This window comes from Fukomys damarensis, unplaced genomic scaffold (genome assembly GCF_012274545.1).
Source record: "Fukomys damarensis isolate Sample0158 unplaced genomic scaffold, DMR_v1.0_HiC HiC_scaffold_3, whole genome shotgun sequence".
Lineage (NCBI taxonomy): Eukaryota > Metazoa > Chordata > Mammalia > Rodentia > Bathyergidae > Fukomys > Fukomys damarensis.
Window position 1 is genome coordinate 45,182,380 of NW_022900915.1, and position 72,089 is coordinate 45,254,468.

Here is a 72,089-nt window from a genome sequence, read left to right on the forward strand (position 1 = left end):
TATATTGATGGCTGAATGTCATTATTATTTCATTTTCTTGGGAAAATAACGGAATTGTGAAATCATAGTACTGAGAATATTAGCATCAGCATTGTTTGTTAATAATTTAAATGTAATCAATTTCCATTGCAGAGACATTGACTTTTTCTACCTTTTATGTTCTTAATAGTAATGATTTGCTTACAGTGATCTTCTCACATGTCTTTCCATGGTTTTAGCAAAACATTTTTCATGAATTGCTTTCTCTGATCATTCTTTCAATTACCAGTGGTTTTGTCTCTTACCGTTATTTCTCTACATGAATAGAAATCCTTTGAAGAGGGCACATTAATATGGAAAACAGTACTAATTGACTACATTAATATTACTTACCTGATGTCTTTCTAGGGTGCAAACGACACTTCAATGTATTTTTAATTTTCTTTACCAAAATAACAATTAAGATATGGGTCATTAGCAGTTTCTTTTCCATCTCGATCTCTCTTTATCACTTGGCCTTTCTCGGTAGTCCAAACAAAGTCTCAAGTTCCCAGTGCTAAATTCTCCTTACATTTCCATTCATCACATTACCTGACAATCCTCCATAGAAGAGAAAATATCCCAGGATCCTTTCTCCTCTTGCTGGTTCATTTTCCCAGTGACTTTTGAAATCACTTGGGTCACAATTTTAAAACGTGGACCATGGGAGGATGATGATGGTTAATTTCCCATTTTAAAATGGGTGACAAAATATCCAAAACATCAGCATTATGATTTAATAATTTATAAAATCGAGCTGTCAATAAAGCTATACATAACAATGACAACACTAGAAATCTCAACATTTTTTGCCCATTCAAAGACTATTTTTGCTCATTTGACTTGATCTCCATGATGTGCCTCATAAATTTCATGAGCTTGTCCATATTTTCATTACCTTTTTAAATCCAGCTAATGAAAATATTTAATCCATGAGGCCAGCCGCTTTATTTCAGGATAACTTCCAACCACTACAATCCTGTGGCTTGGGCCACACTTGAAATTCGATCATTGAAGAGCATTGAGGTCTAACTGCCTAAGGTAAACATTAGAATCCAGAGAAAAGCATCCATACCATAAGCTCACATACATCATATGGAGGTAAAATAGTGAAGTTGGATTAAGAATTTAGAGTATTTCAAAAGTGTTTGTGTATGATTATTGATTACTAGTGTAAAAGCACATTAGTTAATATCTAAAATCTCACCTGATGATTGGAACAATGAGTCTCACCTCACTGACATGAATATTGTTTTGCACAGTGTTAAGAATCTCGGTGGGATCCTTGCTCCTGCTCCTTTCCTCATTTAGTAAAACACAAGCTCCTCTTCTCAGTGAGACTCCCAGTACAGCCCACACTCAGCCCCGCTTCTGAAGTAGTTGTGAGCCCAGTGAGTCTTCAACAGGGATGCGTGGGGGTCACACTTCTGATGGGCTCTGGGGACCTGGTGATCCCAGCCCCCAAGGAGCCCACGTTCCCTCCAGCCTCTAATTGGGAAGATTCTTTGGCCACACCCTTGAGACTATTCACATTTCTAACAGAGTTCTGAAGAGGTAGATTAAAGGTGTGACGTGTACTAACAAGGAATCATTCAAAGTAGTTCATACATCACTGGAGATTCAAAGAAGTTTCAAGTTATGTCTGAGTAGGAAAGCAACTTATTTATATTACAGCAAATCCACCTGGCATCACAGAGCCCCATGTGCTGTGTTTGGGGAGAGTGGCTTTGCTCTGAGCGCTGGTAGGTTCCAGGAAAGTAATGCATTTTCAGAAAGTCATGCACCATTGAAAAATTTAATTCAGAGTTTGACATAATCACCAATGGCCCCTAGCCCCTGATGTAGGATCATTCTTTAAAAAATTAAAAATTGTTTTGTGCTGGTATGGAATAAATGAAGAAAACCCCCACTTATATGAAAGCACAATCAAAATGGCCGGGGATGTAGCTCAGTGGAGCCAGCCCTCGCTTCGCCCCTTCATCTTTCTAAGTGTTTATTAATGCACAGCAGGCAGGGTGTGTGTGTGTGTGTGTGTGTGTGTGTATTCAACCAAATCCACACAGTGCACCTGGGTGAATGAAGGTTTTCTCATGGGAATTCATTTGCCATTGACAGAGTCAGAACTCAACACATTTTCAAAAGAATAGATGTTTCCCCCTTCTCACTAATTTAATGTTATTTTGGGAAACAATACATTTTAAAAAAACTATCTCTATGATTATGTGACAGGATTGTTTATATTTATTAAATGAAGTGTTATTTGAGAAGATTTGGTGTTACTTGGTTAAATGTGCAGTTGAGTTGGACCTTGAACCTACCTGTTCCTGAGCTTTTATTTGATGAGATCATTTGTATTGTTGATTCCCTCTTTTTACTCATTATTTGTCCACAGATCTTTTGTGTCTGCCTCCTCTGAACCTCTGTGGACTGTGCATTTGTAGGAGTTTGTCCATGTCTTCTAGCTAATCCAATGTGTTGGAGTGGAAGTGTCCACAGTAGTTTGTGGAGTTTTTTGGTATTTCTGTTCTATTAGTGCCAATGTCTTCTCTTTTACTTCTGATTTTATTAATTTCACTCTTTTTCTTATTTGAAAATCATTTTGGATGAAAGTTTGGTGGATTTTGAGGGGGATTTAGCTCAGTGGTTCTACCGTCTGCCTTTCAAGCACAAGGACCTAAGTTTGATCCCCGGTACCCCCCCCCAAAAAAAAAGAAAGAAAGAAAGTTTGGTGGATTTTCTATCTTTTCAAAAAATCAATTCTTACCTATTACTTTTCTATTTCCCACATTTTCACTATTTTTCTTATTTATGCTTTATCCTATTTTGCTATACCTTTAACTTTTGAACTTAATTCATTTCATATTTCTAGCTTACATGTATATTAACATATTTGAGGTTTTTGATATAGGTGATAAGAATTTCTAGTATAGATTGACTTTGCTGCATTCTCTATTTTATGTGCTATATTTCAATCTTCATTCATTTAATGATATTTTAAAATTTCCCTCTTAATTTCTTCATTGAAATTTTGAGTATTCTGGAACATACATTTTAACTTCCTATTATTTGTGGGTATCCAAAATTCCTCCAGTTAGATTTTTGGTTTCATTCTATTATATCAAGAAAGGATATCTTATATTTTTTTTTAGGTCTACAGCACAGTTACATTCATTACTGGGATCTTGTACCTTTACATGCCAGGTCTTGGTTCTCGCTTTTCCCCCGTCCCTGCCCTCCCTTCACCCCCTCCTCCCCTTCCCATTTATTTCCATGTTTTTCATTTTCTCACATTTTTTCTTTTCCCTTATTCCCCTTCCCCTACCCTTCCCACTATCCCTACACCTTATATATTTATTATTTATTTTATTGATAGATTTAAGGTATACAATATAATGACATTCATCATTGGGAATTTTCAATAATCTATCTTGCTTCTTATTTTTCTGATTTTAGTATTTCAAAAACTGAATGTTTTTGAGTACTAAAATATGATTCCTTTTCAGAATCTTATGGGAGGGAATAGAACCAATGTATGCATTGTTGGATGGAACCGAGAGCAGGAATTAGAGACGCAGTGGATGGGGAGGACACGACCTAAGGAAAGTGAGATGAGCCCTGAGAAAGATGGAACAAATGCTGCACAACCTCCCTGAATTCTTCCCTGGATGAGAGCGTGCTCAGAGTCTGTTCTCCGGGCCTGGCTGAAAATGGCAATCATAGCATTTCATTCCCATGTGCCCAGCAGCGCAGCCCACGGAGCTCTGCTTAGAAAGCCCTGAACTTGAACACTTCAGTGGCTCCCCGCCCTGGCGCTCCCCTCAGCTGGCAAGGGCTCTTCCTTGTTTTCTCTAAGAAGCCACCTTGGTGCATCCCCACTGCTGCTGTCCTATCCTCACTTCACATAGTTTTTTTCCCGTTGTACAGAACTCTTTGAGGCTGTCTCGTCAGGCCTGCCTTGGGTCGGTGAGCTCTCTCAGCTTTGATAGAGATGTAGTGTATTTATCTTTTCCTCACTTCTGAAGGACAGAATTGCACTGTAAAATATTTGTGATGGGGATTCTTTTCACCTTCAGCACTTTGAAGCCATTGCCCCTTAAAAGATTTCTAATCAAAAGTCTGCTCAGATTTTGCGATATTTTTCACTTATCCAGCTTTCTTTTCTCTTGGCCTCTTGGCTGATTTTCAGATCCTCGTCTTCCTTTTGACAATGTACAGTAGGTTTTCTAGTCTGCTTTTTTTTTTTCCTTTTTGGTCAAGGTTGGAGACTTGGTGCTTCCTGAAAATTTATGTCTTTATTCCTCCCAAGATATGGAAAGCTTTGTCTCTGGGAAAAATAAAAGACAAGTTTTGGGATCCACTATGACTCTGGGATTAGGCAAAGGCACATATGTAAGACCCAGCCCCGACGCCAAGAGAAATGAGAGACATGGCCAGGTGTGTTTATGGAGAAGTACCCAAATGTCCAGTCATTCTCTAGGAAAGGGTCTGCTGGAGGTGTCCTTTGCCAAACTCCTGTGGAGGTGACTTCTTCAAATAAGACAGCAGTTCAAGTCTCCAAGGAAGATGGGGAACAAAGAAAAGAAACACACACAGAAAAGAAAACTTAACTCCTATAAATGAACTGGAAAAAAGAGACCTCTGTGAATTCCCTGTGGAACAGTTTAAACAAAACAAAACAGAAGCAAAAAATGACAGAAGCTCACTGAGCTACAAAACACAACAAATTTTCAACCAAACAAAAGCAAGAAACACACTAATGAGCAAAATGGGGCTTTCTACTGAATCTGTAGAAGTACAAAAATAATGAATCTTAAAAAGAAAAATATTAAAAGAATCTGTTTGCAGTTACAGAGGCAAAGATGTTCCACTGTCTTCCACATTTCAGGTGGAGAACCAGTCATGTTGGTGAGTAATTTAGTCTACTCACAAATGCCTGCGAGGAGGAGACCCACAGACAAAAGTTCCAGTCTAAGTCCAAGACCATGAGCCTGCAGCTCCCTCGTCCTAGGACAGAAGCAGATGGTCATCAACACTCACAGCACAACAACTCCCCTCTCCCTGGTTTTTTTCCAGCCCTCACTGTGTTCAGACACTGACCTGCATTAGAGAGGACAATGTTCTTTATTTATTGTGCTGTATCAAGGGCTCATATTTTCCAGAAACTCCCTCAGGTACTTCTGTAATAAATGCTTTCCTTGGTGTCTGGAGTTTCATGAGCCCAATGTAATTGATGCATAAGTTTGATATGAAATTACTTCTTACAACAATATTGGCTTGATGTGTTAAAACAGCACATCTTCAGTATTGAGAGTGGTACATGTAAAAGAAATGTTTCACTTTCCCTACCTCATCTTTATAAGAAAATAATTGTGATATTTCAAAGTTGCAAAGTTGTCAGTAGAAAAGCTAATGTAGTGTGGAGCTGTCATTGTATCATCTGCATAAATAATCCATATCTCACTTAAAGTCAAGTCAGTTATGAGGAAGTAAGTGAAATACATTTGCACTTAAAATATGTCATCCGAATATGGGAAACTTTTGTCTTTTTTCTTATCAATGATACAAAAGGGAAGCTGAGGAAAATCTGCTCAGGGCATTAAATTCTGGGATTAGTGAGAAAACTTAAGAGGACAGAAATAAAATTATGCCCCTTCTGTCCTTTCCTGGGATGGTGAGATTACACATGTCGGGACTCTTAGGAGACATGTTCTGTCCCAATGCTGTGGAAGTGTGCCAGAAGAAAGCCAGGATTCTTGAAAAGATGACAGAGAACATTATCAAATTGCAGGGTGTGGGGTGATACGGTGTGTTTCTGCCTGCCTTCTAGTGATCACAGGAAAGTAACATCAATAGTGGTCAAGAGTAAGATGAGGATGTAAGATGATGACTGCTGTATGTATATAAAACTAAACCAAACAGCTCTGTATGCAAGTTTACAAGCAGGATAAGACACAGCTCTCTCAGGAAAAGCAACAGTGTCTGAAGTGTGAGAGTTAACTGCGGTGTGAGGCTGGATGAGCCATGCCCAGGGGAGGGGTTCAGCACATCTCTGGGTGTCTGGATGGAACTCAGTGAAGAGGGAAACCCCCGCCCAGGTGTGGGCCTGGATGGAATAAAGAGGTAACGAGGAGGGAATTCGCCCTTTGCTCCTTCACATGAGCTCCAGTCCTGGCCATCACCTTAGCATATCCCTCTCCAGCTTCCCCTGCAGACTCTTCTTCCTTCTGGTGGGTTCTGAGCTTGGACTCACCCAGGACTCTGCGGGGAGCTCAAGGCCTTTGCCTGACTGGATCCTTGGGTTCTCCAGGGTACTCTAGGCCCTACCTGTGACTGTGCAGGAGGCACTGTAAGCCTAGCTTGGGACTCCTTTATATATATTTCCTCCATAAACCATAACTGATACTCAAATTTTACTTTTTGAGAAAACTGAGTAATTTTTGTTCCAAATTAGAATAATTTTTTTTTCAAAATAAAAAAACGTTGAGTAAAGGAAGGTGGTGGAAGTTTTGTAGGAAATGAGTCTTGTTAAAATAATTTTAGATGTGATTGAACTTGCTAAAGAGAGAAGGAAATTTTTTTCATATTCTGGAAATTGAGCATTAATACCTTGATGTAAAATACGAATTATTTTGGAGCATTGGTGTGCTGCAGTGGAAAACTTTTAAAGTGGTCTCCTTACATTTTTAGATAATTGTCTTATGCAACAGTGACTCTAGGTTTTTTTTTTTTTTTTATTGAGTTTATTGGTACATTTAGGTATACAGTACAGTTACATTCATTGTTGGGATCATGTACCTTTACATGGCAAGTCACCATCTACAAACTTTATTTTCATCTTTTCATTCTCTCACATTTTTTTCTTTTCCCTTTTTACTCTTCCCCTACCCATCCCACCTTCCCTACACCTTTCTAGGTTTTATCAAGATAATTTCCTGTGTTTCGTAGCATCATTATGAAGTTGCTGGTCACATACAATATCAGAGACTTCTCAGTTAAAAGAATCAAGAATTTTTCTATGACTGTATAATTTTCTGTAATTTCCTTTGAAGCTTTTTTTTTTTTTTTTTTTTTTTTTAATCAGGGAATGAACTCTGGTCCTTGTGTTGGTGAGGCAGGTGGCAGAACCACTGAGCTAAATCCCCAGCCCTCCTTTGAAGTCTTTAAATTATCAGTGGTAAAGAAATGACTTCTGGTTACAGAAGTGTTTTGTTTCCTACTTTAATTTTTGTTAGTTCCCATTTGTAGTACAGAGGGGTCACATTCCACCTGAGGAGGTTGTACATGTATCCAACACATTTGAATTCTTTTGTCATACCCTTCACCTAGTTCCAGTCTCCCCCATCTACTGGGCTCCTTTACTTTTGCAAAATATTTCTCTATCTGTTTATTATTATTTATCTTTATCTTTTAGTTTTCTTTACATTTATTTCTGAGTTTCTTACATAAGAGATGGCATGCACTTTTAAAAATATATGTCTAATTTATTTCATTTAACAAGATGGTCTCATGTTGCACCCATTTTCCTACAAATGGCTGATGTTTATCCAGCATATGGCAGAGTAATTGAGGTACCTGAGGCATCAGAGGAGGGTGAGCCCCATCCAGTCCTTTACCAGGATGTTAGCTCTGGATGACGGGAGGTCCATGGGGCCAAACACCACTTGCTTCTATGAGGAGCAATAAGTACAGAGACGCAGGGAGCCTAAGAGTCCTGTTGTTCCATTGCTGGACTGGGGCTAAATGAGCACCAGCACCATGGTGCTGAGGTCTTCCCAGTCAGGGCTTCTAAGTGAAAAAGGAGGAAAATTTGGATTCAGTTCTAAGACACGATGTCAGCAATATATGTGTTACCCACAATGGTGCAGGTTCAGTACTTGGAAATCCAAAAAATAGAGCTCTTGATTTGATGTGAATCCATTTGTATGTTATAAATGATGAAAAAGTGCACTATACAGTGCAAATAATATATTCTGATCTCCAAGAATATTGCAGTAGAAATTTTTTATTTATTGTGGTTGCGTGTGACCCTGATTTGTTTTTATTCTTTATCCACAAATTTTGAATGGATCAAGTCTGGCCACATCTTTTCAGCCATATCACAGAAAGAAAACACAAACTTATAAACTACACTGTTTTTTTTTTTTTTTTTTTTTTTTTTTTTTTTTTTATTTTTTTTTTTTTTTTTTTTTTTTTTTTTTGTACCTGGGATTGAATTCGGGTCCTTGCGCTTTCAAGGCAGGCCACCGAACGGCTGAGCTAAATCCCCAGCCCCCAACTACACTGTTTTGAAGGTCAGTTGCCTTGTGCCTTGATTTTCATTGAATGAGGAAATGGTTTTAGCAGATGCAACAGAAGGGGCTGGAAAGGATCTCTGTAACCTGAGTACTGAGTTGTTGCCCTGTCCAATCCCCTTGTCACTCACCCCAGCCTGAGTGGAAGAGCGAGTGCAGAGACAGCAGGGTCTCTCACAGGACCGCTCAGTGCACTTCTCCAGGTTGGGCAGATCCAGCACCTGAGATTGTTGCAACAGCACTGGCATCTGTAAATGCGAAATGAATAACGCATGTCCTGCTCACAATGATGGCTGTCTTATTTCTAGCTCAGCATCCTTCCAAATATATTCAATACATTTTGTCAATGTATACCAGATATCTAGTGTTTTAAGAAACATTCATAAAATATACAAAAAACTGAGCAAGATATTTGACTGAAAAATTTATAATGCACCATACCAAGTACAGACAACAAAAAATATGAAACTACACAGAGATCAACATGTGTAGACACTAATTTAAAAACATATCTTAGATATGAATCAAACTACTTTCAGAAGATACTTGACATTTTTGCTCCAGTCAAGAAATCCCTTGATTAAGAAATCAGATTATCTACCTAATGTACTTCAAAGAGCAGCATTGATCTCCCTGTTGCGTAGACAGTAGATGATGGGGTTCACGAATGGGGTCACCACAGTGTAGAACATGGCGGTCAGCAGATTCCTAAGGGATGGCTTCTGTGCAGTGGGGCCTAAGGCAGCCATTGACCCAGCATTGAGAAGCACAAGGAAAATCACCAACGGTGGAATACAGATGGATATGGCTTTGTTTCAGGCTCCTGCTGATTTTAAGTACAGTTGAAAATATATTAATGTATGAAATAAATATAAATACATTACTTGATAATACAAGGAAAACTCGTACAATGATTACAAATTCAAAAAATTGGACATCTTAAAATGAAATCCTCAGAATTTGAGGAACATCACAGAAAAATTGCTGGATCACACTGGTCTTGGTGAAGGGAAGCCTGAACATACAGCCTGTGTGGACAGCAGAGTAGACCAGACCAGAGGACCAGGAGCCAGCTGTGGCCCGGGAGCACAGACTGGAGGTGATGATGAGCCCATAGTACAGAGGGTGGCAAATGGCCACGTAGTGGTCATAGCACATGACCACCAGAAGGGCAAATTTCACAGTTGCAAACAGTGTATAAAAGAAAATCTGTGCTGTACACTCTGTCAGGGAGATATGGTCTTACATCCTGTCATGAATTCACTACAACTTTGAGAAGAATAACTGAGATGCTGATGAGGTCTAGGAGGGCAACACTGCCTATAAAAAAGTACATGGTTGAGTGCAGATGTGCATCTGTCACTATGACAGTGACAGTCAGAAGATTCCCTGTCAGTGTTCCCAGATAAATCACTAAGAACAGCACACCTTGCACGACCTGGAGCTCCTGGGAGCCTGCAACATGGATGAGGAGGAATTCTCTGAAGATGGTGAGATTTTTCATGTCTGTCCCGCTGCTGTTATCACTTCAGAAGCAGAGGTTAATGTAAGGTGATGTGATGAGAAGAAAATAGAACACTCAGAACTACAGCATGGTTTCTAATCAGAAACTCAGGATAGAGTAAATGGATATAATTATTTTGACATCCAGCAAATGCACATTTTCCATTTCAATTTCCTCTCCCCAACTGCTGCAGAATGTAATTTTAGCTTCTACAATCATAAAATGATAGAATTATAAATATAATATTTAAAGTGCAATCATGATGGTCCAAGCAATCTTCTGGTTTTTCATATTATTGTTTTATGCTCCTAATGCATACCTTGAGAGTGCTCCCCATTTGCTTCACTTTTGTGAGGCTTTCCCTGACCTACTACTCTATGTGAGCTTCTGTACCAACACCAGGTATTTGAAATCCCACATCTGCTCCACATCCTCTGGGTCCTGGGCTGGAGGATGACTGTGATGTGGTCCTTCCGTGGCTGGTGCTCTCCTCAGTTTTCCCTCACAGATCTAATGTGTGAACCTGAGCTTCCTTTGACAAGGACTTTGCTTTAATGGGCACCAGGCTGGTCACCCTGCCACATTCTCTCACTCAGGAGCTCTTCCAGACCTGCAGTTGAGCCCGTTCTTTCCTCCTTTGCACCATTATCTATGTGAGATGTTTTTTCATACGCAATGTCAAAATTATCCTTTTCCTATTGGCAGAGTATAAGCTGTTCCAATGTTGTACTGCCTTGCCTGTGCACTTTATAAAACGAAGATAAAAAGAAGGAAGAAAAAAAAAAAGAAAGAAAAAACGCATTAAAGTTGTTTTCCTGAATGCAACCTTCTCCTAGGAATACATTCTAATTTTTAATTATTTTCCAACTTTTTACTCAGTCTTCCCTTTTCCTTACTTTCATATTTTTTTCTAAAATCTCATTATTTTTGAATGACTGTTTTAAATTTAATGTATTAAGCTGTGTTTGTTTTGAATTACTCATATCATAAATGATCTGTTTACAAATTATCTTTTCAGTATTAAAGTTAGTTATACAGGGATGTCTAATCTCAGTATTATTTTATTTTCATTGGCAATAAACAGAATTGTGGGATTGAAAATATTATCATCTCCACTTTAATAGTTTATAGATAATTACTTTGCCATTGCAACAACATTCACAAGTCTGCTTTTTCTTTTTTTAATTTTATTGAGTTTATTGCTACATTTTAGGGATACAGTACAGTTACATTCATTGTTGGGATCATGTACCTCTACATGGCAAGTCTCGATTCTCATTTTTTTCCCCTTACCTCTGTCCTCCCTCCACCCCCTCCACCCCTCCCCATCTACAAACACTTTATTTTCATCTTTTCATTCTCTCACATTTTTTTCTTTTCCCTTTTTGTTCTTCCCCTACCCATCACACCTTGCCTACACCTTTAGCTCCTTTCTTCCCATTTCTAAATGTCAGTAATCTACAATGTGGGAAAAAATTTTTACCAGCTGTTCCTCAGACAAAGGACTATTATCAAGGATATATAAAGAACTCAAAACAATCAGTGCCCCCAAATATAAAGACCAAATTCAAAAGTGGGCATCCGAAATGAACAGACATTTCTCAGACAAAGAAGTAAAAGCAGCAAGAAAATATTTGAAAAAATGTTCCACATCACTGGTCATTCGAGAGATGCAGATGAAAACAACACTGAGATTCCACCTCACCCCACAAAGAATGGCTGCTATCAAGAAATCACACAATAACAAATGTTGGCGGGGTTGTGGGGAGAAAGGAACCCTCCTCCATTGTTGGTGGGAGTGCAGACTAGTGCAACCACTATGGAAATCAATATGGAGATACCTCAAAGAGCTTGGACTGGAGGTTCCATTTGACCCAGCCATCCCTCTGCTGGGTATCCTTCCAAGAGAACTAAAAGAATCATATCACAGAGAAGTATGTGCTCCCATGTTTATAGCGGCACAGTTTGTAATAGCTAAATCTTGGAAACAGCCTATTTGCCCATCCGTTGGAAACTGGATAAAGAAGTTGTGGTTTTTCTATAAAATGGAATATTACTCAGCCATAAAGAACGAGAAAATAGATTCATTCACAAGAAAATGGATACACATTGAAAATATACGCCTAAGTGAAATAAATAAGTCACACATGTGTAAATACCAAATAGTTTCCCTGGTGTGAATAATCTGCAACAATGCATAAGATTCTAACAAGTCTGCTTTTTATGAGCTTAAAAATAATAATTTAGTTGCAGTGGTACATTTATATGGCTCTTCAATGTTTTGCAAGAGTATTATACGGGAAATTTTTTCTGGTAATGATTTGAATTACACGTTTTTTGTTTTGTTTTGTATTTTTTTCCTTAGCTTTATTTCTCTAGTGAAGAGAAAATCCCAGAATGTCAGTCTCCAAACCAACGCTACCGGATGTGGATAACATGGCATAGATCAGTGCTGCAAACCACACTATGGTGATTTTTAATTTCCGTCATCAGAATACCACTGGGATCATTAGAACCCTGGTCCCATTTCTCCATCTCTTCTTGTTCCATGACCTTCCTTCTCTGGGCAAACAAATTCACAAGTTTCCCTGAGCTGAATTCACCTTACATTTCCAGTCCACACAGCGCATCCTGATTCTGTGGAGAAGAGGAAATCCAAAGATTATCCCCTCTTGTCTCTGTTCTCAGTGATATCTTGGGATTATCTGGCTCACTATTTAGTTTTTTAAATTTTGTTTTCTCTCGTTGAGTTTATTGGTACATTTTAGGTACAAAGTACAGTTATATTCATCATTGGGATTTTGTACCTTTACATGACAGGTCTTGGTTCTCATTTTTCCCCTTGTCCCTGCCCTCCCTTCACCCGCTCCTCCCTTCCCTATTTACAAATATTTTATTTCCATTTTTTAATTTTCTCATATTTTCTTCTTTTCCCTTATTACCTTTCCCCTTCCCTTCCCACTTCCCCTACACCTTTAGCCCTTTTATTCCTATTTTGAACTGTCAATTACATCATTAGAATCTTATGTACCATTATAGTTTTTCACACGGGAGAAACTATTTGGTATTTACATGTGTGAAAATGGCCATACTACCAAAACTCCTATACAGATTCAATGCAATACGAAATGGCCCACTATTTTGAAGAGGAGATAATAGAATGAGTGTGATTGCCAATTCCTTGTACATTGTAAAACAGGTGAAAATGTAATATATCTAAAAAGCAGCATTATGATTTTTATTTAATATCAAGCACAGTTATTATAAATGTTGACCATAATAATGGTTATACTAACCTATCAACATCTTTGTTAATGTAAAGGCTATGTCTGCTTACATTATTTTATTCCATGACTTTCCCCTCATAAATTTCATTAGCTTATAGATTTTTTAGTTACCCTTTAAATCTAGCTCAATGAAATGTTAAATTCACATGTGCTGATGCTCTATCCCAGGGTAAATTTCCCTCACTGTCGTCTCTGCCTTTGGACCTGGGCCACGTGTGAAACACAGCTCCTACTAAAACATTGGAAGAGCAATTACTTAAAATAAACATTAGCATGTGATAAAGTCTATTTTTTCTACAAGTACACACACATCGTATAAAGCTGAAATAACTTAGCTTAAGACTTTAAGTCCATATTTCACAGTTAGTAGTATGGGATTTATGCATTACTAACGTTAGTGGAAATGCCAAAATTCACCTGTACAAAGTTACCTGAGCAGTGAAGCACTGCATCTAACCTCACCAGCGTAAATGCTGCTTTTGCTCCATGTTAAGAGATTTGATGAGATCCTTGTTCCTGCTTCTTTCTTGATTGAGGAAACACAACCTCACCTCTCAGTGAGACTCCCAGTGTGGATCATGCATTCAGCCCTGCTTCTGAAATACCTGTGAGCCCAGTGAGAGTTCACTAAAGCAGGTGTGTGGGTCACAGTTCTGGTGAGCTTCAGGGAGCAGGTGATCCTAGCTCCAAGGAGCCCATGTTTCTTCCAGTTTCTAATTGGCCAGGATGTTTTCACCACACCATTGTGACTAATTAAATATCCAATAGAGTTTGCCGATAAGTACTATGTGTGTGACTCAATAAAAAAGGAAATACATTTCATGCATCAATGGATTTCAGTGAATTTTCAAGTTCAGAACTGAATATAAAATTAATTTACTTACATTATAATAAATCTTTAAAATGTTGGCATTGCACATTCAGTGTGTGGTGATTGGAAGACAAGAGTCATGCCATTTGTTGGTGTTTTGCACATACTTAATATAAGATATTTCAGAATCACACACAACCCATACTGAGGCTAAACAATTGAACTCAGTATGAAAAAGTCATTCATAGGGCTTAACTTCCTGATTTTCAATGATTCTTTAAGAAATTAGATGGTATTTTGGGGAATGAATGAAGAATACCAGCAATGTATAAAAGTACAATTGCAGTACTGACCCTTTCTAATCCCATACCAATGCAAGGTAGTTTTTTTCTTCTGAAACCAAACCCACAAGCTGTCCTGGCCACAAGCTTCTCCCTGGAAGCACATGACTCCTGCACAGCTTTTCTAGGATCATGAAGCAAGACCCCTCTCCCCTATTGTACAAAGCTTCGTTGTCCTCAGTTTAGTTGTTATGAAGGTACATGGAGAGATGGTGTAGTAAGTAGGAACCTGTAATCCTTCAGGAAACCCAGCTTAATGCCATGTGCGTTCTGTGTCTTGGTCTGTTTTGTCCTCAGCCTAACAAAATGCCTGTGGTGATTATTTTACTTTATCAGTGTATTTGTTTGTCACACAGTTCTGGATTTCCAAGAGCATTGCATAGCCACTGGTCCTGCTGGCATCTTGCTCTAATGAAGCAAACTTTGCATAAACGGATCACTCCTGGAGGTGCTCTATGAATCTCTTCTGAGGACTCTAACCCAAACTTTATTTGACTCTCAGTAGGTCCCCCTCTAAAACTTCCATCATCTCTTGTTCCCCTCACACTGGAGTACCTATGTTAGGGGACTGACCACAGAGAAACCACAGCATTACGTTAAACAGGAGTGCTTTCAAGATCTTTAAGATTCTCCAGTTTACCTTGTATGAAATTTAGTTGATGTATCACATGTACTGTTTGACTCTTTGTGGTTAGGGGTTTTTCACATTTTCAGATTGTTAGCATAAATGTAGCACTGCATAAATCTACAGTGAGGGTTTTACACTTAAATTATGCCATAGATTGAATAAGAAACCCAAAGAAGGGATAATGCAACAGTTTTGTGACCGATTCATAACTCTGATTTTGTAATCTTTAGTCATATTTAACATACCTTAAGCTTCAGGAATGGAGCCTCAGACATGCACATTACTAACCCTCCTGCAGAATGAGGAAATATTTCAGAAGCTAAGCTTTGGATAGAGGACTAATATCTAGAAAATATGAAGAATTAAAAATATTACACCATCCTCATGTAAGACCCAATCCAAATATGGGAAAATGAATTTAACAGACACTTCTTTAAAGATTTAAAGAAGGCCAATAAATATATGAAAAAGGTACAACTTCACTAGCTATTAAAATGTAAATTAAAGTAGCACTGAGATTCCATGTTACCTCAGAAAGAGTGGATATTATCAAAATATCAAGTAATATTTGGGGGAGTAGGTCCAGTAGCATGACCACTATCAAAATCAGTATGGAGATTACTAAAAATAAAATAAAATTCCATTTTACCAAGTTATTTCCCTTCTAGATGTCTTCCTGAAAGACCTAACTACACCCTATTACAGTTGATATGTGCCACCTGTGTTCATGGCAGGAGCCCTCTTAATAGCTGACTCTGGGAGCAGCCTGCACGTCCATCAGCAGATGACCGGATCAAGAGTAGGTGACCTGTGCACGTGGAGAACCACCCTGCTGTAAAGAGGGACGAACCCAGGACGCTTACGGGAAATGAGTGCAGCTTGAGATCATGATGTTAAGTGACGTCATTGGGCTCACAGAGTAAATGTCACATGGTTTGTCTTCTGTGAGAAACCCAAAGGGTGCATGAAGAAAGATAAAAATAGATATTAGCAAACAGGGAGATGGATCTTTTCTAGAGAACAGGATGAAGAGATGAAGGGATGAGAAAGGAGTGCGGGGGAAACGAATTAGAAGAATAAAGGTGTGTTAGTTATGTGCATGCACCTACTTACAGGAAGGAAGCAATCAGTACATACTGCAAACATACATCACTGCAAATATAAAGTAAAACATGGTAACACTGGAGATGAAGAAGTTGACAGAAGAGAGAGAAGTGCAGATGCTTACAGAAGGGGCCACATACACAGGAATCTGTGAGGTCTGCGGTGAGATGCTCAGGACCTAAGTCTGTCCCAGGAATACTAATGGATCCCACTGGACTCCATGCAGGGCAGCGGGAAATGGTCCCTGTGTGGACAGCAGAATGACCCAGCTGCCAGTCCCTGAGGCCCCTGCTGCCTGTGAGCACAGCCCTGAGGTCATAGCCATTCCTAGTGCAGAGGAGGGCAAAGGACAGCAGAGCAGGTGTAGGACGTAAGCACAGGAAAATGAATAATGTAGGAACATTTGAGTGCCACATACTGGAAGAGATATGTGCTTCATGTCAGACATTTCATGCTTGATTTGAGAACAGGAACACAAATGTAACCAAAATCTTTGATAGAAGAACACCATATAAAGAAGTACATTGGAAAGCATGGTCTTGAGTTCGTCACAATGGTGCAAATGCTGAGCAGGTGCCCGGCAGTAGCTCCCATGTAGATCACTAAGTACATCAGAGCAGGGGAGGTGTGGAGCTTGTGGGAGCTTGGAAGGTCCAGGAGGAGGAATTCAGTGAAGATCATGAGGTTGTCTGTGCCTGCAGCTCTACTATGTGACCTGCAGTCATTGGGCAAAGTAATAAGATGTTACCAAGGATGAATAATAATAATAATTTTTGAGATATTTTCCAATTCACCTTTTTTGATTTCTTACTTGGTCCAGTGGAATACTGAGCTTGTGGTATATGAGAGTTTAAGTAGTAGACAGAGAAAGGATAGGAGTTTCTGTTGCTTACTTCTCATAATGTGGTTTCTCAGCATCACCCCAGATCCACCTCACTCTGCTGTGAACTAATGTGATCCAATCAGGGTAGATTTGGTGAACATTTCTACTCCATCAGTAGAGATCACAGATCACCTTGTTAGAAGCGGTTGCTATTGGGTCCATGAAAGAGACCTCTTTCTCGCTACTGTTTTGGTTAGTTCATGAAGACTTTGGCAGTGGTTAGGCAGATGGTTGTTTTGGGAACCCATAGAGGGTTCCACAAGCTGTCTCTCTGCGTTCATGAGGGGACTGTTCTCTAGTAATGCCCAGGCCACGGCCAAAGCCTCCACAGAGGTCTGAGACAGCTTTGGGGAGAAACTTTCCCCATCCCTGTTCTCCATATCTGCTAGTTGTGCCCCATATAATAGTCCCTGACTTTCTACACTAATATGCACAGGGCAAAGAGACTCTCATAGTCACACTTTGGTTCTGTGTGGCACTATTGTTCTTGAAGGAAAAAAAAATCAGTAATTTATTCACCGTATACAGCACTAACTAGCCTGATTGGTCACATGACTGTCAATTCCCTCCCTGGTGTCCTGAGTGTGCAATGAGAAAATTCTGATCATCTTAATGATCAAAATTCCAGAATCACAAGTGCTGAATAAAAGCAAAATACTTGCTGCAAATAGCATACTTGATAATCCGAGGCACTTAACAAGTAGAGATGCACATTTTATTTTTCATTTTATCTCTATTCTTCAACTTACAGAGAATTTTATTGGTTTTAAAGAGTCTGTCTCGCCTCCCTTAGTCATACTTTGATTGTGAGAAAAGATAGTGCAGAATGCTAATAAACCCATGTAATTTGTAATTTAAAAAATTAAAATTGTATAAGTATATGTTTGTAGTATGTATGATTGTATTTGCCATAGGGAGTCGTTACAGTTGAATAATACACTTTAATTCTGTTCACTGTTCCACCCCTCTCCCCTCTTCCTCCATTTTCTCTGCTTTAGCAAGAATTCCATCGCACTCCTGTGAAAAGACTGCACCACAAAACCTAAAAGCAGACTTCAAGTCAGATCTTGTGAATACATTCAATGAACAGCAGGACTCATATGAAATGCATGGACTTTTCTTTTCTTTTCCTTTTTTTTTTTTGTACCGGGCATCAAACTCGGGACCTTGCACTTGCAGAGCAGGCAGTGGAATGACTGAGCTGAATCCCAGGCCCATGAAATTCATGGATATTGAGTGATCATTTGAGAATATTTCTTTATTCTCAATTATTTATTGAATAAGCCACCGAACATATCTAGAAATTACTGAAACTCATATATTGAGGTGAACACAAGTTCCATACTTACAAGAGAGCCTGAGACATGGTTACATGAGTAAGTAACTCTGACAACCATAACATGATTAGAATATTTCCTTGGTAAGGGGCTGTGTAGTGGCCAATAAAATTATTGGTCAGGATTGCAGGATCACAAACATATTCTTCTAGAATGTATGTACCTTAATTTATTTTGTATAATGAGATCCCAAATGATATTTTATGAGTCCAGTTCTTTATAAAGTGCAGAAACCTACTTAAGTACTTACTTTCCCAAATAATAATAGACAAGTTCTGGTAAAAATATACATGAAATCTTTAAATTTGAAAAATTACAGTAAGAGTCACATTGCCATTCATTCTCCTCAACCCCCCACCTGGATTCAATGCCCTCCTCCCACCATAGCTGCCTCTTTCTGAAGCAGTTTCGGAAGTCTCCTCTCGGGAGTGTCTCTAGTTGTGCTGTGGCGTCTGCCTGATGCCTTGAATCCATTTGACATGCTTCCCTTTCATGGCCATTTTGATTTTGGTCTAGCGCTGGAAGTGACACAGGAGCAGCTGAGTGACGGGGGCGCAGACAAGGATGCACAGTTGTATTTCCAAGAGCCCGCCTCTGCCTCGGGTGACATCCATCAGGAGCATTCACTGAGCATTTGCTCACATCCACAGAGACACGAGAGAGGCCTTGCAGATCTGCTCCAAAAAGGGGCAAGAAAGAGGTGATTGTGTTCGGGGGGGGGGGGGGTATTTTGCTTTTAAAGTGAGGGGATTATTGGCAATGTGTTTTTCAATTCACAAATTTTTAATTTAATCATTCACCATATATTTGAATCATTTCTCATTTGTAAATAAATAGTGGGATTTTTAGCAGGAGTTTAATTAATATGCTAGTTGAGCAAAGGTAGTGGAAACCACACAAAAGAAATAACTTGTAATTGTTATGTTTAGAAGTGATCTGTAATTTTTTTACTCTTCCTATGATAAATAATATCTAGGGCTAGTACTTTAACTTACTGATGGCCTCAAGATTTTTCTTCCAAAAGAAAGGTTTGCACGTGCATTTTGTGAACTTTCCTCCAATGTATTTTCTCTTAAACCCAAAATGTTGAATCAAACACATGTTCACTCTTACAAGTGCCTGAAGTAACACTTGATTATAGAGAATTACTTGTCCACTGAAACATAGGCAGAAAAAAATGAAGGATTTCTTCAGAGATTAGCTACATTTTTTCCTTTTGGTGCTTTTTATTTCACTGATCAAAAAATATAATATTATATCATTAAATCATTAACTAAACCATTGAGTGAATCAATTCCAAAAACTTTGGCTTTGAGAGAGATAATTTTTGTAGAACATACACTTTAAGAATTTCCATATGATTTAAGATATTGATAGCTCATTGAGATTATTAATTTATAGTAAATGATGTAGATCATGGCATCATGCAGGGGATGGCAACTACTGTACTTCTGCCGTGTGTAATACAAATTTCTTGGCCATATTATTCCAAAATGTTGTGACAGTTTTACAGAGTTTCTTTTCATTTGAATAAGCTAGAATAGGAACTGTATAAGGTCTTTGAATTTTCATTTTTGCACTAACCTTCACTAACAAGATTTCCTGGGAGCCCCTTCATTGTCCTTAAATCCAATTTTTCAAAATATAAAATATGACTAATATGTGTTTTTCCAAATTTGAAATATCCTTGAATAAACATTGGTAAGATATTTAAAAAATCAATACTGTAAGGAATGAGCCTTACTTTTTAAAATAAAGAGCAACAGTAGCACAGAAAAGTGCTCTTGGGGCTGGGGATTTAGCTCAGCGGTTTGGTGGCCTGTCTTGCAAGTGCAAGGACCCGAGTTCAATCCCCAGTACCAAAAAAATAAATAAATAAAAAAGAAAAGTGCTCCTGATTTTACCCAAAATATATAAATTTCAACACTTTAGAAACCATTGCATGTATTTCACTGAGCATGAAAAGGTGTCCTGATGTTTGCTTAGGTAGAGCTCCTTCGAAAATTTTCTTACAATTTCCACATAACATTAAACAAAATTCCTAAATTAATGATGTACGATATCAGGCTTTCCATTATGTGTTGTTATTTGGATTCTGTAAAATTTAGTTGTTTGGGAATAGGAATTGGAAAAGTAAAATATATTTTTTAAATATAGCATTCTCTTTCCTATTTTTTTTATTTTTGATACATGGGATTGAACTTGGTTCCTTGTGCTTGCTAAGCAGGCAGAGGAACCACTGAGCTAAATCTCCAGCCCAGAAAAATAAAATACTAATTAGAATGAGCTGTACACTGTGATATTCATAGTTCTTAGGTCCTCTGCCTCACCAGAGGCCATCCATGTTCTTCCTGCCTCATAGGAGTGATCAGACCACAGATTTCTGTATACAGTGTTCGTGTGTGACTATTTTTTTCTAGTAGAAACCAGGTGAGGAGGGAGAAAAAATTCTGGAGAGGTGGAATTGGTCAACTTTTCCACTGCTAGAACAAAATACTCAACACCCACAGCACAGAGGAAGATAACTTTATTTTACTCTTAGATTTAGATGATTCAATCTATGGTTTGCTGGATCCAAGCAAAAATGGCAATGCAGAAGTCATCTCAGAAGAGAGGTGCTCACCTTGTGGCAGCCAGGAAACAGGTAGAGAGGAGTTGCTGGGAGGAGAATTTTTTCTGCAGTGATCACCTCCAACCCAGCCCCACCTCCCAGCGGGACAGTCAGCTGCTGAATTCCCAAGGATGAGTGCACTGATGAGGACTACATGCACGATCCAATCAAGACCTAAATATATGAGGCTCTTGAAGAGCATAAAAGATATAGATTATAAAAGAGATTTTTATGTGGTCATAAAACTGAGTAGGAGCCACTGGAAGTATGAAAAAGGTGGCATGTAATGCATCATGTGTGTGTGTGTGTGTGTGTGTGTGTGTGAGAGAGAGAGAGAGAGAGAGAGAGAGAGAGAGAGTCTCTGTCAAATAACAAGCACATATGTGCTTGTTAAGCATCTCATACCCACTCACAAATTTCATTGTTTTATACAAAAATTCATTTAGTATTTTTAAAGTACTTGATAATTAATTTAAATGCAGATTTCTTAGAAAACATTTTTTTTTATTCTGTAGAACAGAAAGGGAAATAATTTAACAGATTAACTCTTCAACAGATCACTGCGTTCAGCTCTGAAAGGCAGCATCCAGGGAGAGAAGACAGCTTCAGAGGGTACAAGGCCTTTCTGTGCATGAGGACAATAGCCCAGCACCATGACGCAGCCCCTCAGAGAGCCCTGTGTTACAGGCCTGGGTCCTCACTACAGAAGGCTCTGCTGCTGCCAGCACTAAATCCTGCACAACCTGAGGCCTCTGCATCTTGAGCTCCTGAGGCAGTCTGTGAATAGCCCCCCTTTCAACAACCAGCTACTGTGAGCATCTCCTACCACATCACTGGTTTAGGGTGAACCAGAGACACTGATGTGTTTGTTCTGTGACTTTGATTCCCATAGGAACTCAGTTTTATCCAATAGACCTCTTCTCAAACTAGCTTCTGATCAGACCACTTTTAAATATGGCAGCACTGCAGTGGATTTCTTCTTCGAAGCCAGCCATGCCGTAGGAGCCAATTTCAGGTAAGATCTACTCTGCTTCGCAGCTTCCAATAAGCATTGTTCTCCTTGGTGCTGCTGGTGGTGGTCTGTGGTTTACCTGTGGGGCTCAAAGTTCTTTCCGAGGTACGTTGTGCTTGCTGGTCAGGTTCTTGAGTGATTTCTTTGGAATTCAAGTTGTATATTTTGCACTATCCTGATACCAAATTTAATAAAGGTCAGTAGAAGAAATTAAATTGTCAGCCAATATTCTGCATGAATATACATCTAATACCCCCTCGATACACACAAACCAAATTCAGCAGCAAGTTAAAAGTAAGTTTTAGAATAATCACTAGCGATGTGTTTTTGGGAAGCAAATTTGGTTGAATGCATGCAAATCAATATATGTGATTCACAAGATTGACAGGATGAATGACAGATTGATAGATCATCTCGATAGGTGCAGAAAAGCATTTGACAAAATCCAACAATCTTTCAAAATCACAATTCTACACAAGGAGCAATCCAGTTGTCACACACCTATAATACCTATTCACACTCCCTGGATCCAGGAGCAACAAATAAGCCCCAGATATTGAGCATGAGGCTCTGTGGGGACATCTAGATACAGGCCACAGCACATATGACAGAGCAGTCCCGACCCTGGTGTGTATGCAAGACAGTGATATCATTGTACTGAAGAAATAGCCTCGTCTCTTATTCACCTGTAACTATGTTGACATAGAAGCAATCTAGGTGTCCCTCATCAGATACCAGGAGAAAAGTCCAGCACATACACTAATGGAGTGGAACTGTACAGTCCTAGAAAGAGGGAAGTCCTGGCATTTGTCCCAACATGGCTGAACACTGAAGATAATATGCTATGTGAAGCACACCAGGCATGATCACTTCATATAGCAACATTCAGAATTGTTGACATCCTACCTTTCCACCAGTGTCTTTGAAATAAAAATTAGAAAGACATTTTTCCTTGAAAGCTGCTATGCAGATAATCAAGATAGAATTATATTTTTAAAAGAAATGAGAATATGTCAATTAGCTTGGTTGGAGTAAATATTTGAAGACAAATGCAGAAATTAAATCAAACTCACACCTTATATAAACACACAATTGGTACTTATATGTAGATAAAGCTGAGGACAGATGCAGCCTCCTCAGTGATGAAACATTGAAAGCTGAGGTATCTCAGCCATCAGAGGAGGGTGAGCCCCATCCAGACCTTTACCAGGACGTGAGCCCTGGATGACAGGAGGTTCATGATGCCAAACACCACCTGCTTCTCGAAGGAACAACAAGTAGGGAATTGCAGAAAGCCTGATGCACCTGTTGTTTCAGTACTTGACTGGGGCTAAATTGCACCAGTCCTCCAATCTGAGGTTTTCCAGATGGGGCATCTGGGCAAAAATATAGGCAAATTTGGGATTCAGTTATGAGACACAAAATCTCCAATACTGTAGTCAATTTAACCATTATACTGCTATTGGTTGTCAGAAAAATAATATTTTTTCCATTTTCTAACAATGTATTTGTATGCACTTTTTGGTGATACAAATGTACCACATGTGCAAGCATTACCTATCAATCCCCAGGTAATTCCCAGGAGAAGTTACATTTTCATTTGTCTCCATGCTACAACCTGATGATGTTTTTGTGTATGTGTACATTTTACTAAGTAAAGAATGGAGTTGGATCTATTCATCCAGAGTACAGGCAGAAATGAAACCTTCCAAAATAAAAAAAAAAGTGTGAAGTTCAGTTGTTTTGTGTTCTAATTTTCACTGAGTCAAAAGTATTTGAGCAGATGGAGCAAAAGGCCTGCAAGGATCTCAGTGTGGATCACTGTTGTGTCCTCAGGCCTGAGTTGTCACTCAGTCTAAACTTCGTGTCACTTCCCAGCCTGAGTGGAAGAGCCACTGCAAAAAGCACAGTGCAGACATCAGGGTCTTCTCACAGGACCACTTAGTGCACCTCTCCAGGTTGAGCAGACCCAGCACCAGAGATTCTCTCAATAATACAGGCATCTGTTAAAGTGGACACATAAAGACTTCCTTGATTTCGATGATGTCTGTCTTTGCACTTATCTTAACATATCCCAAATATTTTCAATACATTTAGTCAATGTAGATCAAATTTCTAATGCTTCAGGAAAAGGATATAAAATATAAAAAGTATTGAGCAAGAAAATTGATATATACTTTTGTACTTCACTATAATAAATATAGACAGAGACACATATAGACAACAAAAATAGTCAGCTAAAAATACACAGTAATCTAGAACAAATTTATAAATATAGATCATTAATGAATGCAATTACATTCCATTGATAGATTAGATTTTTGTCTTGGTAAATAAATTTTTTATTGAAAATCCCTAGCACCTGTTGAGTATTCTTCCCAGAGCAGCACTGATCTCCCTGTTGCGCAGACAGTAGATGATGGGGTTCACGAATGGGGACACCATGCTGTAGAACATGGCAGTCAGCAGATTCTTAAGGGATGGCTTCTTTGCAATGGGACCTAAGGCAGCCACTGACCCAGAGATGAGAAACAAAAGGAGAATGGTCAGCTGCGGGGTACAGGTGGATATGGCTTTGTTACGGGCTTCCACTGAACATGTCTTAAGCACAGTTGAAAATATGTTAACATATGACACAAACATAAAGGCAAAACACACTGAGGTAAGGCAAATACTTAATGCAATTATTACAAATTCAGAAAATTGAATATCTGATGATGAAATCCTCAGAATTTGAGGAACATCACAGAAACATTGCTGGATCACATTGGTCTTGGTGAAGGGAAGCCTGAACAGAGCCCCTGTGTGGATAGCAGAGTAGACCAGACCAGAGGCCCAGGAGCCAGCTGTGGCCTGGGAGCATAGACTTGGGGTGATGATGAGCCCATAGTGCAGAGGGTGGCAAATGGCCACGTAGCGATCATAGGACATGACCACTAGGAAGGCAAATTCCACCTCTGCAAAAAGGACATAGAGGAAAATCTGTGCAGCACACTCTGCCAGGGATATGGTCTTTGAGCCCATCGTGGAATTCATTATTATTCTGGGAACAATAACTGAGATACTGCCAAGGTCTAGGAGGGCCATGTTGCTTATAAAAAAGTACATGGGAGAGTGCAGACGTGTGTCCATCATGATGACAGTGACAGTCACAAGATTCCCTGTGAGTGCTCCCAGATAAATCACTAAGAACAGCACACCTTGCAGGACCTGGAGCTCCCGGGAGGCTGTGACATCCATGAGGAGGAATTCTGTGAAGGCGGTGAGGTTGCCCATGTCCGTCCACCTGCTGTGGTCTCTGCAGACTCAGAGGTTAAAGTGAGAAGTGAACGATGCAATCACAATGCAGAACCTCCTTTAGACCTGCAGTGTGGTTCTAATCAGGAACTCAGAAGACAATGAGTGGATAAGATAAAGAGTCTTGAAATCCAGTGAATGTAAATATTTCTCTTTTGATTTCCTTTCCCCCAAATGCTTTCTTTTAGTTTATATACTCAGAGGATGACAGAACTAATCAATACACTATTTAAAATGAACTCGTTACTGCAATGTTTCATTTTTTCAGTTCTTTCAAAATGAATTTTGCAATTTTGCCTGGACACCTCAATATTTTTCTTCTTTGCTTTAGTTTTATGTGGTGACACTGCAACAACTCAGTTAGAGTTTCTCTGTAAGCCCTTGGGTGAAGAAATCCTTCATCTTCTCCTTTTTCTCTGTGTCCTAGTTTGGAGAATGACTGTGACACTGTCCTTTTGTGGCTTAGGCTCTCTTCTGCTTTCCCTAACAGGTCTAATGTGGTGAACCTGACACTTCTTTGACAATGACATTGATCTAAAAGGTACTAGGCCAGTCTTACTGCACTTTCTTTCACTTCCTATATTCTTCAAAAGAATCCTCACGTGCTCCTGTGTGTGAGCCCCCTTTTTTTTTCCTCTTTGCACTGTTATTTATGCAAAGAGTGATTTCATTCTGTAAGTAAAAGTTCTATTTTCCTACTCTCAGTACATTGCTACTTAGCTGAGATATCTTCTTGTCTGCATATTTAAAAAAATACACAACTGAAATACTCCTCCATGAAATAGAAATACAGAAATTAACAAACACACAAAATTACCTGAGCAGTGGAGTAATGAGTCTAACCTCACTAACGTAAGTGTTGTTTATGTTCAATGTTAAGAGATTGTGGCATCCTTGCTCCTGCTTCTTCCTTCAGTGAGCAATAACAAACTCACTTCTCAGTGAGACTCCAGGCCTTGACCACGTGGGTAGCCCTGCTTCTAAAATACCTGTGAGCCTGCCTATTCTTCACCAAGGACTTGTTAGGGTCACTCTTTGGATGAGCTCTGGGGACCTGGTGATCCCATGTTTCCTCCAGCCTCTAATTGGTGAGCATTCTTGGCCATACCACTGAGACTAATTTAATTTAAAATAGTCTTCCGAAGTAGTTTAAGTAAGTGCCACTAAATAAAGAGAAAACATTCAGATTTGATTTGTATGTCACTGGAGATTCAATGACTTTTCCAATTTACAGCTTATTATAAAATTACTTACAACATAGTAAATCCCTAAAATTTTAGGTTTGCAGGTAGCCTGTTGAGACTGGAGGAGGGATGTCACTCTGTGGGCTGTAGTTTTCCAAAGAACCAATACACAATGTTACAAAATCATGCATGACCCATACTGAAGGCTAGAAACATTGAAATCAGAGTGTGCTAAATTCATTCCTAGGGCTTCAGTTCCCTATGTTCAATTATTGTTTAAGAATCATGATTTGTTTTGTGTCACTGTGTGATAAATTCAAAATGTCAGGATTAAATGTATGTATGGTGAAACTCCTCCCCATTTTAATCCTACTTCAAGGAAAAGCAGTATTTTTCTTGTTTCTCATCTAAACTCATTGACTGCCCCAGCCAGGAGGTTTCTCCTGGGAATCAGATGACTCCTACACAGCGATCCCAAGCTCATGGACCTAGGATCCTGTCCTCTACGGTTAGAGAGCATCCTTGTCCTCAGTGTAGCTTTTAAATTCATATATGGAAGGATAATGCACACCTAGGACTTGGTAATGAATAACTTCTCAGGAAGGTTAGGTGAACACTATGTATGTCACTTGTCTTGGTCTGATATTTCCTTAATGCACCAAAATACCATATTTTTAAAATGCATTTGTTTAGCAAACAGTTGTAAAGGTCGAAGTGCATGGAACAAGCATTGGCTGCTGGTGAGTAGCCCATGGCAGGAAGCTTTGGTGGGGGGATATAATGATGTAACTACAGTAAAGGAAAAGCATGGGTTTGTTGATGTGAGTCCTGGTCCCAGAAGCCTGGTGTTTAAAAGGAATCTCCTCTTTTGCTAAGAATTCAGTACTGTGAGAAGCATATTAATATTTTCTGAGGACTTTACTTATTAATTCACTTACCTCTCCATTGGCTGCACTTTTCCAATGTTCTATCATTTCTCAGTACACCTACATTGGGGAAGCTGCCTACAGGACATGAACCTCTCAATCACAGCATCTTATTAGTCATAAGTGTTTTCACATTAAACGTTCTCTTATTTATCTTCTAACAGATTTCCTTGATGTATGAAGTATAGCATTTGGTAAATTATGATTAGACATTTATGTTCACACCTTCAGATTGCTAGTTTTAACTTAGCACTAAGTAAAACCTACATTGAGGATTTTAAAATTAACTCATTGCAGAAATTGAATAAGAAAAAAAATAAAAAAAGGAAAAAGAAGAAATTGAATAAGAAAACAAAATGAAAGATAATGGAACAATTGGACAATTTCATAATCCTGATCTTGCAGTCTTCAGAATTGAATTTATCTTACTCTTTAATAAAGAAACCTCAGACATGTGCATAACTGGTGCTTCCCTAATGGTGGAAACAAATGCCCTGAGCCTCCCACAGGGAGCTCCCTACTGTGGATCCCCAGGATGCATTTGAACTGTGAAAGGTTTAACAATTCAGTGCAAAATTGGGCAAGTTCATATTGCAACAAGTGGAAAGAGATTTGATTAGTGCCATTTTCACTCTGCAGCTAATTGAAAATGAACATCAGTCTGCAACTCTTAAATTGCCCTAGAGCTTGAAGAAGAATTTGGCCTCAGACATAATCCTATCTAATTGAGCATGTTTTTGCCAAATGCTCCTAAACTGGTTTTATGTAAATGTAAATAGAGTTATAGAAAGAAATCTATCTGAATCATTGCCTGGTGCAGCCTAACAACCTACTGCAGAGCATATTCTTGGCCTGGTAACTCCAATTCTCTTGCTAAGTTTCTGTAAGATAAGGTGACATTTTTTCCACTATCTTTGGGTAAACAGGTCAGAATGGAGTGGCAGCAAACATCTTATTCTGTAGTTGGATAAAAAAATGTCTGGTGTAGTAGAATCATTGCAGAAGGAAACCAACAACCTGACTATTGTTGTCAACCATGAAGTCTTTGTTCTGGCTCATTTAGGATATATTTCCATTTGCTTGTTTGTTTAACAAATGTTCTTGATGAGTTTGCTGAGTTGCTTAGTTATTACCTTCACCCTAGGCATTGAAATTGTCTGCTTCATCACTGTGTCACCGGAGAGTGCTGCATGCTCATGGACAGCCATCTGGTACCTGTCAGCTCTCCCTGTTTATGATAAAGATGAAAATAAGAATATAAAGTATTTTACAATAAATTCAGGGAGGGGAACCGGACCTTTTGTGAAGTCTCCTCCCTTGGGTTGCAGGGAAGGACCATTCCAGAATGAGGTTTTAGGCCCTACTTTCAGAGGGAGGGTAGAGAAATCTCCCATGGGAGCTCTCAGGAGAAGAAGGAGGAAGAAGGTAAGGTGGTGCCCTTTCTGCTTATACAGCTTTCTCAGTTTCTTTCAGCTTAATATTAAGTAAAAATATCCAGTACAGCAAGGTCCCATATTCTGGGGTGTCATATTCTGAGCCAAAATAATTGGATTTAACATCTTTCACATGCATGTACATAGTCATAATGTAATAGACTAGTTGAAGCAGTTAAATGACATAATCAACTCTATTAAACCAAAGTGTCCTTATTAGTCACTGTCTGCACAGCCCTAGCAATCCAACCAACACTGGGTGGGCTGTGACAGGAGGGAGACTGGGGAGGTGGGAAGGAGACTAGGAATGGAGGGAGATGGGGAGGGAAATGAAAATGAAAGTATGAAGATGGGATATGTACAGGAACCGCATTCCAATGGTCAATGTACACCTCATAAAATACTTGCAAAGAGAGGAGATTGATCCCTCATGTTGCTCAACCGACAGAAAAGCTTCCTGTCCCAGAAAAGCATTTCCAAATGTGTCAATAACAGAAACTGGCAGATGAATTGTGGGGGAGCAAACAAGTCCACGCTAGAAGGCAGTATGGGTGCTCACAGGTGAGCTGCAGGCCAGGCTGGAGAACTTAGGTGCTCCTGTGAGTGTGGGTGACTCAGGATGTGTTTTCTTAGTGTCTGTCAGGCTACCCATTAGAGGGCTGGTTTAGAATGAAAATCATTTGCATGTGTTGGAAGTTCACACATAGTGTGTGCTTAATACTGTTTCAGGGGTGGAAGTCTGGAATGTGTGAACCTGGAGAATTAGAGAAACAGCACAGGCCCTATTTATAGGAAAACAGCACAGCCCCAGTTTAAAAACGTTTTGTACCTTAAAGGCCTTAGTGTTCTTTCTTTCTTTCTTTCTTTCTTTCTTTCTTTCTTTCTTTCTTTCTTTCTTTCTTTCTTTCTGAATGGTGAGTATCCTGGAAGGGAAAACAAGCTTGGTAAGCTTGGGTGAATTTATGTCTTGAAGCTGCCATTTTCTTAAAATACAATTCAAACATTACCACATTTTCTTTCTCTTTTCTTTCTATATATGTCTTCTTTTTTTACCTCACACCTGTTAGTATTGTGCTAAAAGAATCAAGCAATCACCAGGGATTTAGCTCAGTAGTTCTGCTGTTTCCTTTGTAAGCCCAAGGACTGGAGTTTGATCCCTCCTTCAAAAAAAAAAAAATCAAGAGGTCTACAATACTGAAAAAGAAGGCTCAGACCTAAAGATGCTCCTTTCTTCGTTGTTCTCCTTTCCTTGCATGTTCTCTTGCTTTTCTCCTACTCCTGGGAGCTAAACCTATGTGGTCTCCCCGTTATCGCCTCTCCCACACGCTCACAGGGCTTCACCCCAGATCCTCCTCATGTTCCCTCATGAGTCGCTGACTCTCCCTCAGCATCACACCATTTAAGCCAAACCTGAACGAGGATTACACCATGCACAGGAGAAAGTGTAGGTTAACTCCACATCCCTCTCCGGTATGTCTTGGTCTCTATTGTGTTGCTCAGAGACGACTCCCATTCTTCTCTTCACATGGTGTCCTGCAGTGGCATTTTTTTTAACAGTTGAGACTTCCCACCGCTGTACCATAGCACTCAAGGCCCTCTCTGGTCTGCTCCTTGCGTGCTTTCCCTCATCTTCTCCATTCCTTACTGATGTTAGACCAGCAACTCTGTCCCTCTGTTTGGACACACCACCTCTGCTCCACAACATGAGCACTGACTGTACATCCTACTCACAGGGCTCTGTACCTGTTCTTCCTGTGCCCTCTTTGGCTCAAATTCTGTCTCCTTGGGACCTTCCTAAACACCACAGACAGGCTGTCTCCACCTGTCTACACATTCCCATGGTTTCATTGTATTTCCTGTGTACACTACACTGTGAGTTGTATCTTTAACCTCTTATTGAAGTGTAAGTTGCAAGTATTGCATATACAGAAAATTGAACCTGGTAATTATGTCAAACTGAACTCTAGCTGGTTAGTCATTGTGCATGGGAAGAAACAGAGAAGAAGCAGAACCCAGAAACCTGCCCACACACTCATCCACTGATGGGTCTGTCAAAAGCATAGATTAGTGTTTCATATATATGCACTTCTTGAGCAGGACATAGTATTTATAGGATTAGTCCTTGTGGTTGCACATAGTATTAGAACATGTACTTTTATGGTATTGTTGTGACAAATTGGAACAGCTTCATGCTATAGCCATGTATTACATCTCAGTTTCACAGCCAAGTGCCCGGGGTCTTTGGCACAGGTGAGGGTTACAGCTCTAGGTAGCAGCTATCATAATTTGAAGATTTAAGAATCCCAAGGTGCAGGAGGTGGAGAAAAACATTTTGTTGTGTGGCTTGCACAGAGGAGCTCACAGTCCAAAGTCTGAGTACTTCAGCAGAAGCAGAAGTCTCATTACATAGGAAGCTACTGGGGAGGTGAGCATGCTCACAGAAGCAGGTGGGGACAGTTACAGAATATTCTTGAAACACTGACTGGTTGAGCATACTCACAGAAGTAGAGGGGCAGTGTGAATAGAACATTCCTGAAAAGAGGCATTAAAAGAACATTATTAAAGGTGGAAAACTAAAAGAATATTCTTGAAAGGTCAAACAGTTCAAACACTTGCAAAACATTTTGATACACTGGGCTGGAATATTGCAGCACAAAACTGTTACATTTCTGGAACAAAATATTTTGTGGAACAAACATAGAGTCAAAGCAAGGGTCTGTCTTATTGTATTATTGCTCCATCAGTATAAGTATGTCAGGATGTACTCATCCATTTTAGCACCAGTGAGCTTCGGGAAGGCTGTAGAGTTTATCTGTTGCTGTTATCTCTTGGTGAACATTATGGATGCTTCTATCAGGAGCTGAACCAAGGTGGATGTGATGGGCACAAGTTGTGAATGTGCTCAGCTTTGTTACTTCTGCCACAGACAAGGTAGTGAGGATGTAAATTTTTTTGATTAGCTTTTTGTCTCTTTTCATGGTCTTTTCCCCACTGCAATGTGAATTTCTTGAGGGTACAAGCTTTGCCTTTTAAGTGAATGAATGAGAAATCTATGTCTGTAGGAAGGAATATTTTACGGATAACATTTCTAAAAATCTTGGCGTCTACTGCACACAGAAATCCTGAAGTCTACCCTTGAGGTCCACTCTTCTGACCTGCAAATCAATGAGCCTCATCTGTGCTGAGAGGTTTAGAGTTCAAGGTACCACATAGAGCACATCAGTGATTAATGTTACACAAAGATTGATCCATCTGTATTGGCCATGCGCTGATGAATTTTCTATAATGGCGTTTCCACGTAGCTCCTGAAAATTTCAGTAAAGCTGCATCTTCTATCCTGCAGAAATTCTATATTTAACCAGGGCAGGGAACATGCTTTGCCATATGCTTTCTGTCCTCAAGGGCATAGTTACTGGGGACATGGAAATAAATGTGAGCTAGCCTGTATGACCTGAAAGGTTCTGGGATAACTCGAGGATAACACCTCTGAAAGGTCCCTCCATATCTTCCCAGTCCAAAGAGTTGTATGTTTGCCCAGTGCTTGGGAAAGTTCCTTAGAGCAGGTATTCAAGGCCTCTGCTCAAGTAGTGTCCTTGGTTTTCATCTATTGGTTGTAATTTATCACACAGAGAGCCTTAACTCATGCATTGTAAAGAAATAGAAGATACATACTGATGTTTCACTGAAATAAGGACAGTGTCTGACCTCAGAGAGGATAATCAGCCTTGGATCAAACCCTGTTCAGTGACCTTCCAGCCCTCTGATGATGGAAGCACAAAAACAGGTCAGCAACTCTGCTGAGAGGCTGTCAGGGATGATAGCATTCCCCATCTCCTTGTAACATGAGCTGGATTTGTATTCCAGCACCATAAATCCTGTCTTCTCTCCTGCAACACTTGATACTATCAATGACATGGGAAATTTTGAGTGCCTTCTTATACCTACAAGAGGATAAAGCCCTGGGAAAAATTTTCTCATTGGAATTTGAGGAAGCCCCTGGATATTTATTATCAATACATTTGAACTCTGTAGGAAAAGGGAAGCTAGAAGGAAAAACAAAGAGATGGAAGAAGAGTGGTTAAAAATACAGATTTTGTCAATGTTTGCTTTCTAGTCCACTTGAATCTTCTTTCTGGTTCTTCCTACAGTACTCCATGGCCACCCTGCCTCATTGTTTTCATTCCTATGCCAAGAAGATGAAGCCACCCCTCAGAAGGCCTCCCCTGACCTTCAGTGCGATGACCTGCGCCTCTCCAGCACCCAGCTCAGTGCTCCAGGCAATCCTTGTTCCTCAGGCTGTAGATGAGGTGGTTCAGCAAGGGGCTAAGGATGTTGTAGAAGACTTTTTCCTGGGTTGACATGTGGTAAGAGTGTGGCAGCATGTTGGTGTACATGGCAACCCCTAGATAAGAGCTGGAAAATGTCTTCATCCTCCCCTCCACAGAGTTCATGTCGTGTACCATGTTCAGGATGTGGGCTTAGGAAGTTATTACCACAGAAATGGTGATGAGCAGCATCAGTACACAGCAGATGAAATTCCCTGTCTCATACAGGACCATGTCTGCACACACCAGGGTCAGGATGGTGGGCAACTAGCAAAAGAAATGGTGAATGCCCTGGGAGCCACAGAAGGGAAATTTCATAGTGATAAGCATGAGAAGGAAGCTGCCAAGAGAGCTCTAAACCAGGGGCCTTCCATGATCATCCAACACACCTGGAATCTCAAGAACACTGGATACCACAGGGGAGTTGCCGATGGACCTGGAGTGGTCATAGGCCATGAGCCCCAACTATAAGAACTTGTACCCTATCAGGATGAGGTAGAGGAAGTGCTGTGTTCCATACCCCAGAAAAGAAATCTTCTCTGGTCCAGCATGCAGCCAACGAGCTTCTTGGGCATGATGGTAGAGATGTGCATCATGTCGATTAAGGAAATATTCCTAGAGCCAGGGAATCTGAGCACCTTTCAGCACTTAGAGTCTGTTTCTTTTACCTTAAAAATCATTTTACTTGAAGGAAATTATATCAGTCGAAATTTTCAGGAAAAAATATATGCAGTGTATGTAACTAAACCTGCAGGAATCCTCATGTCTTCAAGGGGCATAGATATATTAGCCCTGCAAATTGTATGCAAGAAACAAAAGTTATTGGATAACATAGCATGACTATTGAATAAAATAGCCTTTCAGGCTTCACTGAGTTATTGTTTATTACATAACATCACACACCACTGAAAGGCTGTGAGTTCATTCCATGATAACACTTGCAAATATCCTCTCCTGTGCTTAAGGGGTGCATGTTTGACTGAGCACCCATGGTTAGCAAATTCTGTGCCCCACATGGCTACAATTTGAAGGTAGGATTGAATCCTGGATCAGGTGTATTATTATCAATGTGACTATCAATTGTATTGAGTGACAGTTAACTCTGTTTCCATGTTGCTGCTGCTCTGCTACCACCAGTGAGGCTTCTACCAAGTGAAAGAGCAGGAGCCATGTTCCTTGCATCATTGCAGTCCTGCTGCTGGGACCTTCTGTGCTGCCTTGGATCAAATCTACCCCATGCTCCGTCTCCTGTCCCTTCCAATCTCTGCAAAGCAGTTTTCTCCCTTTTTAACTCTCAACCCTTCATAATATGAAGATGACTATGTTTTTCCTACATCCTTTTTTGTGCCAGGCTTTCCTTTCCAATTCTCATGTATATTCACCTGTGACTTTCCATAAAAATGCTCCAATTTCATGTATTTGCATGGAATGAACTTTGTGATGTGCCTTTAAAATAAAATTTCTCTCTTGGGGCTGGGGATATAGCTTAGTGGTTCCGCTGCCTGCCTCACAAGCACAAGGACCCAAGTTCGATCCCTGGTACCAATAAATAAATAAATAAACCAATATCAAATAAATAAAAAATAATAAAATTAAATGCAATTTCTCAATTTACAAAGGTTACTATAAGTAACAATAAAACAGCATTGAACAGTAACACAGTTAGCCCATTATACAAAGATACTTAAAGCGTTCACAAGAATCAGTTCCTAAATTTCTTTCATCCAGTCACTGTGGGTAGGTACCAATGGAAACCCTGATGTAGAGTTGTTCCATGGATCAATCTCAATTAACCCCTCGTAAAATGATTCCTGATTAAATACTCTTTGGCAATATAGTGAGTCATGGAACAGGATTTTTCTCAAACTCTAATCTGCCTTGAAAAAGTCAGTTATGTTGTAAAACCCCACAGCTTTTATGGTTTATAATATCTGTGGGTAAGAGCTACCGGTCTAGGTCATTTTTTTCCCTGGATTTGCTGACTTTCTAGGACAATTACCTACTCCAAGATCAAGTCAGTTGATTGATTGGCAACTGTGTTGCCCAATGGAAAGGGAAAACAAATGCAGGGTGGGCTTGAAGTTGGCATGTAGCCATAGCTGACAAGTGGAATCCATGAGCAAGAATATGATCTCTAATTGTTTTGGGAACTTGAAAGGTGTATCACTAGGTCATGATTTGGGCCTGCTCCATTTTGATAATGTTTATACCCACAGCTATATATGATTATCTTGGTGCTTATCAACACTTTAATGCCAACTAATTTTTGTTTTATTAAGTCAGTGTGTAAAAGCTCAAGGCATATACATTTCCTATTTTATCCTTTCTTGGGGTGTTCTTACCCTTACCATTATTGGGTGGCCTTCTTTGTATCTTCTGATCTTTTTGATTGAAGTCTACCTTGCTGGTTATGGATATAGATATTTCTGCATTCTTTAGTGCTCTAGTTGCTAGGAGTATTATTTTTATGCTAACACTTTGAGTCTCTGTATGTGTTTGAAGATAAGGTGTGTTTCTTCCACCTCACATAAGGATGAGTACTTTTTTTTGATAGTCTTCCAATCCATATCTTTTAATTGCAGAGCTGAGACAACATATATTGTTATCACTAATAGCTGTGCACTAATTCCTGTCATTTTGGGTTTTTCTGGTATTTGATATCTTTCTATTTTTTATTCACTTATCTTCTTTTCCAGTGACTTTTACTCATTTTCTCTTGCAGTGTATGACTATGGCAGCAGAGAGAATGAAAGATTACTCAACACTGAAGTTCACCTCATATTCCTAGAGGCCCAGAAGGACTGCTTTACCAAGACACAGGAGCACGAGACAGTCTCAGAAAAACAGTGTCAACCTCAGAAACTCCTGGCCTCTCATTTGCAACCCAAGGATATGAAAACAGAGGCAGTAGAAAAGCACTCATATAGGAGCTTTAGTCAGGGGAAATGATGGAACCAATTGGTCTGCTACATGCCACATGCTACATGACTACCTAAGTTAAGTAAGCTTATCAGGACACAAGAAGAAGAATAACTGAAAGAAAATTCTCTAAGAATATCTTATTGTTGATTCTGCTTAGCCATTGCCCTGTAGATTTGCTGTAACATTTATTCATTCTCTCCAGGAGCATGTGCTATTGCCCTGAGGATCCGTCCATCTTTACATTCATTCCAATCACTCCTCCAGCCAAGGTCTCCACATTTCCCCCTTTTCATCTTATACCACAGATCAAGCAGAGGACAGGGGGTGCAGGGCAGAGCAGTATTGGACTTGGTCTAGAAAAGTCATCAGGGCTTCTGCACAGAGGTTCCATTGGAACACATTTAGGAGTGCTCTTAGGACTTCAAGAAAGAGCAGAAAAAAAAGAGATAAGTTCAATAATAATAAGAATCCAAATGTGAAGGTTGAGGCCAGAGAAACAGTTTCCAGGGCTGAAACAGTAAATGATATGATTGGGATGAGGCTGCAAAACTCCATTTCTAAATTTCATAAATCAGGCTTGTGTTTGGTCCTAGAGATGAGTAATGTCTCTTTCCACATTTGTATGAAAGGCGGCGTGGTGGCACTGGAACTACACTGAAGATTCAGAATGATGAAAGGGAATAGAAATAATGCACATTGAGCACCATCCCATATCACAACACAGAGGATTCTGTGTCCATAGGACCTGTTGGTGTTCACCAGAGCAGATGACAGGTGCCTCAAGGCTACCATGTCTTTGAAAAATTTCTTTGTCCATGGGAGTCTGAGTCAATAATTCTGAAGTAATATGTTGAAAATAGCAATTCATGGTCTGAACAATTTGGATAGAGTGAGTCAAGGTGTCTGAGGCCATAGCCACAGTAGCAGTCAATGTCGAAGAAGCAATAATAGTTGCAATCAAAATACCTAGAATGTGCTTTTGCCTGATGTATTTGAGGGTGAAATTTCCCATCCACTCCTAGATGATATTGGTGGGCTGCCAAGTTTGAGCTTGTTTTCTAAGTACCATATTATGAAGAATGTTTAATTGCGAGGTATTAACATTATGCAAATTCTATTGGAGCTGGAAAGGAATACAGTAACACACTATGGATAGTTTTGGTGGTATGAATACATCGGAAACTAAGGAGTCTTTTTTGTCATTGTAATTTTGGACTTGAAAGTAATTTATGTGACCTTTTAAGAAGCACACGTTCAGAATAGGAGGGAATTCTCATGCTTTGCATTGTCTCTGTAGCTTCTGAGGTGAATTGTTTTTATTCACTGCTGTGAAAACTGTTGAATCACAATTTTTTAAACTTGCAAATAAAATGTTCTTTGTGCCTTTGTTCCACAGGATGAGACTTTCCTGTATATTCCACATTTGTTTGTTTTAATAATTGGGTTTTTGAGGAGCTCATTATCCTACTCTGTAGCTTGTCTCATGGGTTGGGAGGACGTACCAGTGAAGGACATTCCAGAATTGATAGAATGTTCATAGGGAATTGGAAGTAAAAGCAGGGCCATATTGTGTTTTGATATTTGAGGGCAATCCTATTACAGAAAAGCATGAGAGTAGAAATATTTCACCTTTTCTAGTTTCACCATATTGTAAGGAGGCATATATTTAATCAGAGCTGCCATCTATAGAAATGTGAATAGTTAAATTTATCAGAAGGTATGACTAGCTATGTTTATCTGTGAAATTTTAGTCTTTCTATCAGTGATCACCTCACATGTGAGGAATTGATATAACTCTTTCTGTAGTCAGGACATGTATGAACCATATTTTTGGCTTGATTACCTGTGATGAGAAAGGAGTGGACAAGGGCTTTAGTCCCTTGATAAAAACAAAAAATTGATGAGAAGCAGGGTCATCGTCCAGAGCATTGCCTCCCACTAGAGGGCAGGAAGGTGAGGGTGAGAGCATAAATGTGCAGCATAAAGGGCACACTGTGTTGCTTCACAAGTTTGCAAATGTTTAAACATATGAAAGACGGTCTCATCATCCCATTATGCACTTGTAGTCTCCACAACTTATGTAGAATTAGTGAAAATATTGAAGTGGTAGTTAGGGAACTGTTAAATTCTTAACAATCATGGTTGTCTTTGAAGTTGAATCCATATAAAATGTTAGCAGATAAAAGTTATGAAGTTTTATAGAGAAACTGATATGAAGAGAAACAAAGCGTATCATCATTGCAATCCTAATCATACCATTATATTAAATAACATGAAGAAACTTTTACCAAAATTTACTTTTAATAGAGTGAAACCTAAGATAAACACATTTGTCTATAGATGTTTTATTTGACATTGTTTGGACTATACAGTGTTTGAGTATGTATGTAACATATGTGTAACATACACATAACAGTCACATAAGCTTAACCCTGAAAACATGCTTATATCCTCCTAGCTGTCTGTCTAATGTTGGATTGACATATATATGTTATGACAGATAATTGGAAAACAAGTAAGGGGGAGCCAGATATCTAATCCTAAACATGTCCTCCCATAAATAATTTTACAACCATAAATAATAACAGCCTGGAAGTCACCAGCATGATGGGAAGATTTTTAGTCTTATATGTGTGGCGATATGTACATTTGTGGAACATGAATATGTTTAATATACTCTGAAATCAGTAATAATGAGGCCATAAGCCAGGTCAGATCAACCCAAGAAAGCAGTTTTGTTCTGCTTCTTCTTGTCATTGACCAGTCTAGGTGTCGGCTAGTTGTACAGAAAAGTTCATGTTTAGTATAAATCTCAGAAATGAGAGTTTATAGCCATTGTCTGAAAGCACCAGCCAAGCAAGGAAGGGGCTCATGTGAGTCAGAGTTTTAGCTTCCTTATCATCCTTGAGTAACAACCAGCTTTTAGAAGAAACAAAACCAATAAGAGGAAAAGCTCAAGTTAACTAACAGATATATTATTTATGTAAATTGTATCCTCTGCAAACTTTTTCTCAACATATTGAGCCTTCTAGGTTTGGTTGGAATGTCCATCTTCTTTTGCAGGAAGGAAAAACACTTAATAATATTCAGTAATCTCACACATATTCTCTATCCTTCTTAACATAATCTTTTATAAACCAAAGTTGAAAAGGACTTATGAATCTTAAAGTACTTTTCCTTTTCTTTTTTTTCTTTTATCTCAGATTCTTATATTTTAAATTGGAGTGATTGTTAAAAAAATTTCCAGGAAATCATAAATAATTTCTTATATTATTAAAATAGCAAAAGAGCTAATTAATGTTATAATTGTGGCATAAAAATATAGAAAGGATAAGAAATAGTTTGAGCATATCAATTAAATGTAAATGCCAACTAAAATTGGAATCCAAAAGTGAATTTATCCATTAGCTAAGATTTCTGACAAAGAGTTCTTGCAAATTTAAGAAATGGTATTTATGTCCAGCAGAACATCTGGGGCAAAATCCCAGAAACAATATTTCTCTATCTTTTCTTAATATTATTTTTTATTATAAGTTGATTTCCACTTTTGAGTGTCTTTTAATCCCCTTTAACCTAGAAATGTTCCTCTGTGTATTTAAGCCCCAAATAGGATTGCCCACTCACATAGGTAATTCCCTCAAAAGTTCAAACCTCCAAGATGTGGAGGTCATAACTCCATTTTCTATTTCTGCTCCTGAATGTCATTGCCGGTTCCTGCAGGTGTCTGTGTTTTCTCCCTATGCCTCAGCTTGTGGTCTTTAGAACACAACTCTTTTGTGCTCTACAGGTCCCATGTGAAGACAAAATCTCTAGGCGGAGAGTGGCACCCAAGGATGGGGGGCAGGAGAAATAAATTTAACAGCTCCTAGTGCATGAAGGTACAAAATTGGGAGAAATAAAATTATTTATTCAGATCTAAGTTGGACTTCAGAAGCAAAAACGTAAGGCTTTAATTTATATGCTTACAAGCGTGCTGCCCATACACACCGATGGGCATGCTGGAGCTGAGAAGGGGTTACTGTTGTTTAACTCATAAGAGTCCTCCCTTTATTGTATGAACTTCCTCTCATTTTCATGTTTATCTCTTGAATACTCAGGGAAAACCTAAATGATTGCATACAGACAATAGAGACTATTTATAAAATAAATTTTGGATGTCACTTTGATTGACTAACAAGTGGAAACAGGTCATTAAGCTTAAATGTATTTTACATTTCTTATTGACCTAAATGATCACATTGTTAAGCTATGTGAACCAGAAGAATTTGAATAAGTTCTAGTCCGAAAGCTTATATGAACAGTTTCACACGGAAATCTCAAAATGGTCTAAAATCGTTGTTGAGCTGAAACAAAGCAGCTGCACATGTTGAACCAGTTATTAGCACATAGGGAACAGATAGGTGGACAAGCACACACAGCACATAAACACACACAACACCATTGCTCCTTAATCAGTGTGCAATCTTAGATGTACTGCCATGGAGCCTTGAGCCTTTGTAAACATATTGATGAAGGCTTCTCCATGATGATACCTTCACTTAGTACAATTTTCTGGCTTGCCTTGTATTTTCTTTAGACTTTTTAGGAAAACAGGCCCAATTGGCACACAGAATTGTAATTTATTGTACCCCCCATTTGTCAGGTCTTTTAATTTTAGGGTTTGGAGGTAGAAGGTGAGTTTCAGAGGTACCTGAGGGAGCAGGAGAAAGCTTTCTAAATGATGCTTTCTCTGTTTGAATGGAGCAAATAGTGATCCTGCAGAGGTGCTATGGAGCATGATGAACAACTTTTACAGGAATCAAAGATTAGCTTAATTTTTGGCCCACGTGTTTCCCGTCCTCCGTCCTCCACCTCTAGACTTCACTCCTAAGGAATCCAAGAGCACTGAGGATGGATAGCAATTTAGAGTTCAGTAAGCCGAGGCTCAGAAACTATATGCTTAGATATTTTTGAGAGACATTGCATTTCATCCATTTTATAGGCAAAGCTGAAAAAAAAACCAAAAATCAAAAGCAAAAGAAAAAAACAAAAACAAACTCCCCCACTCATTTAGCAATTGGACAGTTGAAGGACCTCTGTGATGAAAACTTTAGCTATTGACTTAATTATAGACTGTCCAGGCTATTCCTTGTCCATCTGTGTCCCTCCCCAAGAATAAGATGAAGAGTTGAGTGTCTTTGTGCTTTGGGAATCAGCCCTCCATGCTGATTGCCTTGCTATTTCATACTCACTTTATCTTCCCGAGTTTTTCCTCATATGAAGCACCACTTGTTTCAGTGTGTGACTGGGGTAGCAGAGAGGATGAAAGAGTACTCAGAGTTGCAGTTCAGCTTAAACTCCAACAGGCCCGGAGGGACTGCTTTACTGAACTCTATCAACATGAGAAAGTCTCAGAAAAAATTGCCAAGCTGAGAAATTCCTGGTCTTATATTTGCAACACAGGAATGTGAGAAGATGTACAAGAAAAATATTTATGTAGGAGCTTTGGTAGCGGGTAAAGAAGTCATGGGGAGTTTTCCTATATGAGGCATGTTGACCTAATTTAATCTAGGACAAAAGAACAAGTATTGTACAGTTCTACTCATATCAAAAATCTAGGACAGTCAAACTGAAAGAGAAAGAAAATACTGTAGAATGGTGGTTGATAGAAACTTGACAAATGCAAGAAGGGAAAATTGTTACCTGGATAGAGATTTTCAGCTATGCAAGGTGAAGAGTTCTGGAGAGAGTTTCCAGTGTGACTGTACATAGTCATGTTGAGCTGTACACTTAAACATGATTAGCATAGGGGATTTTATTTTAGGGACATTTAACTTCAACTTGAAAAATTCTAAAATTAAAAAAAATCTGAACGTGCTATTCATCTAATGGGAGAAAATATTAACAAAATACATGCATGCCAAGGAACTGAAAATTGGAACACATGGAACCTCTTATAATCGAATGATGAAAGGCAAAGCATGCAATTGCAAATAGAAGAAGATCTAAGTACAGAGTTTCTAAGGAAGATTTAGAAATGTCTAAAAGTGCATGATGAGATACTTCACATGAAGGCTCAAGCAGAAAGTGTACGTATAATTGAAGCAGAGCGAGGTAACGCTCCACACCCCAAGGAACGCATAAGTTCATGGAGTTAGTAACACCAGGTAGGGAAGATATGCAGAAACTGCAGCCTTCCTCATCTCGTCACAGGAATGAACATTTGCAATCCCAACGGAAGTGTGGAAGTTCCTCACAGGACAAAATGTACAATTATCTTCTGACCTAAGAATTCTACTTCAAATGAACAATTACATGCCCAAGGAAAATATCAACACATGGCCACCAAAAATGTGTAAAGTAGTGTTTATAGAAACATTACTGATAGTAGACAAAATCTGGAAAAGTATCAAACATGCATCACTACATGGCAGATGAACAAATTATGCTAAGAGAAGGTAGGATCAAAACATACAACGAGTGTTTAAAATTGTTAAGATTCATAATAATAAAAGATACATTGCCATTAATCACACTCAGAATCCTCCTCCTCACTTCTAAAACCCTAACACCATTATTTTCCTACTTTCTGAAGCAGTTCTAGAAGTCTACAGCCCACAGGGTCTGTACGAGCTCTGCCCAAATATGGTGACTCCTGCCGCCAACTGTAATGAAGCACCATGCAAGCTCATAAGAACATGAGAATGTGCAATATGCATGTCCGCTAGTCTACTTCCTCATCCTATCCTCATGCCCATGGAAACATTCCGAGCCTGGTCTTTACTGTCCACATTCTCACCAGCATGCTGATCTTCTGAACTCTGTCTCAAATCACCATCAAACACTGCTTACCGCATTCTAGGGCTTCCATAGCCTGCATCTTCAAATCTTTCTAACTCCTCCACCAAACCAATTATACAACTTACGGTCAGTCATAGTCACAGAAGTGGCTCCACTTACAGTCACTATTTCTTGCAATGTCCTATCTCTGGGACTAAATATATGGCAACCAAAATTTAAAAGAATAGATGTTTAATTAGGCTCTTGGGTCCATTCTTTGCTCTGCTTGTTCCATAGAAGAAACAGCATAGCAAAAGACTGTGGAAAAAACAAAAAATACACCAGGAAAGTAACATCAGACAGGAGGATCCAGGAACCATGTGTGGACTGTAAGGGACACCTCCACGACCCAGCCAGATACACAGAAGTGAGATTAACCCATCACAGAGGAGACCCTCACCCAAGTCAAGTTGATACTTAAGCTTAATGAGAGACAGGTTCTCAATTTTGAAAGATTTTCTAAATAAATGAGCATTGATGCCACTTTCTGTCACCATTATAATTTATCTATTTGGTCTTAGTATGGAATTTACAGTTGATGATGTCAGATTAATTGGATGATTCTTCTTTATCATAAACACAGTGAGACCTGGCAGGTACCAGATGGCTGTACATGAGCTGCAGTGACACAACACACAAAGCAGAAGGTCTAAGGGGAAGGGAACAACTGAACAACTGAATGGACTCACCAAAGAACATTCATGAGTCAACCAAGCAAATGGAAATGCACCCTGGGTGAGCCAGAAGAAGGATGTACAACGTTGACAAGAGTAGCAGGGGTGTTTTTCTTTCAGCAGAGATTGATGCTTTCTGCCATGAGTTTCTCAGAAGCAGTAATGCCTGGGCCATGCCTTAGGAACTTCAAAACTGTGTGCTCCATAAACTCATTTAGAAGATAAGGGATTTTCATACATTAAGAAAAAATGTATATTGTTAACCTAATCTTCCTGAAGAAGCTATTCATTACAAAGGCCTAGGTGTGCATTATCTTCCATGTACACACGTAAAAGCTGCACTGAGGACAAAGAAGCTCTGTGACAATGGAGGAGAGGATCCTCGATCCCTGAGCTGAGGATGGCTGTGCAGGAGTCATCTGATTCCAAGGAGAAACCTCCTGTCCAGGGCAGTCGATGAGTTTGGATGAACAACACAAAAATACTCCTTGAATTGATATAGGATTAGAAGGGGAAGGAGTTTCGTCACACACATATATAATTGTGATATTCTGAATTTATTCCATGGTAACAAAACAGAAGTTATGATTTTAAATAATAATTAAATTTTGAAAACTGAAACCCTAAGAATTAATTTATCATAATATGATTTTAATTTTTCTAGCCACTGGTATGAGTTATGCATTACTGTGTAAAACTATGTACTGGTTCTTTGGAAAACTTCACCCCACAGAGTGAAATCACTTTTTGAGGCATTGCATGCTGATTGCAAAGCCTTAGGGATTTGGTAAATTACTTTTATACTAAGATACAATCTATAAAATTCATTGACTCTCCAGTGTCATGTAAATCATATCTGAGTGCTTCCGCTTTATTAAATTTCACATATTATCTACTAATTATCCCTCTGTTTCAAATTTAATTAGTCTCAGTGTTGTGGCCAAGAATGCTGGCCAATTAACAGGAGGAAACATGGGATCCCCAGGTCCCCAGAGCTCATCAGAAGTGTCGCCTTAGTGAAGGTCATGTGTCCTTAGTGAAGATGCAGCAGGGTCCCAGGTATTTCAGAAACAAGCCTGCACACATGGTCCGGTCCACACTGGGAGTCTCACTGAGGTGATTTTGCATTTTCTCACTGAAGAAAGAAGCAGGAGCAAGGATCCCATTAAGTCTCTTAACACTGAACACAGCAACATTCATGTGAGGTCAGACTCATTACTCCACTGCTCAGGTAATTTTGTCCATGTTTATATCTCTGTTTCTGTTAACATAGTAAGGTATAGGTAACATACACATATCTATGAAATACTTCAAAATATTAAGTAACTGTAATTATTTCAGTCACATATAAGTTATGTGTACTATCAAATAGAAAGATTGTTCGAGATTGCACAGTTTATCTTGAGCAATTAGTTTTAAAATGGACCGTGAGTAGCTGTGTTTATTTTAAGGCTCAGGTCAAAACATAGGGATTACAGTGATCGGAAATTACCATGGAAGAGAGCACCAGACCATGCTAACTTAGTAACAACTTGAGGTAGATTTAAAGGGGTAATGAAAAAATGAGCAAATCTATAAGCAGAAGGAATTTTGAGAACATTCCATGGAAATCAAACCATAGTGTTTAAACCTGGTCTTTAATAAGCAGGAGAAAAAAGGTTGAGAGTTCTAGTGTGGTCATGATTATGCTCAATTTGATGATAACTGGAATTCGTACAGTAGTAAAATGATAATGCTGCTCCTTTAGTTAAATTGTGATAATTCACACATTGAATAAGTTACAGGGAATGCAGGGTCACACTCACTCCGTCGGACATATTTTAAAGTTGTGCCCAAGTAATTTCAACACATTCCTGAGAAAACGAGAAGGGGGTGCGCTGGGTTTGCTCTTCTGCACAGGATTGGGATGCGCTGCGCAGAATGAAAATGGAGGGTGAATTCAGCTCAGTGAAACCTGAGAATTTGCACTAAGAGGAAGTAGTGGAATGAGAAGAAGTGGAGAATGAGACTAAGAATACTGATCACACCTATCTGTCAGTTTTACAAAGGAAAATCACCACAGTGTGGTTTGAATCTGTGATCTACACCGTGCCAGCAGTAGTAGTTTAATTGATTGCTTTGGTTTTAATAGTGACATTCTGTGTTCAAACAATTGTTCTTTTATTATAAATATGGCTGAGAGAAGAAACTATGTCAGTCAATGAATTGCCAAACAAAACAATTCCTAGAAAACTTTTTTTGTAAAACACGCAAAAGCCCTATGAATGTCCCACTGTAAGCAAAATATTGTCATGCACATAAAAAGCAGGAAAATAGGAAATGTTTTGGTAAGGCCAAATTATCTACAAAGTACTACAAATGCCAATGAATGTATTTTCAATCTCATAATAACTCAATTCTCTTTTTCCACTGAAAATAAAATAGTATGTTGATGATATCTCTTGGTATAACTAAGTGGAATACTGAAAAAAATTAGTAAGTAGATTTTTTATTGTTTGAATGCTTCCATAAGAGCACAGGTAAATGAAGTAAGGCACAGTAATTTTAGTATAAAGAGATTTTGGAAAGCTCTGACATCAAGCAAATGTGAGGTCTACAGAGAAATCTGTCACCTCATTAAATATTAGAATCCATGTTTAAGAGAAGATTGCGTCTTGGAGGAGTATTTCAAACTGGTTTCTTCTCGATAAAATATGCAGATGAGGAGGAATCAGAATTAAACAGGAAATACACTGCCAAGAGGAAAGCAGAATTTTTACCTGGGAATGAAATCACTCCTTGCATGGATGATGTCCTAAGAGAGAACGAAAGGGCTCACACCGGTCTTGAGGAGAATCTGAAGTGAGAGAAAGTGTGGTGTGACTGACTCGGTGTCCTCTAGGGCAAAGTCACTGTGAAAGGAAGCTCAGGTTCACGCATTAGATCTGTTAGGGGAAACTGAGGAGAGCATCAGCCACAGAAGGATCACATCAGAGTCATTCTCCACCTGAGGACCTGGAGAATGAGGAGCAGATGAGGGATTTCCTAACCCAAGGGCTGACTGGGAAGTTCTCACAGAGTAGGCGTGAGATACATATGCAAATTGGAAGCAAATGGCAAAATTTTTGAGGTGTCGAGGGAAAATTTATAAAGTCATTTTGAAAAAATTGAAAAATGAGATTTCTGTAATTTGACTTCAATTTAATATGGTATTGTTTGATTCTCTCATCATAGGAATGCAGGAACTAAAAGAATGTAAATATATGGAGGAAAAAACCCAAAACATAAATACGTACATTCCTTAGGTTTCCAGATACTTTTCTTTATCCATTTATTCCATACTGACTTCCAGCTTAGAAGCCATGCTAGTTTTAGCAGTTGCTCTGCCTTCCACATATAGTATCCTCTGCTCACTGTAATCTCTGATCTGCAGAGACCACGGCAGGTGGGCAGACATGGACAACCTCACCATCTTCACAGAATTCCTCCTCATGGATGTCACAGCCTCCCGGGAGCTCCAGGTCCTGCAAGGTGTGCTGTTCTTAGTGATTTATCTGGGAGCACTGACAGGGAATCTTGTGACTGTCACCGTCATCGTGACAGACACACGTCTGCACTCTCCCATGTACTTCTTTATAAGCAACGTGGCCCTCCTAGACCTCGGCAGCATCTCAGTTATTGTTCCCAAGGCTGTAGTGAATTCCATGACTGGGAGGAAGACCATATCCCTGACAGAGTGTACGGCACAGTTTTTCTTATACACACTTTTTGCAGAAGGGGAATTTGCCCTCCTGGTGGTCATGTCCTATGACCGCTACGTGGCCATTTGCCACCCTCTACACTATGGGCTCATAATCACCCCGAGTCTGTGCTCCCAGGCCATAGCTGGCTCCTGGGCCTCTGGTCTGGTCTACTCTGCTGTCCACACAGGGGCTCTGTTCAGGCTTCCCTTCACCAAGACCAACGTGATCCAGCAATATTTCTGTGATATTCCTCAAATTCTGAGGATTTCATCCTCAGATGTCCAGTTTTCTGAATTTATATTGCTAGTTGTGTGTTTTTATTTTTTCTTAGCATGTGTAATCTTTATTTTTATATCATACATCAAAATTTTTTCAACTTTACTTCAAATGCATTCTATGGAAGCCCGTAACAAAGCCATATCCACCTGTACCCCACAGCTGGCCATTCTCCTTTTATTTCTCATCTCTGGATCAGTGGCTGCCTTAAGTCCAATAGCAAATAAACCATCTGTTAAGAATCTGTTGACTGCCATGTTCTACACCATAGTGCCCCCTTTTGTGAACCCCATCATCTACTGTCTACGCAACAGGGAGATCAATGCTTCTCTGCAAAGAATGTTCAACAGTCTTACTGAGATTTGAGTGAAACTTCACTTGAGAAAAACAAAGATCTCATTTATCACTGGAAAGTAGTTTTATTCACTGAAGATATACATATACTTAAATGGGGGTGTACATTGTGGACTGTTTTTGTTGACTGTATGTGTCTCTGTATATGTTTGTTATGGTGAATGAAAGACCTTTGGCTCAATATTCTTGCTGGGTGTTTTGTGTATTTTATGTCCCTTTCCTGAACATAATAAATCTGAGGTGTATATTCACAAATGCCTTGAAAATATTTGGGATGTGTTAAGATATGATCTAAAATAAGCATCACTGGGAACAGGGTGCTTTATATTCTCCACCTTAACAGACACCTGTGCTGTTGAGAGAAGCTCAGGTGCTGGACCTGCCCAACCTGGAGAAGCGCACTGAGTGGTCCTGTGAGAGACCCTGCTGTCTGCACTGTGCTCTTTGCTCTTGCTCTTCCACTCAGGCTTTGATGAGTGACAAGGGGATCAGACAGGGGACAGCTCAGGCCTGAGGACACAATGGGGTGATCAACACTGAGATCCTCGGATGCCCCTTTGCTACATCTGCGAAAAGACTTTTGATTCACTCAGTGAAAAATTAGGACACAAAACAAATGAAATTTGCAAATTTTTTTACTTTCGAAGGTTTGGTTTCTCCTTGGGCTCTGGATGAATAGATTGAACTCTATGCTTTATTTAGTGAAATTTATACATATACGGAAAGCCTCATCAGATTTTAGCATGAAGATGGATGAAAAGGTAAGTTTTCCTGGAAATTACCTGGGAAGTAACACATAATGCTTGCATGTGTGGTACATTTTTCTCATCAAACAGTGCCTAGAAATTGATTGATTGAAAATGGAACCAGTTTTATTTTTCTGACACCCAAGAGTGGATCCTGCAACCTACTGATTAGAACAAGTAAAGTATTGGAAAATTTTTGTTTCATAACTGAATCGTAAAATTACCTAGACCTTCATTCAGATGCCCTTTCTCAGAAACACTCAGCATGGAAGCACTTGTGCTTGTTTAGCCCCAGTGGAACATCAGAACCACAGGCACATCAGGCTCCCTACCTCTCCGTACTCATTGCTCCTGGAAGAAGCAGGTGGTGCTTGGCCCATGGACCTCCTGTCATCAGAGCTCACGTCCTGGTGAAGGTCTGGACGGGGCTCACCCTCCTCTGATGGCTGAGATACCTCAGCTTTCAATGTTTCATCACTGAGGAGGCTGCATCTGTTCTCCAGCTTTACCTAGGCATCGGTGACAAGTAAGTGTTTATATAAGCTTCAAGTCTGATTTTTGTATTTTTCAGTGAATATATATTCCATTGAAGATAACTAACATATCCATATTTCTTTTTAATATATAACATTATCTGGGGCATCATAGCTGCTCTAAAGGAAAAAAAATGGCTCAGTGAGCTATATTTCAATGACCCTTATGTGAAGTAGAGTATTAACAATATTAAATATTTGAATATAAATTTATTTTGACCGATTTTGTCTTTATTTAGATTTATGCAGAATTTTCTGTCCAGATTTATTTTCCCCCAGATATTTGAATGGACAAGTACATTGACTTCTAATTTCCATCGTTAATTTATAAATTACTCTAGTTCTTTTTTGTTTTGACTCTCTACTGTGAGGACCAAGTTTTCAGGTCACGTTGGACTCCATGCCCCTTACTCAGAATACAGTAAATGCAAAAGTTCCTTTCTGAAAAATTCCATTCTATGTGGCAGTTTCTCTGTGCTTTGACAATTGCAGTTTCTCTTTTAGGGCTTCTCCACCCTGCTTCTGTTCCTCTTTTTAAGACAAGCTTCTTTTTTATGTAATTCAATGAATATAGGAATTAGTTATAGCTGATATAGGAATTAATTTAGTTATAGCTGATATAGAAATTCATCATAGTTGATAGAGAAGCTTATTTTTGTGTGATCCAATCAATATAGGAATTAATTATAGTGGACATAGATAGTTACATATCTTAGCAAAAATCAGATTCTCTAACGAAAAGAGGAATTAATTCTCTACTAAAAGAGGAATTAATTCTCTAATGAAGGCCTTAGGTAACTTTCCAATACGTACCCTCCCAGCACCCCATGATAATTTTGCAAATGTAAGCATTAGCTCATGTTCCAATGTGCCCTCCCAGTGCCCCTTGATTACCTAATGTTAAGGGAAAACTAAAAATGGCCACAGAAAATCCTATATATAACTTGGTTCAAAATTGGATCTGAGCTCTCAGTCTGAAGGCATTGTGACAGTGACACCTGAGGGTCCAGGCTCGAGCTTGCAATAAACTCCTCTTGCAATTGCATCGGACCAGACTTCTTGGTGGTCTTTGGGGACTTCACAACTTGGGCACAACACTACCTACAACATATATTTTTTGTCAATGGATTTAGAAAATTTGACACTACTATTTTCATCTATTTTCAATTAAAATACAGTTATAAGTTAGACTTTTTTGTTGTTGTTCCGGGGATAGATCTTGAGCCCTTGCACCTGTGAGGCAGGCGTAGAAACCACTGAGCTAAATCCTGGGCCCTTATAAGTTAGACATTTTCAATTAAAGTACTCAAGCTCTTTACATTTGGAAAATTTTCTTTGTAGTTCTTTGTTTTGAATAATTTTATGTACTTATTTACAAATAATAATCATTGGCAATTAAAGAATGCATCATCAATCCTTAAGTTTTCAAAAGTGGAATGTAGGAATGAGAATAATTATCAAATCTTTCATCCATGTTCTTACCATTTTTATATGTGAATGTTCAACATCTATATTTATTCAGCTATTGGAAATACATCATGCATCACTATGACTGCATATTCACCATTCTGCACAGTAGATACCTAAAGCCTAATCTTTCTGTGCAGTTGAAATTTTGTGCACTTTGATCAATGTTATCCCTTTTGGGGACTGGGGATTTAGCTCAGTGATCAGTGGCCTGCCTTGCAAGCACAAGGATCCAAGTTCAATCCCCCAGTACAAATTAAAAAAAAAATTATCCCTTTTGCTCACTGAACCCCTCTGCCAGGATCTGATAATAATCATTTTTCTCTCTAGATGTATGAATTCACCTTTGTGGGATTCCACATAGAAGTGACTATGCCTGGCGTGTTTCTCATACCAAAATGTCCTCAGGGTTCAGCCATGCTGGTGTGAACACCAGGACTGTTTTTAAGATTGTATATTTCCATTCCATTAGTGTAGATGCTGGATTTTCTCCATTTATCTGATGAGGGACACCGAGGCTGTTTCCACGCCAAGAGAGCTACAGGGAATAAGAGATGAGGCTGTTTCTCCAGTGGAAGGATATCAGTGTCTTGCATGCACACCAGGGATGGGACTGCTCTATTGTATGTACTTTGGCTTCTATCTAGATGTCCCCACAGAGCCTCATGCTTCACAGTTGGTGCCTCTTAGAGGTGTCTGGAATTGGGGTGTGTGGATATGGATCATAGGTGTGTGACAAGTGGATTGCTCTTTGTGGAGAGTTTCGATCATGAAATATTGTTGAATTTTTCAGATGATTTTCTGCAGCTATTGAGATGATCTAAAAGCTGTCCTTCAATCTGTCAGTCTGTTGCATCACATATATTGTTATGCACGCATTCAAACAAATCTGCTTCCTAAGAATAAATCCCAACTGATCATGACAAAACTTTCTTTTAAAGTGCTGTTGAATTTGGTTTTGTGGACATTTTGTTTGGATGTTTGAGTGTGTGTTCATGAGGTAGTTTTGCTGGCAATTTCTTCTCGTGTACTTTCCTTTCTTAACTCTGGTATCAGAACAGTGCAGGATGCATAATATGAGTTGGATAGAATTCCCTCCAGATGCTGACCAGGAAACACAATTTAAACCCAGAAAAGACCTGCAGCACCAGTGATAAACAACAGACTAGCAACACTAACCCTGGTAAAAAATAATGCTTATTGTAAACTTTGAAGCAAAGTAGGTTTTACTCTGAAAGTGACTCTCTAAATATGATGGGCTAGCTTTGAAGAAGAAATCACTACAGTGCTGCTGAGTAATGAGACCACCCCTCCATATGGAATTGGGCAGCTATGGGTCAGCTGAGTTATTAGACAACTATGGGTTAACCAGGTAACTATGCTATTTCTACAGTGAACCTGAGTAGCCATGAAAACTGTAATCTGTCACCAAAGGAGCATAAAGGACTCAGAAAATCCTGCCAGAGCTCTGCTCTCCCTCTTCCACTGCTCTGCTTTGTGTAAATCCTGCTCATTACTCTAAGTTCCATTTGACCCAGCCATCCTTCTGCTGGGTATCTTTCCAAAAGAATTAAAAGAATCATATCATAGTGATACATGCACACCATGTTTATAATGGCACAGTTTGTAGCAGCTACAACTTGGAAACAGCCCAATTGCCCATTGGTTGGAAACTGGACTAAGACGATGCTGTTTTTCTATAAAATGGAATACTGCTCAGCCATAAAGAATGAGAAATTGCATTCATTCGTAGGAAAATGGATACATATTGAGGATAAACTCCTAAGTGAAATAAGTGTCACACATGTGTAGCTTCTCTTATGTGAATAAACTGTAATAGTATGTAAGATCCTAATGAGATAATGGACAATGTGAAATAGGACAAAAGGGGCTAAAGGTGTAGGGAAAGTGGGAAGGGTTGGGGAAAGGCAACAAGAGAAAAGAAAAAAATATGAGAAAATGAAAAAATGGAAATAAAGTGTTTGTAAATGGGGAGGGGAGGAGGGGGTGAAGGGAAGGCAGGGACAAGGGGAAAAAATTAGAACCAAGACCTGTCATGTAAAGGTACAAGATCCCAATAATGAATGTAACTGTACTGTATACCTAAAATATACCAATAAACTCAATTAAAAAAATCCTGCTTGTTATATTCCCAGAGAAGCTCCAATGACATTAAACTGTGTACAAGGAAAGAGAGATAGTGCAAAGCAGCTATGCAAAGCAACTCGGGCAAAGCACAAAGCAGTGCAAGCTTCTCCCCCGGGCTCTCAAGGCTGACTGGAGTCACTTGCTGGTCCTCCAGCATTTAAAGCCACATTTGTTCCTCTCTTCCTGTTAAGCGTGGTCTGGCTGGAGTCCTCATAGTTTCCTGGTTTACTTGATTCATTGATCAGGAATCTCTGGGTCTGGCTCAGTCACTCGTGGACAATTGCCTGTCTCACAAGCAGAGTAGGGCAGCTCAGCTAGCCAGATGACAAGCTCCTGCTGGGTGTGTGCCAACAGAGTATTTCCTGTCCTGTGGGAGTCTCCCTCTATGACCAGACACAGTGACACCCGGGCTGGTTTCCTGAGGAGGGCTCACATAGAGAGGACCATATGGTATTTAGCAGATCTCTGAATCATGGTGAGGTTGAGGCGCCTTGCTTGGAAAAGAAGATCTTAGAAGGAGTCAGCAAAAGGCTACTGATCAGTTTCCGTGTTCCCTGACTAGTTTCTGGAGTGCAGTGATATCAGAATATTCTAAACCACCAGAAAGGAAGTTTTGCTGCTGCTATGGGCAATTGGAGTGTTTATATGGTTGAAGCTGGGAGAGGGAGGGGGGCAGGGAGAGAGAGAGAGAGAGGGAAAGACTAATTGTCTACACAGACACAAGATAAGCATTTCTGACCTTTCATCCTTGCAGGTTAATGGATCTCTCTACAGAGAAAAAGGATACTTCCAACAGGAGCAAAAACTTCAAATAACTTCAAAACATACTTTGACTCTTGAAAGCTGTATGGGCTTCCAAGGAGGTCACAGTCATCCATGCAGGAGGTGAGAATGAACAGTCCCACTCTAATCACAGGGGAGGCTGAGTAGTACACACACAGCCCAAGCCTCGGGATGACATTCCCAGGAAGACACCTTCCTTCCAATCTGTCTGTGATGAACAGTCATCCCTCCTCTTTAATGTACTTGGCTCAGTAACCTTGTTTTTTGCTGTAGCCCTTCCTGAGACCATCCAGGCCAACTAGAAAAGCAGCAAAAATTGTTTGTTAGCCCTGCCCTTTGTCCTGTGGGTGAGATGCTTTACTGGCATCAGCTGCTTACACTAGAATCTTCATCACTTCCATGCACAAAACTAGGAAGACAAAAAAAAAAAAACACTCATGGGGATGGCTAATAACTGTCACCCCTGCCTGTGTGTCACCTGCATTGACAGCAGATGAACAAATTATGTTAACAGAAGGTAGGATCAAAACATACAATGAGTGTTTAAAATTTTAAAGATTAAATGTAATAAAAAATATATTGCCATTAATCACACTCAGGATCCTCCTCCTCACTTCTAACACCCAACACCATAACTCTCACTCTCTGAAGAAGCTGTGGAAGTCCCCTTTCCAGAGGGGTCTGTATGAGGCCTGACAGAGTATGGCAACTACTGACACTAAGGGTCATGCAGCAAACATGCAAGCTCATAAGAACACGAGAGTGTGCAATACACGTGTCTGCTAGTCTACTTCCTCGTCCTATCCTCATGCCCATGGAAACCTCCCGAGCCTGGTCTTTACTGTCCACATTCTCACCAGCATGCTGATCCTCTGAACTCTGACTCAAATCACCATCAAACACTGCTTACAGCACTCCAGGACTTACTTAGCCTGCATCTTCAAATCTTTCTAACTCCTCCATCAAACCAGTTATAAAACTTATGGTCACTCATATGGTATGGCTATCATAGAAATGACTTCTCCCACAGTCACTATGTCTTGCGTGGTCCCACCTCTGGGACTAAATACATGATATCCACAATTTAAAAGAGTAGAGGCTTAATTTTGTTTTTGGTGTTAGAGGATTCATTCTTTGCTCAGCTGGTTACAGAGAAGGAACAACATAGCTAAAGACAAGAACAAAGCCAGAAAACATAGCAGGGAAATAGCATTAGAGAGGAAGGTATCACGGACCATACAGCGACTATAAGTGCGACCTCCACGACCCAGAAAGATACACAGAAGTGAGATTAACCAATCACACTGGAGGCCCTCATCCAAGTCAAGTTGATACTTAAGCTTAATGCCAGTCAGGCTCTCGCTTTTGAAAGACTGTCCAAATATGTGAGCACTGATGCCACTTTCTGTCACCATTATAATTTAACTCTTTTCTCCTAGCTTGGAATTTACAATTCATGTCAGATTAGTTGGCTTATATTTAAATTCTATGTTCATCTTTATCATAAACACAGTGAGAGCTGACACGTACCAGATGGCTGTACGTGAGCTGCAGAGCTCTAGTGACACAGCACACAAAGCAGACAGGACGTCTAAGGGAAGGGAACAACCGAGCAACTGAGAGAACTCACCAGGAACATTAATGAGTCAACCAAGCAGCTGGACATACAGGCTGGGTGAGCCAGGAGAAGGACGTGCATTGTTGACAAGAGTAGTGGGGGTGTTGGTTTCTTTCAGCAGAGATTCTACCACACCGGATGTATTTATCCAGCTACAGCAGGAGGTGTTGGCTACCGTCCCATTCTTCTCTGTTATCTCAACAGATAGTGAAAAAAATCATGTAATCTAAAAAGAATTTAGCAAGAAAATTAGAGTTTCTGGCAACAATAGAATCCGGAATAACTTTTTAGGTTTTAGTAAGCCAATGTTTGAGTTTCATTTATTATAATTTATTTACATTTTTACAAAGCCATCTTAGACCCATTTTGCATAAAGATGACAATATTGATGAGTTTGTGTTTGAGGACAATTTCTACTTCAAATTCTAGTGCTATTTAAGAGTTTTAAATGAATGCTTTCTTCCAATAAAATGGTCCTAATCAAATCTCTTTCCACTTTTTGCAATATGAACTTGCCCACATGGATGGTGGGTCGTTAAACCCTTCACAGTTCAAATGTATCCTGGGCATCCACAGTAGGGATCTTCCTGTGGGAGGCTTAGGGCATTTATTTCCACCACTAGGGAAGCATTAGTAATACTCATGTCTCAGGCTCATTTATTAAGCAAAAGATAGACATGAATGCTGCTGAAGACCACAAAATCAAGCTTATGAATTTGCTGAAAAGTTCCATTATCTTCCTCTTGTTTTCTTATTTGGTTTCTGGCATGAGTTAATTTTAAAAATCTCAATGTACGATTTGTGTAGCACTAAGTTAAAACTAGCAATGTGAAGGTGTGAACATAAATGTCTAACCCTAAAGGATCAAATGCTACACTTGATACATCAATGAAATCTGTTAAAACATCAGAGAACCTTCAATGTGAAAACACAAATGATAAAGATGCTGTGATAGAGAAGTTCCTATCCTGCAGGCAGGTGGTAGCAGGAGAGGACAGAACCTTGAGGAAATGCAGCCTATGGAGACGTAAGTGAATTATGGAGTAAAATCCCAGAAAAGATGTATATACTTCTCGCAACAGTGAATTCTTTAGCAAAACAGGAGGTTCTTTCCAAACACCAAGCTACTGGGACCGGAGCACACCTTCCAGACTCCCCACTCTTCCTTTCTATTCCGTCACATAATATTGTCTCTCAGTCAACTCAACCTCTCTCTCTCTGTATTCGTCCCTCCCTCTTTCTCTCTCCCCCTTATTCTTTCTTCCATTATCTGCTCACTAGTAGCAGTCAATGGCTGTACCATGCCTAGAACCTTCAAAAATCTTTCCTCCATAACCACATTGAAAAAGTAAAGTATTAGTTGGGCATGGTGGCGCTTGCCTGCCATCCCAGTACTTGGAAGGCTGAGGCAGGAGGATCACTGTGAGTTCCAGACCAGCCTGGGCTACATAGTGAGTTCCAGGTCAGTCTAAACTACAGAGTAAGGCCCTGTCTCAAAAAAACAAAAACAAAAACAAAAAAAACAAAAAAAAAAAAAAGAAAGAAAAAAGAATAAAGAAAAAGTAAAGCACTGTGATACATTAAGCAAAAATCAGACCAAGACACATGACATGTATACTGTTCATCTAATCTTCCCGAAGAAGTTATTTTTGCAAAATCCGAAGAATGCATTATCTTTCCGTGTCCAAACATGCAATTTACAGAGAACAAGGACATCCTATGACCTTAGAGGAGAGGCGCCTTGGTCCATGAGCTTGGGACCGCTGTGCACAAGTCAGCTGGTTCCCAGGAGAAACCTCCTGGCCAGGGCAGGCAATGCCTTTGGATGAGCAATGCAAAACCTACTGCCTTGCACTGATATAGGGTTAGCAGGGGAAGGGGTTTCCTCATACACTCATTTAACTGTGATATTCTTCATTTATGCCATGGGGCACAACACAGCTTATAATTTCTTAAAGAATAATTGAATGTCGAAAACTTAAGCCCTATGACTGAATTTGTCACAATCTGATTTTAATTTTTGTCACCCTTGGTATAAGTTACACATGATTTTGCAGCACTGTGTATTGGTTCTTTGGAAAACTGCAACCCACAGAGTGAAATCCCTCTTACATTCACAGCAGGCTGGCTGCAAGAGCAATGCCTTAGGGATTTAATACATTAATTTTCTTCTCAGACACAAACTACAAAATTTATTGAATCTCCAGTGACGTATAAATCATATGTGAATGCTTCTCTTTATCCAGTGTCACACATGGACTACTTCTTATCACTCTGTTTGAAATTTAATTGGTCTCAATGGTGTGGCCAAGAAAGCTCTCCAATTAGAGGCTGGAGGAAAGAAGGGATCCCCAGGTGCCCAGAGCTCCTCAGAAGTGTGACCCTCACTCATCCTTGGTGACCACTCAGCAGGCTCACAGGTATTTCAGAAGCAGGGCTGGACACATAGTCAAAACTGGGAGTCTCACTGAGAACTGAGTTTGCGTTTATTCACTGAAGAAAGAAGCAGGAGCAAGGATCCCATTAAGTCTCTTAACACTGAACCCAAGCAACACTCACCTTAGTGAGGTCAGACTTCTTACTCCACTGCATATGTAATTTTGTAGGTGTTAATTACTGTGTTTCTGTTAACATTAATAATGTATAAGACACATGCAAGTGTCTATGAAATACCTTCAAATCTTAAGTTACTGTACATATTTCAGTCACATATGAGGCATGTGTCCTATAAAATAGCAAGACTGCTCCAAGTTCCACAGTTTATCTTGAACAATTAGTTTTCGAAATGGTCTTCAAGGAGTTGTGTTTCATTTAAGACCCAAGTCAAAAGATAGCAATTACAGCGACTGGAAATCACCGTGAAATGGAGCACCCGGCCGTGCTAAGGTAATAATGACTTGAGGTGGATTTAAAAGGAGAATGAACAAGGGAAGAAATTCATAAGCAGATGCAGTTTCTGAGAGCATTTCATGGAAATCAAACCATTTGTTTAAACAGAGCCTTTACATGAGCAAAAGAAAAAAGGTTCAGAGGTGTAGTGTGGTCTCTATTGTACTCAATATGATGATAACTGGAGTTCGTACAGTACTAAATGGTAATGATGCTTCTTCAGATAAATCAGCCGTTTAATCCATTTGATAATGTATTGTGAATGGACTGTCACACTCGCTCTGTTGTTCCATTTAAAAATTGTGGTCAAATAATTTCAACACATCACTGAGAAACTGAAGAGGGGCAGCGATCTGGGTTCCTCTCCTGTACAGGATCAGGATGTGCTGTGCAGAATGGAAATGGAAGGGGATGCAGCCCAGGGAACCTTGGGAGTTTGCACTAGGGGGAGGGCACGGACTAAGAAGTGATGAAGCATGAGACTAAGAGTTTGTAAGACCTGCGTCTGTCATTGTGACAGAGGCGTTAAAATTGCCAGAGTGTGTTTTGCATCCGTGATCCACACCATGTCAGGTGTAGCAGCTTAATGGATCACTTTTGTTTTGATAGTGACATTCAGCGTTAAAATGATTTGTCTTCTTATTGCAAGTATGGCTGAGAGAAGAAACCACATGTAAGTCAATGAATTACCAAACAAAACGATTCCTATAAAATATTTTTGTAAAGCACACAAAAACCTTATGAATTTACCACTGTAAGCAAAACATTATTGGTGTGCACACGAAAGGCTGGAAATGGCAAGTGTTTTTGTAATGGCAAAGTAATTATGTACAAAGTATTACAAACATCAATGAAAATATTTGCAATCTTATAATGCAATTCTCCTTTACCAATGAAAATAATATAATATTAGGACTGGATCTCTCGGTATCACTAACTGAAATACTGAAAAGAAAATGAGGAAGCAGATTTCTTTATCGTTTGACTGCTTCAAAGCAAGTAGCAGTAAATGAATTAAAGCTAAAATAATTTTGGAATGAAGAGATTACAGAAAAGCTCAGAAATCAGGAAGAGGGGAGGTCTGCAAAGAAAGTTGTCATCTCATTAAATATTAGAATCCATGCTAGCAGAAGGTTGCATCATGGAGTATTATTTCAAACTAGTTTCTTTTGGTGAAATATGCAGACAAGGAGAAATCAGAATTAAACAGGTAATAAACTGCCAATAGAATTCTTACATGAGTGAATGAAAATGAATGAATGAAATCACTCCTTGTATGGATGATGGACCCAAGAGGGGAAGAAAGGGCTCACACTGCTCTTGAAGAGCAACTGAAGTGAGAGAAAGTGTGGTGTGACTGGGCTGGTGTCCTCTAGGGCAAAGTCACTGTCAAAGGAAGCTCAGGTGCATGTATTAGATCTGTAGGGAAAACTGAGCAAAGCATCAGCCACAGAAGGACAGCATCACAGTCATTCTCCAGCCCAGGAATTGGAGAATGAGGAGCAGATGAGGGATTTCCTGACAAAGAAGCTCCCGCAGAGTAGGTGTGGGATACACGTGCAAAACTGAAGCAAGTGACAAAATATTTGAGGTGTCAAAGTAAAAGTAGAAAGTCACTTTGTAAAAATTAAAAAAAAACGGCATTTCTGGGATTTGATTTCATTTTAAAGACAGCATTGTTGATTCTCTCATCATAGGCAAGTAGAAACTAAAAGTATGTCAACATTTGGGGAAAAAAACACAAAATGTAAATATGTACACTCATTAGGTTTCAAGATACTTTCCTTTATCCATTTACTCCATCCTGACTTCCTGCTTAGAAGCCACTGTAGTTTTAACAGATTCTCTGCCTTCCGCTCATAGCATCCTCTGCTCTCTGTAACCTCTGACTCTGCAGAGACCACGGCAGGTGGGCAGACATGGACAACCTCACCGTCTTCACAGAATTCCTCCTCATGGATGTCACAGCCTCCCGGGAGCTCCAGGTCCTGCAAGGTGTGCTGTCCTTAGTGATTTATCTGGGAGCACTGACGGGGAATCTTCTGACTGTCACTGTCATCGTGACAGACACACGTCTGCACTCTCCCATGTACTTTTTCATCAGCAATGTGGCCCTCCTAGACCTGGGCAGCATTTCGGTTGTTGTTCCCAAGGCTGTCGTGAATTCCATGACAGGCAGGAAGACCATATCCCTGATTGGGTGTGCTGCACAGATTTTCTTATACACACTTTTTGCAGAAGGGGGATTTGCCTTCCTGGTGGTCATGTCCTATGACCGCTACGTGGCCATTTGCCACCCTCTGCACTACGGGCTCATCATCACCCCGAGTCTGTGCTCCCAGGCCACAGCTGGTTCCTGGGCCTCTGGTCTGGTCTACTCTGCTATTCACACAGGTGCTCTGTTCAGGCTTCCCTTCACCAAGACCAATGTGATTCAGCAATATTTCTGTGATATTCCTCAAATTCTGAGGATTTCATCCTCAGATGTCCAGTTTTCTGAATTTATATTGCTAGTTGTGTGTTTTTATTTTTTCTTAGCTTGCGTAGTCTTTATATTTATATCATATATCAAAATTTTTTCAACCTTGCTTCAAATGCGTTCTTTGGAAGCCCGTAACAAAGCCATATCCACCTGTACCCCGCAGCTGGCCATTCTCCTTTTGTTTCTCATCTCTGGGTCAGTGGCTTTATTAGGTCCCATTGCAAAGAAACCATCTCTTAAGAACCTGCTGACCGCCATGTTCTACAGCATGGTGCCCCCATTCATGAACCCCATCATCTACTGTCTACGCAATGTGGAGATCAATGCTGCTCTGCGACGAATGTTCAACAGCTTCCCTGAGATTTCAGTGAAACTTTTCTTGGCCAAAACAAAAATCTCATTTATCATTGGAAAGTAGTTTTATTCATTAACGCTATACATACTTAAATGGGCATGTACACCTGTGGACTGAGTTTTTTTGTTGTCTGTATGTGTCTCTGTATATGTTTGTTATGATGAAGGAAATATATTTGGCTCAAATTTCTTGCTGGGTATTTTGTATTTTATATCCCTTTCCTGAACATAATAAAACTCAGGTGTATATTCACAAAATGCCTGGAAAATATTTGGGACATGGTAAGATATGATCTAAAATAGGCCTCACTGGGAGCAGGGCTTGCTTTATGTTCTTCCCTTAAGAGATTCCTGTGAGGTTGAGAGAAGCTCAGGGCTGGCTCTGCCCAACCTGGAGAAGCGCACTGAGTGTCCTATGAGAGACCCTGCTGTCTGCACTGTGCTCTTTGCCTTCGCTCCTCCACTCAGGCTGGTATGAGTGACAGGGAAATTAGACAGGGGGACAACAACTCAGGCCTGAGGACACAATGGGATGATCCATACTGAGATCCTCGGAGGTCCCTTTGCTACATCTGCGAAAAGACTTTTGATTCACTCAGGGAAAAATTAGGACACAAACCAACTGAACTTTACAAATTTTTTCTTGGGAAGGTTTGGTTTCTCCTTGTGCTCTGGATGAAAAGATCTAACTCTATGCTTTATTTAGTAAAGTTTATACATATACAGAAACCTCATCAGATTTTAGCATGGAGATGGATGAAATGTCAAGTGTTCCTGGAAATTACCTGGGAAGTAACACATAATGCTTCCATGTGTGGTACATTTTTCTCATCAAATAATGCCTAGAAATTAACTGAATAAAAATGGAGTGCATTTTATTTTTCTGACACCCAAGAGCAGATACTGCAACCTAGTGGTTAAAACAAGTAAAGTATTGGAAATGTTTTGTTTCATAACTAAATCCTCAATTTACCTAGATCTTCATTCAGATGCCCTTTCTCAGAAACACTCAGCATGGAAGCACTGGTGCTCATTTAGCCCCAGTTAAAGATTAGAACAACAGGCACATCAAGTCCCCTGCCTCTCCATACTCATTGCTCCTGGCAGAAGCAGGTGGTGTTTGGCCCATGGACCTCCTGTCATCAGAGCTCATGTCCTGCTGAAGGTCATCTGGACGGGGCTCATCCTGGTGTGGTGACTGAGATATATCAGCTTTTAATGTTTCATCCCTGAGGAGGCTACATCTGTTCTCCAGCTTTATCTAGGCATTGGTGACAATTATGTGTTTATATGAGGTGCAGATGTGATTTTTGTATTTATTGGCAAATATTTGTTCCATCCAAGATAACTAACTTATCCACTGTTGTTTTAAATGTGTAACATTATCTGGGTCATCATAGCTGCTTTCAGGGAAAAGAAATGGCTCTGTGAGCTATATTTCAATGATACTTTTCTGAAGTAGAGTATTAACAATTTTGAATATTTCATTATAAATTCATTTTACCCCATTTTGTCTTTATTTAGATTTCTGCAGAGTTTTCTGTTCAGACTTATTTTCCACCAGATATTTGAATGAACAAGAACATTGATTTCTAATTTTCATCGTTAATTTATAAATTAATCTAGCTGTTTTTTGTTTTGACTCTCTACCTACAAGATATGATTTTTGTCAATGGATTTAGAAAATTTGACACTACTATTTTTATCTATTTTCAATTAAAATACTTTTATACATTAGCCTTTTTTTTTTTTTTTGTATTGGGGATCTATCTTGAGCCCTTGGACATGTCAGGCAGGCGTCAGAACCACTGAGCTAAATCCCAGGCCTATATAAGTTCGACTTTTTCAATTAAAGTACTCAAGTTCTTTACACTTGGAACTTTTTCTTTCTAGTTCTTTGTTTTGAATAATTTTATGTATTTACTTATTTAAAAATAATAATCATAGGCATTTAAAGGATGCATCGTCATTCCTTAAGTTTTAAAATGTGGAATGTTGGAATGAGACTAATTATCAAATCTATCATCCATGTTCTTAACATTTTTATGTGTGAATGTTCAACATCTATATTTGTTCAGCTATTGGAAATATATCATGTATTACTATGACTGCATATTCACAATTCTGCATAATAGATACCAAAAGCCTAATCTTTCTGTGTAGTTGAAATTTTGTGCACTTTGATCAATATTATCCCTTTTGCTCACTGAACCACCTCTGCCAGAATGTGATAATAATTATTTTTCTTTCTATATGTATGAATTCAACTTTGTGAGATTCCACATAGAAGTGACTATGCCTGGCGTGTTTCTCATGCCAAAATGTCCTCAGGGTTCAGCCATGCTGGTGTGAACGCCAGGACTGTTTTTAAGATCGTATATTTCCATTCCATTAGTGTAGATGCTGGATTTTCTCCATTTATCTGATGAGGGACACCGAGGCTGTTTCCACGCCAAGAGAGCTACAGGGAATAAGAGATGAGGCTGTTTCTCCAGTGGAAGGATATCAGTGTCTTGCATGCACACCAGGGATGGGACTGCCCTATCGTATGTACTTTGGCTTGTATCTAGATGTCCCCACAGAGCCTCATGCTTCACAGTTGGTGCCTTTTAGAGGCGCCTGGAACTGGGGTGTGTGGATATGGATCATAGGTGTGTGACAAGTGGATTGCTCTTTGTGGAGAGTTTCGATCATGAAATTTTTCAGATGATTTTCTGCAGCTATTGGGATGATCTAACAGCTGTCCTTCAATCTGTCAGTCTGTGGCATCACATATATTGTTATGCACGCATTCAAACAAATCTGCTTCCTAAGAGGAAATCCCACCTGATCATGACAAAATTTCCTTTTAATGTGCTTTTGAATTTGGTTTTGTGGACATTTTGTTTGGATAGTTGAGTGTATGTTCATGAGGCAGTTTTGCTGGCAATTTCTTCTCTTGTGCTTTCCTTTCTTAACTCTGGTATCAGAACAGTGCAGGATGCATAATATGAGTTGGATAGAATTCCCTCCAGATACTAACCAGGAAACACAATGTAAACCCAGAAAAGACCTGCAGCACTGGTGATAAACAGACCAGCAACACTAACCCTGGTAAAAAAATAATGCTTACTGTATCCTGCAAAGCAAGGCAGGTTTTACTCTGAAAGTGACTTTCTAAATATAACAGTCTAGCTTTGAAGAAATCACTACAGTGCTGCTGAGTCATGAGACCACCCCTCCATATTGAATTGGGTAACTATAGGTTAGCTGAGTTATTGGGCAACTATGGGTTAAACAGTCAACTATGCTATTTGTACAGTGTACCAGAGTAGCCACAACAACTTCAGTAATCTGTTACCAAAGGAGCATAAAGGACTCAGAAAATCCTACCTGAGCTCTACTCTCCCTCTTCCACTGCTTTGCTTATGTAAATCCTGCTTGTTATGTTCCCAGAAAAGCTCCACTGACATTAAATTGTGTATATGGAAAGAGAGGTAGTGCAAAGCAACTATGCAAAGGAACTTGGGCCAAGCACAAAGCAGCACAAACTTCTATTCAGGGCTCTGGAGGCTGACTGGAGTCCCTTGCTGATGCTTTGGCATTTAAATCCACTTTTTGCTCCTCTCTTCCTGTTAAGAGTTGTCCGTCTGGAGTCCTCATAGTTTCGTGGTTTATTTGATTCATTAGTCAGGAATCTCTAGGGCTGGCACAGTCACTCATGGACAATTGCCTGCCTCACAAGCAGAGTAGGGCAGCTCAGCTAGCCAGATGACAAGCTCCTGCTGGGTGTATGCCAATATAGTATTTCCTGTCCTGTGGGGGTCTCCCTGTATGACCAGACACAGTGACACCCGGGCTGGTTTCCTGAGGAGGGCTCACACAGAGAGGACCATATGGTATTTAGCAGATCTCTGAATCATGGTGAGGTTGAGGCGCCTTGCTTGGAAAAGAAGATCTTAGAAGGAGTCAGCAAAAGGCCACTGATCAGTTTCCGTGTTCCCTGACTAGCTTCTGGATTGCAGTGATATCAGAACATTTTAAGCCACTAGAAAGGAAGTTTTACTGCTGCTATTGGCAATTGGAGTGTTATCTGGCTGAATCTGGGAGAGGGAGACAGAGAGAGAGAGAGAGAGAGAGAGAGAGAGAGAGAGAGAGAGAGAGAGAGAGGCTAATTGTCTACACAGACTTGAGATAAGCATTCCTGACCTTTCATCCTTGCAGGTGTATGTAGCTCTCTACAGCAAAAAAGGATTACTTCCAACAGGAGCAAAGACTTCAAATAACCTCAAAACATATTTTGACTCTTGGAAGCTGTATGGGCTTCCAAGGAGGTCAAAGTCACCCACTGTAGGTGACTCTGTTGTGCCCAAGTTACGAAGTCCCCGAGAAAGACCACCGAGGAGTCTCTTCCAATGTAATCACATGAGGAGTTTATTGCAAGCTGAAGCCTCGACCTCTAGTGTCACCGATGCAGCGGCTACGAACTGGAAACCCTGACCCACTCATTCAGCCTATCTTTATAGGGTTAGGGTGGCTTGATATTTTCTCTCTTCTATTGGCTTCTTTTTCAATATTTTAAATCTATTGGATGTTATTGGGGCACTTGTGACAGTGGGAAGAGAACTATCTCAGGCTGGGGAGGGGGCTAGTTTAGGGAAAGGTCAGTGCACTCAGGAATGTGGTGAGCCTTTCTTATTTATGCAGAACCTCCTGTCTTTCTTCTTCTCAAGATTGGTATGGCTTCTCTCTCACCTGTTTGTCTCTGCTCTTATCATAACCAAGCAAACTAAGCAAATTTCTGTACCTTGAGCTCATCTGGGGGGTCAGGCCTGACACTAGATGGCTTTCCAGTTTGAAACAGAGTCAGTTAGGCTGAGTGGCGGGGTCGACCAGATTTCTAGGGTCCCACAGAACAGTCCCACAGCTGGCCATTCTCCTTTTGTTTCTCATCTCTGTGTCAGTGGCTGGCTTAGGTCTCATTGCACACAAACCCTCACTGAGGAATCTGCTGAAGGCCGTGTTCTACACCATGGTGCCCCCATTCATGAACCCCATCATCTACTGTCTATGCAACAGGGAGATCAGTGCTGCACTGGAAAGAATGTTCCACAGGTTCCCATAGAAACTTTTCTTGACCAAAACAAAAATCTCATTTATCACTGCAAAGTAGTTTAGTTCAATAATTGTGCATATTTTTACATTGTATCTTCACTTGTGGACTATGTGTTTTTAGCCGACTCTCTGTGTTTTTGTTGTCTGTATGTGTCTCTGATTATGTTGATTATTGTGAAGGACAAACCCATGGCTCAATTTTCTTGTTGGGTATTTCGTGTGCTTTATATTCCTCCTCTGAATTTATAGAAGTCTGGCATATCCTCATGGAATGGTTTGAAACTCTTTGGGATGTATTAAGATCTGTTCTAAAATTGGTATCATTGGGAACAGGGCATGTGTTTTGTGTTCCCCTTTAGCAGAATCCTGTGCTGTTGAGAGAAGCTCAGGGTTGCATCTGCCCAACCTGGAGAAGCACACTGAGGGATCCTGTGAGAGGCCCTGCTGTGCTGTCTGCACTGTGCTCTTTGAATTTGGTCTTCCACTGAGGCTGGGATGAGTAACAATGGATTAGACAGGGGGACAGCTCAGGCCTGAGGACTCAATGGCGGCATAAACTCCAAGAACCTGCTGTCATTCTGCTGCATCTGCTAAAACTCTTTTGCTTCACTCAATGAAAATTAGGACACAAACAAATGACCTTCAAAATTTTTTTCTTTAGGAAGGTTTGGCTTCTCCTTGGGCTCTGTATGAATAGATCCAGCTCCATTCTGTATTTCCTCAAATTTGTCCATAAAGAAAAAATATCACCAGATTGTAGCACAGAGACAGATGGAAAGACAACTGCTATTGGGATTTAGCTGGGAACAACTGGTAATGTTTGCAAGTGTGGTGCATTTTTCTCATCAAATAAAGCACTCAAATAATTCACACCAATGCAATGTTTGCAAATGGAATAAATTTTATTTCTCTGACAAAACCAAGTAACATAGTGGTTAAATCAAGTACAGTATTGGAAATTTTGTGTCTCATAACTGAATCCTAAATTATCTAGATCTTCATTCAGATGCCCTTTCTCAGAAACCCTCAGTGTGGAAGCACTGGTCCCCTTTCATCCCAAGTCCAGCACTGGAACAACAGGTGCATCAGGCCCCCTGCATCTCTGTAATCATTGCTCCTCTCAGGTGGTGTTAGTGCCATGGACCCCCTGTCATCAAAGTTCATTTCCTGGTGAAGGTCTGGATGGGACTCACCCTCTTCTGATGTCTGAGATTCCTCAACTTTCAGTGTTTATCCCTGAGGAGGCAGCATCTGCTCTCCAGCTTTACCTAGGTGTAGGTGGCAATTATGTATTTATAAAAGGTGCAAATCTGATTTTCGTATTTATCAGTAAATATTTGTTCCATCCAAGATAATTAACATCCACAGTTCTTTCAATATATAACATTATTTGAGTCATCATAGCTTTCAGGGAAAAGAGTCTCTAGAGCTCTATTAAGTCGGCACTTTTGTGAAGTAGAGTATTAACAATTTTAAATATTTGAATATAAAATTTTCTTGTCCCTTTTGTCTTTATTTAGATTTATGTAGTTTTCTGTTCAGATTTATTTTCCTCCAGATATTTGCATGAGCAAGAACACTGATTTACAATTTCCATAGTTAATTTATAAATTACTGTAGTTCTTTGTTTTGACTCTCTACCTACATCATATGATATTTTAATGGATGTATAAAATTCAACACTAGGATTTTCATCCATTTTAAGTAAAAATACTGTTATAAATTAGACTTTTTCAATTATAACACTCAAGTTCTTTACATAAGAAAACTTTTATTTCTAGCCTTTTGTTTTTGAGTGATTTTATGTGTTTACTTATTTACAAATAAATACCCACAGCCATTTAAATGCTGCAGTGTCATTCCTCAAAGTTTACTAAGTAGAATGTTGAAAGGAGACTAATTATCAAATCTATCATCGGGTCTCATAATGTAACTCAGTGGTTCCAGTGCCTGCTTTGCAAGCATAGGGGCCTGAGTTCTATCTCTGGTACCATAAATAAACAAACAAACAAAAACCAAATCTATCATTCATTCTACTTACCATTTCTAAGGTGAATGTTCAATGTCTAATTTTCCTCAGCTACTGAAAAATATATGATTATTATATTACTATATTATTATATTATATTACTATGACTGTATATTCACCATTCCAAAGCCCAATCTTTCTCTGCAGTTGAAATTTTGTACACTTTGGTCAATAATTCAATTGTCCCTGAACCCCCCCCAACAGAATCAGGCAATAATCACTTTATTCTCTAGATGTATGAATTCATCTTTGTTAGATTCCACATAGAAGGGATTGTGCCTGGCCTGTTTCACATAGTTCAGCCATGTTGTTGCAAATGCCAGGACTTCCTGATTTTTAAGACTGTACAGTTCCATTCCATTAGTGTGTGTGCTCGGTTTTTATCCTCTTACTTGCTGAGGGACACCTAGGCTGTTTCCATGACAACAGAGCTACAGGGAATAAGAGAGAGGCTATTTCTCCAGTACAATGATTTCATTATCTGGCACACAAACCAGGGATGCGACTGCTCTAGGATGTGTGCTTTGGCTGTATCAAGATGTCCTCACAGAGCCTCATTGTTCATAGACGGGGCCTTTTGCAGGTGCCTGGAACTGGGTTGTGTGAATGCGTATTACAGGTGTGTGCCGAGTGGATCACTCTTTCTGGAGAGGTTTGATCATGAAAGATTGTTGAATTTTGTGAAATTATTTTCTGCATTTATTCATATAATCTAAAAAGCTCTCTTTCAGGCTATCATTCTGTGGCATCACACATATTGATAAGCATGCATTCGACCACATTTGCCTCCCAACAGTAAATCCCAGCTGATCATGACAAAAGTGACTGTTAATGTGCTGTGTAAATTGGTTTGTAGATAACTTTTTGATATTTCAGTGTATCTTCACAAGCCAGTTTTGCTGGTAATTTCTTCTCTTGTACCCTCCTTTCCTAAATTTGGTATCAGAGTAATGCAGGATACATAATAGGAATTGGATGCAATTCCCTCCAGAACCTGACCCAGCAAGCACAATGCAGCCCAGAAAGGACCTTCAGTCCCTGTGACAAACAGCAGAAAAGCAGCACCAACCCTGGGAAAGAATAATGCTTATTGTAAGCTGCAAAGCAATGTAAGCTTTACTCTGAAAGAGATTCCTTAAGAGTGGCAGGCTAGATTTGAAGAATTCCACTGCAGTGTTGGTGGTTTAGGAGACCAGCCACATGCAATTGGGCAGCTAGGGCTTAATTGCGTTATTGGGCACCTATGAGTTACCTGAGTTATTAGGCAACTATGAGTTAACCAGGTAACTATGCTATTTGTACAGTGTACCTGAGTAGCCATGAAAACTAATCTGTCACAAAAGAGCATAAAGGAATCAGAAAATCTTGCCAGAGATATGCTCTCCCTTTTCCCTTGCTCTGCTTTTTGTAAATCCTGCTTGTTATGTTCCCAGAGCAGCTGCAAATGACATTAAGTTGTGTACGTGGAAAGAGAGGTAGTGCAAAGCAACTATGCAAAGCAACTGGGGCAAAACACAAAGCAACGCAAACTTCTATTCAGAGCTCTTGAGGCTGACTAGTGTCACTCACTGATCCTCTGGTATTTAAAGCCACTTTTTTCTCCTCTCTTCCTGTTAAGAGTGGTCTCTCTGGAGTCCTTATCACTCTCTGTTTCATTTGGTCCATTGGTTGGGCATCTCCAGGGCTGGCACAGACACTCGTGGCTGATTCCCTCCCTCAAAAGCAAAGCAGGGGAGCTGTGCTGGCCAGAGGACAAGTTCCTGCTGAGTGGGCACTGACAGAGTATTTCCTGTCCTGTGGGAGTCTCCCAGTGTGACCAGGCGCAGAGACATCCTGGCTGGTTGCCGAGGAGGGCTCACATGGAGAGGAAAAAACAGTATTTAGCAGACCTATGAGTCATGGCTAGGTTGAGACGCTCTGCTTTGAGCAGGAGATCCTAGGAGGAGTCTCCAAAAGAGGACTGATCACCCTCTGTGTTCCCTGACTAGCTTCTGGAGTGCAGTGAAATCAGAACATTGTAAGCCTCCAGAAGGGGTGTCTGGATGATGCTTTAGGCAGGTGAGAGTGTTCATTGGGTTGAATCTTAGAGAGAGACAGAGAGAGAGAGAGAGAGAGAGAGAGAGAGAGAGAGAGAGAGAACTTAGAGAGAGAGAGAGAGAGAGAGAGAGAGAGAGAGAGAGAGAGAGAGAGAGAGACTAAATGTCTACATAGGCCTGAGATAAGCGTTCCTGACCTTACATCCTTATATGTGTATGGAGCTCTCTACAGAGAAAAAGGATTACTTACAACAGGAGCAAAGACTAAGTAACCTCAAAATGTACTTTGACTCTCGGAAGCTATCTGGGCTTCCATGGAGGTCACAGTTGTCCACTGCAGGGAACATCAAAAAAGATCTAAGGGACAGATGGACACTGCTGTGCCAACCAAGAGACCAAGGACACAAGTTTAAGGTCAAAGGCTATGCTCTTTCCCTTGATCTCTCAGGAAAGAAAATTTACCACATGGGGACTGAACTAGTGTAAGCCACCATTTAGGGAAAAATTTGAAGAAACTGTTCAGCTATTTTTTCTGTTCCTCCTATGACAGCCCCAACAGAACAAGCTCTCTGGCACAGTGTCAACTGTGTCCAGCACAGCTAAAGAAAGTACCAGAAATTCCCACAGGGTTACAAAAAGAGAATGACGGCTTTTGAGGACATTCTGGTTGACTTTGCCGAGTTACCCCAATTTAGAGGTTTCTGTTGCTTCTTGGTCATGGTTTGTACCAAATCCAACTAGAAAAAGCTTTTCTTAGTTGGACTGGAAAAGCCCAAGAATTAGTACAGAGACTGCTACAGGAACTTGTTACCAGTTATGGACTTCCTTAAAACATAAGACCAGATAATAGTCCTGCTATTTTAGTGTCAGTGGTACAAAGGTATTCAAAGGCATTGGAGATTAATTAAAATTTACATGTTACCTGTTAGTCTTAGACCTTGGAAATATTTTTTTTTTAAAAAAGATAAAACTCTAAGGACAGGGTTAGATAAGCTCTATCAGGACAGAGCTTACTTACTCTCAAGCCCCACCCCTCCTCCTCTTCTGTACAGGAGGTACCCTCCCAGGATGATTGGATGCTCTCCCTATAAACCTGTCTTTCCTAGGTTTCCTTAGATCCATCCTAAGATTACTAGCCTATGCTATAGGAACATTAGGACAAACTTCCCTTGAAAACATGTGACTATGCTGGAAAAGGCTTTCCAGAATATGGCCTGCCAGGTGCTGGTGAGGGCCTCCATTAACATCTCCAGGCCTCTCCAGCCTTTCTCAACAGGTGATAAGACGGAAAATTAGCACCAAGAAAATCTTAAGGCTAGATAAGAGATAGAAAATTAGCAACAAGAAATCTTAAGCCTAGATAAAAGGGTCCACTAACACTCATGGTGACCCACACAGCAGGTCAAACCAAAGGGGTCCCCACATAGATCCACCAGTCAGGTACAATGGACAAACACCTCGGAGTAAACCTGTTCCAGAGATCCCCATCGTGACAGCAAAATCATCCTGACCCCGAGGGAGCCTCGTTGGGCCAGAGATGACGGCTACAACCTTGGGAACATCGCTGAGAATCAACAGCCCTGTCTGGCCGCATGGAATGCTGACTAGTCTGTGCACGGCAGAAGCCTGGGGACACCGTTCACAGGAAGACACCTTCCTTCAAATCTGTCTGTATGAAAGCTGAAAAAAAATCTGTCTGTGACGAATAATTGTCTCCTGTCTGTAACGCACTTGGCTCATTAACCTTGTCTTTTGCTGTAGCCCTTGCTGAGACCGCCCAGGCCAATTGGAAAAGCAGCGAAAGGTGTCTGCTGGCCCTGCCCTTTGTCCTGTGGGTGAGATGCTTTACTGGCATCAGCTGCTTACGCTAGAATCCTCATCTCTTCCAAAACAACAAAGACAAAGACAACGCTCAAGGGGACGGAAAATAACTGTGACCCCTGCCTGTGTGTCACCTGCACGGAGAGCTCCATGATGACTGATTTTTTTTCTTTCTTACTTACTATAAATGTGATAGAGAAACTATCAATACTTGTGCCCAAAACCTAACAGGATTTTTAGGCCGACAGATAGTACCCTGCCTCTGTGCTACAATCCAGAGATAGAGACCACTTGGCTGTTTAAATTTTTAAATGTGTCTAGATAAAACAA

The 72,089-nt window shown here is 39.8% G+C and overlaps 1 pseudogene; it reads right to left on the reverse strand.

The window, feature by feature from the left end:
* Nucleotides 1–32,932: 32,932 nt before the first annotated feature.
* On the reverse strand, nt 32,933–54,851 carry LOC104858078 (annotated as a pseudogene).
* Nucleotides 54,852–72,089: the final 17,238 nt, after the last annotated feature.